This window comes from Eulemur rufifrons, chromosome 28 (assembly GCF_041146395.1).
Source record: "Eulemur rufifrons isolate Redbay chromosome 28, OSU_ERuf_1, whole genome shotgun sequence".
Taxonomy (NCBI): domain Eukaryota; kingdom Metazoa; phylum Chordata; class Mammalia; order Primates; family Lemuridae; genus Eulemur; species Eulemur rufifrons.
This window is the reverse complement of record NC_091010.1, coordinates 4,350,492-4,420,975: the sequence shown is the minus strand read 5'-3', so window position 1 is coordinate 4,420,975 and position 70,484 is coordinate 4,350,492. Positions and strand designations below refer to the sequence as shown.

General features: G+C 48.2%; 3 protein-coding genes across 8 annotated transcripts; 1 reads left to right on the top strand and 2 right to left on the bottom strand.

Annotated features, from left to right (window-relative positions):
• Positions 1-23,173: 23,173 nt before the first annotated feature.
• On the bottom strand, positions 23,174-27,380 carry ZNF22 (zinc finger protein 22). 2 transcript variants are annotated; one of them, XM_069460417.1, is made up of 2 exons: positions 27,344-27,380; positions 23,174-25,129 (listed from the first exon to the last, which is right to left on the bottom strand). In XM_069460417.1, exon 2 carries the CDS (start codon positions 25,034-25,036, stop codon positions 24,362-24,364), a length of 675 nt encoding a protein of 224 aa, XP_069316518.1. In that variant the 5' UTR covers positions 25,037-25,129; positions 27,344-27,380; the 3' UTR covers positions 23,174-24,361. The 2 variants fall into 2 exon arrangements, with proteins under 2 accessions (XP_069316518.1, XP_069316519.1); XM_069460418.1 differs by lacking the exon at positions 27,344-27,380 and adding an exon at positions 27,120-27,144.
• Positions 27,381-33,965: 6,585 nt separating this feature from the next.
• Positions 33,966-68,351, bottom strand: RASSF4 (Ras association domain family member 4). 5 transcript variants are annotated; one of them, XM_069459879.1, is made up of 12 exons: positions 68,245-68,351; positions 60,874-61,116; positions 58,771-58,870; positions 57,630-57,705; positions 45,992-46,134; positions 44,500-44,591; positions 43,616-43,773; positions 39,257-39,358; positions 38,908-38,959; positions 37,639-37,760; positions 36,693-36,790; positions 33,967-35,452 (listed from the first exon to the last, which is right to left on the bottom strand). In XM_069459879.1, exons 3-12 carry the CDS (start codon positions 58,830-58,832, stop codon positions 35,392-35,394), a joined length of 966 nt encoding a protein of 321 aa, XP_069315980.1. In that variant the 5' UTR covers positions 58,833-58,870; positions 60,874-61,116; positions 68,245-68,351; the 3' UTR covers positions 33,967-35,391. The 5 variants fall into 5 exon arrangements, with proteins under 5 accessions (XP_069315975.1, XP_069315976.1, XP_069315980.1 ...); XM_069459877.1 differs by having other exon boundaries at positions 58,771-58,867; XM_069459878.1 differs by having other exon boundaries at positions 58,771-58,867; positions 60,874-61,097.
• DEPP1 (DEPP autophagy regulator 1) lies at positions 50,797-52,179 on the top strand. The gene is made up of 2 exons (XM_069459880.1): positions 50,797-50,961; positions 51,529-52,179. Exon 2 carries the CDS (start codon positions 51,555-51,557, stop codon positions 52,170-52,172), a length of 618 nt encoding a protein of 205 aa, XP_069315981.1. The 5' UTR covers positions 50,797-50,961; positions 51,529-51,554; the 3' UTR covers positions 52,173-52,179.
• Positions 68,352-70,484: the final 2,133 nt, after the last annotated feature.

The window sequence follows — 70,484 nt, the reverse complement described above, 5'->3', positions numbered from 1 at the left end:
TCACTCAGATCATAAAGCAAATCCTACTTGATCTAAAAAAATGATAAACAGCATCACCATAATAGCTGGGATGTCAGCACCCGTCTGACAGAACAAAACAGAGTCTCCAACCAGAAAATCAAAGAAACAATGGACTTAAATGGAACTCTAGAACAAATGGGCCTAACAGACATTTACAGAACACTCCACCCCCAAACCACTGAATATATATTCTCATCAGCTCATGGGACATTCTCTAAGCTCGATCAAATCCTAGGCCACAAAACATGTCTCAACAAATTTATAAATATAGAAATTCTATAATGCACCTTCTCAGACCACGGTGGAATAAAACTAGAAATCAATTCCAACAGAAATGCTCATATCTACATAAAGTCATAGAAACTAAACAATCTAGTGTTTAATGATAATTGGGTCAAGGAGGAATTTAAGTTAGAAATCAAAAGATTCTTTGAGCTAAATGATAAAGTGGACACAAGTTGTCAAAATCTGTCAGATACAGCTAAAGTAGTCCTGAGAGAAAAATTCATAGCCATAAATGCCTATATCCAAGAGATGGAATGATCACAAGTCAATAATCTAATGAATCACCTCAAAGAATTGTAAAAGGATAAGCAAACCAATCTGAAATTCAGCAGAAGAAAAGAAATAACCAAGATCAGAGAATAATTAAATGAAATCAATAATAAAAAAAGAACTATACAGAAGATTAATGAAATAAAAAGTTGGCTCTTTGGAAAGATAAACAAAATGAATAGGCCTCTCTCTAGATTAACCAGAAGCAGAAAAGAAAGGACTCTAATAAGCTCAGTCAGGAATGAAAAAGGAGAAATCACAATTGATAACATGGGAATACAAAATATCATCTCTGAATACTACAAAAATCTCTATGCACATAAACTTGAAAATGTGGAGAAAATGGACAAATTCTTAGAAACACACAGCCTCCCTAGGCTCAATCAGGAAGAAATAGAATTCCTGAGCAGACCAATATCAAGTACCAAAATTGAAGCAGCAATAAAAAAAAACTTTAAAAAAAAAAAAAGTCCTGGACCAGATGGTTTCACACCAAATTTTTCCAGACATACAAAGAACTGGTACCTATCCTGCAAAAATTATTCCATAACATTGAGAAGGAAGGAATCCTCCCCAATACATTTTATGAAGCCAATATCACCTTGATACCAAAGCCAGGAAAGGCTCAACAAAAAAAGAAAAGTACAGACCAATCTCCCTTATGAATATAGATGCAAAATCTCTCAATAAACTCCTAGCAAACAGAATTCATCTGCTCCTCGAAAAAATAATCCATCACATCTAAGTGGGTTTCATCTCAGAGATGCAGGGATGGTTCAACACATGCAAATCTATAAATGTAATTCAGCACATAAATAGAAGTAGAAACAAAGACCATATGATCCTCTCAATAGATGCAGAAAAACCATTCATTAAAATTTAGCACCTTTTTCTGATAAGAATGCTTAACACAATAGGTATAGATGGGAATTACCTCAAAATGATAAAAGCCATATATGACAAACCAACAGCCAACATCATGCTGAACAAGTAAAAATTGAAAGCATTCCTGCTTAGAAATAAAACCAGACAAGTTTGCCATCTATCACCACTTCTACAATGTAGTGCCAGAGCAATCACACAACAGAAGGAAATCAAGCGTATTCAAATGGGGGCAGAAGAAGTCAAGCTATCACTCTTTGCTGATGATACGATCTTATATCTAGAAAATCCAAAAGAATCTGCCAAGAGACTATTGGAATTGATAAATAAATTCAGCAAACTCTCAGCTTACAAAATCAATGTACACAGATCAGTAGCATCCATACACACCAATAATCAAGCTGAAGACCAAATCAAAGACTCAGTAACTTTCATAATAGCAACAAAATAATAAAATTCACTGGGATATATTTAACTAAGGAGGTGAAAAACCTCTACACTGAGAACTATGAAAGACTGAGGAAAGAAATAGCAGAGGATGTAAACAGGTGGAAAACCATACCATGTTCATGAATTGGCAGAATCAACATTGTTAAAAATGTCTACACTACCCAAAGTGATCTACAGAGTCAATGCAATCCCTATTAAAATACCAACATCATTTTTCACAAATCTAAAAAAAATAATTCTATGCTTCATATGGAAACAAAGAAGACCCTGCATAGCCAAAGCAATCTTAAGCAAAAAAGAACAAATTGGGGGGCATCAATTTACTAGACTTCATGCTGTATTATTAATACAAGGCTATAGTAACCAAAACAGCATGGTATTGGCACAAGAACAGAGACATAGACCAATGGATCAGAACAGAGAACTCAGATATAAAACTATCCTCATATTGCCATATGATCTCCGACAAAGCAGACAAAAACTTGCACTGGAGAAAAGAATCCCTATTCAATAAATGGTGCTGGGACAATTGGATAGCCACATGTAGAAGACTGAAACAGGGTATGTACCTCTCACTACTCACAAAAATTAATTTATGATGGATACCAGACTTAAACTTAAGGCATAAAACTGTAAGAATTCTACAAGAAAATGTTGGGAAAACTCTTACAGACATCAGCCTAGGCAAAGAATTTATGAAGAAGACCCCAAAATCAATCACAGCAACAACAAAAATAAATAAATAGGACCTGATCAAATTAAAAAGCATCTGTATAGCCAATGAAACTATCATATAGCAAATAGACAACCTACAGAATGGGAGAATATTTCATGCTATATATCTTATAAAGGAATGATAACTAGAATTTATAAAGAACTCAAGAAAATCAGCAAGAAAAAAATCAAACAAACCCATTAAAAAGTGGGCAAAACACATGGACAGAAGCTTTTCAAAAGAAGATAGACTAATGGCCAAGGGACACATGAAAAAATACTCAGCATCTCTAGTCATTAGAGAAATGCAAATCAAAACCACAGTGATATATCACTTAACTCCAGTGACAATGGCTTTTATCAAAAAGTCCCAAAACCAGAAATGTTGGCATGGATGCAGAGAGATAGGAGCACTCATATACTGCTGGTGGGACTGCAAACTAGTACAACCTCTGTTGGTACTAGTTCCCATAGTTCCATCCTCTATGGAAAGGAGTATGGTGATACCTCAAAGAACTAAAAGTAGAACTACCATTTGATCCAGCAATCCCACTACTTCGTATCTACCCAAAGGAAAAAAAAAAAAAGACATTTTATTAGAAAGACATACACACTGAAATGTTTATAGCAATACAATTTACAATTGCAAAGATATGGAAACAACCCAAGTGCCCATCAATACATAAGTGGATTAATGAAATGTGGTATATGTATACCATGGAGTACTACTCAGCCATAAAAAAATAGTGACTTAATACCTCTTGTATTAACCTGGATGGACTGGAGACCATTCTTCTAAGTGAATTATCATAATAGTGGAAAAACAAACACCACATGTACTCACCATGAAATTGGAACTAATCAATCAACACTTATGTGCACATAAAGAAATAATATTCATAGGACATCAAGCAGGTGGGAGGGGGAGAAGGGGATTGGTAAATTTACACATAACAAGTACAATGCACACTATCTTGGTGATGGGCACACTTATAATTTTGACTCCAATGGTACAAAAGAAAATTATTTATCCAAAACATTTGTACCTCCATAATATTCTGAAATTTAAAAAATGCATACCCTTTTATCCAGCAGTCATATTTTGGGGGAGTCTATCACATAGAATTTAAATCCCTAGTATACAAGGGTCTGTATGCAAAGATTTGAATCCCAGACTCAGCCTCTACACTGGTAAATTATTTACTTTGGTGTGTACTTCTTGAGACCATTGAGGCAATTAAAGCTATTATAATAAATAGTAAATGCATTTTGTAAATTACTTGTTAATATTATGACACATGGCAACATGGAAACACTATTTCCCAAAGAGGATCCCAGCTTTCTTCCCTGTTTCCTCATGCAGCATCCTCTGCACCTGGTGTTTTCCCCAGTGCAGTGCTCAGAGAATATAACATGGGGAATATAAATGTGACAAGAGAGAGTTCTCTGCTACCTCAGCGGCCTGGAACAGAGCCACCCTGGAGGGCCACTGTCTGGAACTTTGATTAACTAGCTTATTGATGTTTCTCTTGAGTATTAATTACTCCCAGAAAGTTTGAGGTGAAGGCAAAGAGAATTCTCTGGATCTTGGAGGCAGAGACAGCCCTGGCCATATCTGTAGGGATCCTGGTCATTATCTGCTTGTCTCTGTGGGATTTGTTATCTCTCATTGCCTGGCCTCCCACTGGGTGCTTCCAGGAAGCTTGAAGGCTCTGGAGTGCTTTCAGGGACCGCTTCTAGCAGCAGGTGACTCTGGGAGCCTTTGTGAAGTCTCTCCTAGTAGATCAGGGACAGATGAATTCAGGGGAATTATTATGACTAAGAGAAAAGTCTCCAGGCTGAAATAAATGTGTGCCAGGAGAAATAGAGAACACAGGAGCCTATCTTCCTGGGAATCTTATACCTTTGTGCTAATGAAGTTAGTGAGCAGGCTTTCACCAGTGTCTGCAGGGCTAGGATGCTCTGCCTGATTAGCAGAAGATGTGTAGTGTTTATATGGCTTCCTCTCCCTTGCCCTCACTTAATGTTTACCCCTCTTACCCCATCTCCCATCTCCTCTACCACCACCTCACTGGTTTTAGGGTGGCATGTCTCTTTAAAAAAAAAAAGCAAAGAAAATGCTATTAAGTTAGTTTGATGAGTGAGGTAACTAGATGTCAGCTAGAGTTCATTCTGTAAGACCTGTGTCTGTGCAGAGAGGCAGGAGGACATAGGGAATGTGGAGTCAGACAATGTTAGCACACCACTCTGCTGCTTGCCTGATATGTGTGTGTCACAGTCTCTTCATCTCCAAAATCCCTCTCTTGCATAAAGTGACCTGAAACCACAGAGGACCTCAGCACATATAAGTTCTCTTTACTTTAGAAATAAAAGCTATGTTATTGAAAGTTTGTGGGATGGGCTTTATTATTGGGCTAAATAAAATAATAATTTCATAGAACAGAAAAATAGGCTCGAAATAAACCCTAGAATATTTAAAAATTAACATGTAGTAAATATAGCTTCACAAATGAATGTTGTTTGAACAAAAATAATTATTCACCTCATAATATATCACAAAATAAATTCCAGTTGAATTCCAGAGTTAAATATACATAATGAAACCACAGAAAAGAATAGTGAATATTTAACTCATCTTTTAATGGCACAAAAGTGAAAAAGAAGGAAAAAGAGGAAGAAGAGGAGAAGGAGAAAGAGAAGAAGAGGAGAAAGGAAGAAGGAGAAATAAGTGAGACATCAGATTTAATTGTAAAAAATTTTAAACTTCTGTACATTAAAAATATCCAGAATATGTGGGTGAAAGTATTAATTTCTTAATATGTAAAAAAAGTTCATCCAGTAAGTAAAGTCAGTAAGTAAAATATAAGCATTCTAAAAGAAACATGGTCAAGAGACAGGAATAGAACATAACAAAAGAATTTCAAGTGCTAATAAATGTGTAAAAAAATCCAACTCATTACATATCACTTGAAAAGAGAAAGTTCTGTTTGTTGCCTGTAAAGTGGCAAAAGGTGAGATGTGCTATCAGTGCTCCATGCCAGTGAGGGTGCAGACAGCTGGGCCACATAGGGCACTGCTGGGAAGTGGGGCACAAGCAACATGTGTGGGACCTGCCACTGGAGAAGCAGAGAAGAGCATGTCCCTATTGGAGGGTGGCTTGATCCCAAGAGGAAGGGAAAAGGGAGGGATTGGGACTTGCCTGCCCAGTTTTTCCTGAAAATTCACCAGTAACATAGGTCATCCCCCAACCCAGACCTCCACAGGAGAGCAGTGAATGAGCTTGGAGGACAGCAAATGCCTTAAAGCTGGAGGAGCTCTCTCTGCCTGGAAACAAACATCAGGAGTTGGGAAGAAGTCCCCCATTCCAATGACAAGCCTATTCATTGTCTTCTCCTCACCCCCAACTGTTCAACTATTTATGTTACTTTTCTATTGCTGAGTAGCAAATTATCACAAACTTACTAGGTTAAAACAACGCAAATTTATTATCTCACAGTTTCTGTGGGACAGGAGTCTGGCACGGCTCAGCTGGGTTCTCTTTGAGACTGCAATCACGGTGTCTGTCAGAGCTTAGTTCTCATCTGGATGCATGACTGATGATGGATCCACTTCCAAGCTTACTCAGGTTGTTGGCTGAATTCATTTCCTGGCTGCTGTGAGACTGAGAGCCCAGCTTCTTGCTGGCTATTGGCTGGAGGCCACCCTAAACTCCTGGAGGCTGCCTGCAGTTCCTTGATGTGTGACCCTCTCCACAGGCCCTTCCATAACGTGGAAGATTGGTTCTTCAGCCAGTCTGGAAGAAAGAGAGTAAAATGCTGGCAAGATGGAGTCTTATAGAATGTAATGAAATCATTGGAGTGTTATCCCACCATCTTTGCCATATTCTCTATTGGTTAAAGATCATAAGTTGGAGGTCTTGCCCACTCAAGGGCAACTCACACAGGGTCCAGCCACCAGGAGGTGAGGAGCAATGGAGGCCATCTCAGAGTCTGTTCACCACAATCCCACATAACAGGGAAAACCTGGCCACAGATAAGAGATGCTCACTCCTCCTGCCCTGTCCTATGTTATGATCTATCATGTATAACACTCCAATTCCAAGTGTCATATTTCTACATTAATCAGGACTATTGGTTTTTAAAATGATATATACCCAAACCAAAACACCTATGAGTAAAATAAATTTATTAACTCACAAATAAAAGAAATAGGAAATATCCAACTATAAGAATAATAAGAATGGGGCTCAAGAAAAACTAAACTGAGGACTTCAGATGCTATCAGGACATTTTCTCCATTTCTCATAAATGCATCTTCTCGTGTGTTAGTTTCATTGTCTCTTGTAGTGAAATTTCTCCAAGAAGTGTTAAACGTGCCACTGATAGCACTGAAGTTTTATGTCTTATAGCTTCAGCAACTGGGAAGATTGGGCTCACTTTCAATTTCAATGTTAAAAATACCACGAGGGACTTTCACTTCCATGTGTAATGGAGTAGCACTTGCAGTAGGGTAAAAAATTAAAAAGATCTTGATGAGATCCACTTGGAAAACCAGGTAAGATATATTTCTAATTCATTTGAAGGTAATAGGGAGCTGTTGAGCCAACCAGACCTAGAACACCAATACTCCACAAAAGGGGGAACCAGGGGTTGATTAGATGATGCTCTGTAGTCACTTTTCCCTTGGAAGCATCTGCTGATCCCTAGCACAGGGGAAGGAGGCCAAGAATCTGGGCTTAACTTCTTCTGGAGTTCAAGAAAAAAACTTAGAGACTTGAAGAGACAAGATTTTGATGAGAAGGAAAAGGAAAAGAACTAAGCCAGAAACATGGACAATTTTCCCCTGAAGGCATTTGTTGAATTTTGAAGCTTCACAGGAAAGGGGGTGGGGAGTATTTGGAAAGTGGAGAAATGTTTAGCAAGCTTGCCTAATTGAGGAGAAAAGGTAGTTTGGGAATCTTCAAGAAAAGGGGACCAGGTGAACACAGTAGCTCAGTTAGAATCACTAAAAATTGTACCGTAAGAACATGGATTAACCAGAGGTAGATGGAGCCTTGCTAAAGCTGCAACCACATTTGACTCAACACAATTCCTGATCAGAATAAAGAAATCAGCCACCATCTATCTGCCTACATAAGAAAAAGAATAGTTTTATTTGGAACCTCTCCAATTATTTTATACACAATGTCTGGCATTAAACCAAGACTCCCTAGGACCAAATGACCACAAACCTAGATAAAAAGTTAGACAATTTAAAGACCCATGGGTGATTCTGTTATTGGAATTAGCAGATAAGGACTTAAAAATGGGTTAATTAAAAGGATTAACAAGTCCAAGATATAGAGGAGATAATGGAGAAAACAATGGAAGAGAATTTCACCAGAGAATTTGAATTTAATAAAAAGAATCCAGTTGAAATTCTATAATAGAAAAATACAATGTTCAAAATTAATAACTGAAAGGAATGGATTTTTCAAGCAAATTAGACACAACAGAAGAAATAATTTGTAAATTAGAAAATTAGGAGATAGATCAATAGAAAATATTCTCACTGAAACACAGAAAGATAAAGGAATGAAAAGAACAGAGAAGAATGTAAGAGATATGAGGTATACAGTGAAAAACTTAACATATATAACTAGAGACATATAAGAAAACACAATGGGGCAGAAGAAATAGTTGAAAAATAATGGTCAAGAATTATCCAGAACTGATAAAAAGACATTAACCTGCAGATTCAAGAAGTCCTGTGAAGAACAAATAGGTTGAATACAAACAAGACCATATCTTAATACATTATGTTAATAGTAAAACTTCTGAAAATCAAAGACAGAGATTCTTATGAGCAACCAGAGAAAATTAACTTCAAAAGAGCAATAATAAAACTGAAGTCAAATTGAAACAATGTAAAATAAATGACAGTAGAATGACATCTTTAACACATTAACTACCATATGAATTGTATTTAACTCACACTAGTTTTGAGCCTGGGGAAGTATATGAAGACTCAATTCTCCAAAACAAATTCAATAAGTATGTCATGAGTCACATACAAGTCAATTGGCATATGGTGTAAATATTGATTTTATCACTGCATGAGTTGTATATAACTCATACACGGAAAACAATAAAAAAAACACATTTTTCATTAAATTAAAAAGGATCATTTTATTTTTGAAGTTTTTATTCTATTTTCATAATAAAACACCATGGCCCCAGGGAAATTTCTTTGCTAGTGTGGTAGCCAATGTGTTAAAGTGCTGAAAAATATTGCCAACTTAGAATTATATACCCAGAAATATATTCTTCAAAAGTAAAGATAAAGATATTTTCAAACAAACATTGAGTAACTATATTGCCAAAGAACTGCACAAAACCAAACACTAAAGACAGTTGTTTAGGCAGAAGAAAAATGATGCTAGATGGACATTTATACATTCAGGAAGGAATAAAGGAACATGTGAATAAATATAAATGAATATTGACTATATAAAACACCATATGGCTGTTCACAGAAGTTGTACTAGTTTGCAGTCTCACCAGCAGTGTACGAGTGTTCCTATCTCTCCACATCCACACCGACATTTATTGTTTTAGGACTTTCTGATAAAAGCCATTCTCACCGGAGTTAAGTGGTATCTCATTGTGGTTTTGATTTGCATTTCCCTGATGATTAGAGATGTTGAGCATTTTTTCATATGTTTTTTGGCCATTAGTCTGTCTTCTTTTGAAAAGTTTCTGTTCATGACCTTTGCCCACTTTTTAATGGGATTGTTTGATTTTTTTCTTGCTGATTTTCCTGACTTCTATATAGATTCTAGTTATCAGCCCTTTATTGGATGTATAGCATGTGAATATTTTCTCCCATTCTGTATGCTGTTTGCTCCCGTGATAGTTTCCTTGGCTGTGCAGAAGCTTTTTAATTTGATCAGGTCACATTTATTTATTTTTTGTTATTGCTGTAATTTCCTTTGGGGTCTTCATAAATTCTTTGCCTAGGCTAATGTCTGTAGGAGTTTTTTCAACATTTTCTTCTAGAATTCTTACAGTTTCACGCCTTAGGTTGAAGTCTGTTATCCACTGTGAGTTGATTTTTGTGAGAGGTGAAAGGTGTGGATCCTGATTCAGTCTTCTACATGTGGCTATCCAATTTTCCCAGCACCATTAATTGAATAAGGATTCTTTTCCCCAGTGTATGTTTTTGTCTGCTTTGCCAAAGATGAGATAGCTATATGAGGATGGTTTTATATCTGGATTCTCAGGCCTGTTGCATGAGTCTATGTCTCTATTCATGTGCCAGTACCATGCTATTTTGGTTACTATAGCCTTGTAGTATAGCTTGAAGTCTGGTAAATTGATGCTTCCCAATTTGTTCTTTTTGCTTAAGATTGCTTTTGCTATACAGGGTCTTCTCTGGTTCCATATGAAGCATAGAATTATTTTTTCTAGATCTGTGAAAAATGATGTTGATATTATAATAAGGATTGCATTGAACCTGTAGATCACTTTGGGTAATATAGACATTTTAACAATGTTGATTATTCTGACCCCTGAGCATGGTATAGTTTTCCACCTGTTTAAGTCCTCTGCTATATCCTTCCTCAGTGTTTCATACTTCTCCCTGTAGAGGCCTTTCACTTCCTTGGTTTTATATATATATATATATATATATATATGTATATATATATTTCTAGGTATTTTATTTCCTCTGTTGCTATTGTGAAGGGTACTGAGTCTTAGATTTGGTTACTAGTTCAACTGTTATTGGTATATATGAATGCTGATTTGCGTACATTGATTTTGTAACCTGAGATTTGATGAAATTGTTTATCAATTCCAATAGTCTCATGGCAGAATCTTTGAGTTTTCTACATATAAGATCATATCATCAGCAAAGAGCAATAGTTTTACTTCTTCTGCTACCATTTGATTTCCCTTGATTTCCTTCTCTTGTCTGATTGCTCCAGCTAGGACATCCAGCACTATGTTGAATAGAAGTGGTAATAGAGGACAACCTTGTCTGGTTCCAGTTCTAAGCAGGAATGCTTTCAATTTTTTTCCTGTTTAGTATGATGTTGGCTATGGATTTGTCTTACATGGCTTTTTTAGATAAGTCTCATCTATGCCTATTTTGTTAAGCATTCTTATCATAAAAGGGTGTTGAATTTTGTCAAATGCTTTTTATGTGTGTATTGAGAGGATAATATGGTCTTTATTTTTATTTCTTTTTACGTGGTGAATTACATTTATAGATTTTCATATGTTGAACCAACCCTGCATCTCTGGGATGAAGCCCACTTGGTCATGATGGATTATTCTTTTGATAAGCACCTGAATTTAGTTTGCTAGGATTTTGTTGAGAATTTTTGCATCTATATTAATAAGGTATATTGGTCTGTAATTTTCTTTTTTTGTTGCATCCTTTCATGGTTTTGGTATCAGGGTGATGTTGGCTTCATAAAATGTGTTGGGGAGGATTCCTTCCTTCTCAATGTTGTGGAATAATTTCTGCAGAATAGGTACCAGTTCTTCTTTGTAGGCCTGGTAAAATTTGGGTGTGAAACCATCTGGTCAGGATTTCTCCTTTTAGTAAGGTTTTTTATTGCTGTTTCAATTTTAGTACTTGATATTAATCTGTTCAAGAATTCTATTCTTCCTGATTGAGCCTAGGGAGGCTGTGTATTTCTAAGAATTTGTCCATTTCCTCCACATTTTCAAGTTTATGGGCATAGAGGTTTTTCTAGTATTCATAGATGATATTGTATTTCTGTGGTATCAGTTGTGATTTTTCCTTTTTCATTCATCATGGGGCTTATTAGGGTCCTTTATTTTCTGCTTCTTATTAATCTAGCAGGAGGAGTGTCAATTTTTTTATTTTCTCAAAGAAGCAACTTTTTGTTTTATTAATCTTCTGTATAGTTTTTTGTTATCAATTTCATTTCATTCTGCTCTGGTTTTTGTCATTTCTTTTCTTCTGCTGGGTTTAGGGTGGGTTGCTTATCCTCTTCCAGTTCTTTGAGATGATTCATTAAATTGTTGATGTGTGATCTTTCTGTCTTTTGGATGTAGGAATTTATGGATATATATTTTCCTGTCAGGACTGCTTTAGTTGTGTCCCACAGATTTTGATAACTTGTGTCTCCTTCATCATTTAGTTCAAAGAATCTTTTGAATTGCATCTTAATTTTCTCCTTAACCCTATAAATGTTCAGCAGAAGGCTGTTTAGTTTCCAAGTCTTTGTGTAGAGATGAGAGTTTCTATTGGAGCTGATTTCTAATTTTATTCCTCTGTGGTCTCAGAAAATGCATGGTATAATTTCTATCCCAACCCTCAAGGGATTGGACAATGCCCACCCACGTTGAAGAGGGCAGATCTTCTTTAATCTGTCTACAGATTCCAATGCTAACCTCTTCTAGAAACATTCACATACGCACCCAGGAATAATGTTTTACAAATTACCTGCATATCCTTAACCTAGTCAAGTTGACAAATAAAATTAACCATCTCAGCTGCTATATAGCAAGACCCATTCTGACTGCTGTTGCTGTTGTACATTTCTAAAAACTACCATAATTTTTTTCTGGAACCACATGAGGCATTAATTATCAAAATAATAAATGTTGATAGAAGATAAGCATGTCTTCAATCCACTGCATACACTTTCCCTTGGCTATGGGACTTTTGGAGGTTTAAGAGGTCAGTTCCAGAAAGGAAAGGCATAAGCCAATCAATTTCCCTTCAATCTCAGGAAGGGAATAAAATAATTTATGATTGTGAAGTGGTGTCATTTAGAATAACATAACCTCAGCATCAAAGAGTGGACAAGGAGAGGAAATTGAAAGGAAGGAATTTGTGAAACATGCAATAGGCTATATCTTTGAGAGCTTCTTCTACAGGGCTGCCAGAAAAATACATTGAAAATGCAAATCTGATCCTACAGTACCTCCACTTAAAGCCCTCCGACAATGCCGCACTATCTTCAGGAGCAACAGCCACGCTCCTTAGTTGGTTACTCAGGTCCCTCCACGATCTGTGCTCTCCCTGATCCACATCCTCCCCTCCCCTCCCCAGCACACGCTCTAAGCAATAGCCACACTGGGCTACACACAGCCCTCTGAACATCCGTGCTCCCTTACCTGTCTGTGCCTTTGCACGTGTGTTCCCGCACTGACATGCCTCCTCCTCCTCCCTCCCTCCCTCTCCCACTGTACTGCTGAACAGGGCCCATCGTTGTCTGCTGACTGAAAGACACAAAGTGGAGCACTGACTGCCCTTCCAGAATCGTGTCAGAGCTGAGCGACAGCTTGGGGTCTGCACAGTAGGAAGCTGTGGCGGCAGATAAAACCTCATAATACATGTTGAGTGGGACATGGCTACGTAACTTTTTAAACTGAAAAGGGAAAGACTAACCAGTGTGAACACACAGCCTCAAAAGGCATCCATTTTGCAGGTTTGTGACTCTCACGCCCACCCACAGTAACCAGAGTTGTATTCCCACTACTATTTTCTAGAAAAAGGAAACAGGACTCCTTGGTGGACGACTGAGTCCGGGGCACAGGAAAAGCCATGCTGGGGCTGGACTTACCAATGACAGGAAATGAGGATGCGTTTGGGATGTCAGGGGAGGACCTCCCGCTAGTGAGGGGCAGAAACCAGAATAATAGTTAGGTTTAATTAGAACAGCTTAAGCCGGTGAAAGGTCATGAGTTCATAAAATAATTAGAAGAGTTGATATTATGTAATAAAACAGCAGCTGTAATATTTTTTAAAAGATGAACATAATAGGATTAAAAGAAGTTTATGTATATTTCAATACATACCATAATATTAATATAAAGAAATTTTTCTCCTAATTATGTTAGTTAAAAAGTTTATTTATATATGTATATCTGTAAGAATGGACATAGATGTCTTTTCTATTGGAATAAACAAGGAAGAAATAACAAAATAATGTGGTCAGGGTAGACATATACCATCTGAAAAGTTTGAAAATATGGCTTAATAATTCTTCCATGAAGAACAAAGTTTAAAACCAATAGTTGAGCTAACTTAAGATTTTTTAAAGGGAAAATTGCCTTTGAGGAATTTTTCTAGATTAAGACCGAAGTTAAAAAAACAATTTAAATACAGGTACACCTCATTTCATTGTGCTTCCCTCTCCTATGCTTTGCAGACACTGTATTGTTTACAAATTGAAGGTTTGTGGCAGCCCTACATCAAGCAAGTCTATTGGCGCCATTTTTCCAACAGCAGCCATGTCACATTTTGGTAATTCTCACAATATTTCAATTTTTTCATTATTATTATAGCTGTTATGCTGATCTATGATCTGTGATCTTATTGATGTTACTACTGTAATTGTTTGGGGCCACCACAAACTGGGCCTGATAAGATGGTGGACTTAACTGCTAAATGTTATGTGTATAACTGCTCCACTGACCAGCCATTTCCCATCTCCCTTCCTCTCCAGGGGCCTCCCTATTCTCTGAGACACAACAATATTGAAATTAGGCCAATTAATAACCCCATAATGGCCTCTAAGTGTTCAAGTGCAAGGAAGAGTCCACATCTCTCACTTTAAATCAAAAGCTAGAAATGATTAAGCTTAGTGGGGAAAGAGTGTCTAAAGCGGAGATAAGTCAAAAACTGGGCCTCCTGTGCCAAATAGTTAGCCAAGTTGTTAACGCAAAGGAAAATTTCTTGAAGGAAATTAAAGTGCTACTCTAGTGAATACATGAATGATAAGAAAGCAAGACAGCCTTCTTGCTAACATGGTGAAAGTTTAAGAGGTCTGGACAGAAGACCAAACTAGCCACAACATTCCTCTAAGCCAAAGCCTAATCCAGAGCAAGGCCCGAACTCTCTTTAGTCTGTGACAGTTGAGAGTAGTGAGGATGCCATAGAAGAGCAGTTGAACTGAGCAGAGGTTTAAGGAAAGAAGCTGTTTCCATAACATAAAAATATAAGGCAAAGTAGCAGCTGCTGACGTGGAAGCTCCAACAGGTTATACAGAAGATCTGCTAAGATCATTGATGAAGCTGGCTACACTAAAAAACAGATTTTCAATGTAGATGAAATAGGCTTCTACGAGAAGAAGATACCATCTAGGACTTTCATAGCTAGAGTGGGGAAGTCAATCCCTGGCTTCGAAGCTTCCACGGACAGGCTGACTCTCTTGTTAGCAGCTAATGCAGCAGGCAACTTTAAGTTGAAGCCAATGCTCATCCACCATTCTCAAAATCCTAAGGCCCTTATGAATTATGCTAATTCTACTCTGCCTGTGCTCTATAAATGGAACAACAAAGCCTGGATGACAGCATATCTGTTTATAGCATGGTTTACTGAATATTTTAAGCCTGCCATTGAGATGTACTGCTTGGAAAAAAGTTTCCTTTTGAAGTATTACTGCTGGCTGGATGCAGTGGCTCATGTCTGTAATCCCAGAACTTTGGGAGTCTGAGGTGGGAGGATCTCTTGAGGCCAGGAATTTGAGATTACAGTGAGCTATGATGACAACACTGCACTCCAACTTGGGCAACAGAGCAAGACCCTGTTTCTAAAATTAAAAAAAGAAAAAATGGGTTATTATTTATTAACAATGCACCTGGTCACCCAAAAGCTCTGATGGAGATTTACAAGGAGCATAATGTTTTCATGATGCCTGCTAGCACAAACATTCAGCAGCCCATGGAGCAAGGAGTAATTTTGATTTTCAAGTCTTACGATTTAAAAAATACAAGGCTATAGCTGCCATCGGTTGCAATTCCTCTGATGGATCTGGGCAACATAAATTGAAAACCTTCTAGATGGATTCACCATTCTAGATGCCATTAAGAATGTGATTCATGGGAGGAGGTCAAAATAACAGGAGTTTGGAAGAAATTGATTCCAACTTTCATGAATGACTTTGAGGGGTTCGAGGGTTCAGTGGAGGAAATCACTACAGATGTGGTGGAAATAGCAAGAGAACTAGAATTAGAAGTGGAGCCTGAGGCCAAATGCAGTGGCTCACACCTGTAATCCTAGCACTTTAGGAGGCCAGGGAAGGAGGATCACTTGAAGCCAAGAGTTCAAGACCAACCAGAGCAAGACCCCACTTCTACAAAAAATAGAAAAATCAGCCAGGTGTCGTAGCACATGCCTGTAGTCCCAGATATTCAGGAGACTGAGGTGAAATAAAAAATAGAATATTACATAAATTTAGTTGATAAAGCAGCAGCAGGGTTTGAGAGGACTGACTCCAATTTTGAAAGAAGTTCTGTGGATAAAATGCTATCAAACAGCATCACATGCTACGGAGAAATATTTCATGAAAGGGTCAACTGATGCAGCAAACTTCATTGTTGTCTTATTTTAAGAAATTGCCACAGCCACCCCAACCTTCAGCTACCACCACCCTGATCGGTCAGCAGCCATCAACATCGCAACAAGACCCTCCACCAGCAAAAAGATTACAACTCACTGAAGGCTCAGATAACCGTTACCATTTTTAGCAATAAAGAATTTTTAAATTAAGGTATACACATTGCTTTTTTAGACATAATGCTATTGAACACTTTATAGACTACAGTATAGTATAAACATAACTTTTTAAATTTCACAATATTATGGGGGTGCAAACATTTTGGTTACATATATTGCCTTTGCACCGTCCAAGCCAGAGCTACATAACCATTATATGCACTGGGACACAAAAAAAAATTCTCAGGCTAACTTTATTGCAATATTGGCTTTATTGTAGTGGTCTGGAACCAAACTTGCAGTATCTCTGAGGTATACCTGTAGTTTTTGTTTTATTACTTCTAAGTAGATATGATTCACTTACTGGAAGTTCTTAGAAGACCTGACTCAACAAATATGAAAACTTTACAGCATTTTTTTGTAAGACTGGATACGAAACTTTCTCACATATGCAGACAAATTTTGTCTTTTTCAAAGTAGTCATATGTGAAAGTTATGTGTTCACTGCAATGCAACCATTACTTAAAATATTGTTAGATCACTAATTTGGAAATTACCTCTTGTGTTAGTTTGTTTTGTCTTGCTATAAAGGAAATATTATACCCGAGGCTGGGTAATTTATAAACAGAGGTTTATTCTCACGGTTCTGCCAACTATACAAGAAGTGTGGCACCAGCATCTGCTTCTGGTGAGGGCCTCCGGGAGCTTCCAATAAAGGTGGAAGGTGAAGGGGGAGCAGGTGTCTCATGGTGAGAGAAGGAACAAGAGAGGGCAGAGGGGGTGCCATGCGCTTTTAAACAACCAGCTCTCAAGTGAACTAACAGAGTGAGAGCTCCATCATACCACAGGGAGGGCACCAAGCCATGAAGGATCCACCCCTGTGGCCCAAACACCTCCCACTTGGCCCCACCTCCAATACTGGAGACCAAATTTCAACATGAAATTTGGAGGCGACAAATATCCAAATCGTATCACCTCTAGAACTAAGTTATAATTTTTAAGAATGTAAGTTCCATATCTTTTCTATTTTCTTTCTTTTCTCTTTTCCTCTCTCCCTTCATTTCTTTCTTTCCTTCTTTCTTAATTGTTGAAAATGGCATTACTCTTCCCCCCTGCAAAACACATACATTGAAGACAGGACATAGCCCCGTCATCACAGCCATCCAGCAGGTGGTAGCTAGTGCTGAGAACTTCTTTTTAAATTTGTTCTTTAATGTCAGCATATTACCGGGGTACAAATGTTTAGGTTACGTATATTGCCCTTGCCCCACCTGAGTCAGAGCTTCAAGCGTGTCCATCCCCCACATGGTGCACACCACACTCATTATGTGTGTATATACTCATCCCCTCTTCCCCCCTCCCATCTGCCTGACACCTGATGAATGTTATTCCTATATGTGCACTTAAGTGTTGATCAGTTAAAACCAATTTGATGGTGAGTACATGTGGTGTTTGTTTTTCCATTCTTGGGATACTTCACTTAGTAGAATGGGTTCCAGCTCTATCCAGGATAATACAAGAGGTGCTATATCACCATTTTTTTTTGTGGCTGAGTAGAGCTCCATGGTATACATATACCACATTTTATTAATCTTCTCATGTATTTATGGTCACTTGGGTTGTTTCCACATCTTTGCAATTGTGAATTGTGCTTTTATAAACATTCAAGTGCAGATGTCTTTTTTATAGAATGTCTTTTGTTTTTTTAGGTAGATGCCCAGTAATGGGATTGCTGGATCAAATGGTAGTTCTACTTGTATCTCTTTGAGATATCGCCATATTCTTTCCACAGAGGTTGCACTAGTTTGCAGTCCCACCAGCAGTGTATGAGTGTTCCTAGCTCTCCGTAACCATGCCAACATTTATTGTTTTGAGACTAGTGCTGAGAACTTCTAATTATTATCCCTAAATATCTGACCCATTATCTTGAGATACCTGGGACTACCCTGGCTTCCATCCTTCCCAAGACCTGGTGGTTCAACTCTTTCTTCAATTATCTTTCTTTACTTCTCTTTCTTTTGTTTTAGTCTTAGCAGCTTTCAACCATAGAATCTTAACTAACACAACCAGCTTAATTGCCAAATTTGGCTTTCTTTGATAGATGAGAAGTCTTAGGACCAGAGAGAAAAAATGATTTGGGCACATGGATATTCCACAGCAAAACTGGATCTAGAACTCAGAACTAATCACTTCAATTCAGAGATTTTTCTCTTACATTGCACTGTCTCTTAGATTCAACATCCCCACCTCAGATGCACTCAACTGCTGCTCTGTGATTCAATTCAGCCTTTTGGAAGTGGGACAGCATAAAAGCACCAGGAAAAGGATTAGAATAAGTAGCAGAGGATCCTCATGGCAAGTTTACAAAATGCAATGCAACTGAGGACTTCTCAACCTCCAAGCGAAGGCGACAAAGCACCTACGCATTGCTCTGGGACCTGTTTCCCCAGGCAGCTCCCAATCTCCGTTTTGCTATGAGAGCAACCTATATTCTAACTATTAACATAATGCATGCACATAAGTTCAAACAGCTTAAAACTATGAAAAGCAAACTTCTTCCAACTCTGAAGCTCCTGCATCAGTCTCTACTTTCTGTTCCCCAGGGATCTGGCCTTGCATCGTAGCTGTCCTCTCAAAGGCCTATGCTACTGTTCTGCACACATTTTCATGAAGATTCCTTCGAGACAGTGCTTTTAAGCAGAGCAGAGGATGAAAGTTTGATGGGAATGAACTGAGGGAAGAATGCCAGGTAAGGAAATGGGGAAGACAAATATAGACAGATCTTTCAAGCAGTTGGCTGTATTGGAGAGCAAAAGAGAGGAGCCTAGAAAATAATTATGATTTGCTTAGTCAACACTTTAGATGATTCATTTCGTTTTTCTGTTAATACCAGGGTAAGAAAGGGACTTGTTCTCCTGTGCCTCGTACGTTATTTAATATCTAAGTTACAGTAAAAATGGAAATGGGATTTGTAATTTGACTAAAACATGCTCAACTTTTGAAATTATGTTTGCATTTTCAAAGACATTTTACGGATCTCATTTGATTGTAAAGAGTGGCCTCAAGTTTTCAAGATTTTGAGTATGGTGGCCGGGCGCGGTGGCTCACGCCTGTAATCCTAGCACTCTGGGAGGCCGAGGCGGGTGGATTGCTCAAGGTCAGGAGTTCGAGACCAGCCTGAGCGAGACCCCGTCTCTACTAAAAATAGAAAGACATTATATGGACACCTAAAAATCTATATAGAAAAAAAAAAATTAGCCGGGCATAGTGGCGCATGCCTGTAGTCCCAGCTACTCGGGAGGCTGAGGCAGTAGGATCGCTTAAGCCCAGGAGTTTGAGGTTGCTGTGAGCTAAGCTGACGCCACGGCACTCACTCTAGCCTGGGCAACAAAGTGAGACTCTGTCTCAACAAAAAAAAAAAAAAAAAAAAAAAAAAAAAAGATTTTGAGTATGGTATTTTCAAAGGAAAATACAGGTTGAACATCCCTAACCTGAAAATCCAAAATTCGAAATTTTTGAGTGCTGATATGATGCCATGAGTGGAAAATTCCACAACTGACCTCATGTGATGGTTGTAGTTAAAACTTTGTCCCGTGCACACAATTATTAAAAATATTACCTTTAGGCTATGTATATAAGGTGTATAGGAAACAAATGAATTTCGTGTTTACACTTGGGTTCCATCCCCAAGATATCTCATTATGTATATCCAAATATTCCAAAATCAGAAAAAAAAATCGCAAATCAAAAACACTTCTGGTCCCAAGCATTTCGGATAAGGGGTACTCAACCTTCCCAAGTTGAATGTAGAGAAACTACAGTACAGGCTGGTTTTCATTGTGTCTCCTTTGCTGCCATCTAGTGACAGCTTTATGTAATGTAAAATGTCAAAAGCCCATGTCTTCATGCGGCTGTTTCCTTTGCCTGTCCGTTGCTCTCACGGGGTTGGAAGTGCTTCCAGTTGAGCCTGGGGACTTAATGTGCTGGTCTGCATTGGTGCTGGCACTCAATCTCCTCAGGAAAACCTATTAAACATGACTCTGGGTCCTACAGGACGCGAGGCAAGCTGACCTCTGAAAATGACAAGTGTGGTCCAACTACAGCACAAGCAAAAAGTCATTAGGGCATCGTGAAAAAAGCCAGCCTATTATTGAACAAATATATCATACATTTACATTGCAACCAAATGTATTATGGTGAGAAATGAGTCTTTTCCTTAATTGTGTGCTGCCATGTGTATACATTATTTCATATTTTTGGTACTATATCTTTGGGAATAACCCCTAGGAGCACAATTTTTGGATGGAAGAGTAAATGTATAGATACATCTGCTAGATAGTGCCAAATGCCTCCTCAGTAGGGGTTGTACCATTTTGCACAGCACCATCAGTGCGTGTGTCTGGCTGGTTCTCCACAGCCTCAGGCAGAGCAGGTTTTACACTTTTGCACTTTTGATACATAAGAATTGATAGGTCGTTGTAGTTATAGCTTGTTTCTCTTATTGTTTCAGTCAAGGTCCAACCAGGAAACGAGAAACCAGACCAATTATTTTAATAGATAAAATTGAATAAAGGTACTATAATAGATTCAACACAAATTGGTGGACTAAACAAGAAAAAGGAAGCATGGAAATAACAGCGAGATAGTATTAGGGGGTAGAGTGATACATTACACAAGTTACTTGGTACTACAAACTTGGGGCCATTCCTGAAATACTCTATAATTTAATCAATAGCAAAATTTATGACAAAGATAATTCATAAAAAGAAATGTACAACTAAGTCAATTCACGTATATTGATGCAAAAGCTCTAAATAAAATACTATCAGATATTATAACATTAGAATTATAAAATGCCATTACTTAGTAGGACTACATTGCAGAAGTTATTTTGATACCATTACCAACTATGAGGGTCAAGGGAGAAAAAAATAATCATCTCATAAAATAATGATAAGTTTAGTCTTGCTTGTATTCAAAGAAATGCAATGCCTCTAAGCAATAGTGTTATTTGTACCTGGTTTTACTGTAAAAAATGCAACTATGAATTGTATTTCTGTAGTTTTTGTCTCTTATTCAACTGTTAAATTTATCAATTTCAAACTGGAGTGGATTACTTTGCTCCCCTTCTGGACAAAAAAAAAAAAGAAGAAGAAGAAGAAGAAATAGTGCCTTGTCTGAAAACGACTGAAAAGAATCTCTGGGTTGAGTTTTACTACAGAACTCTGAATTTAACAAACAGCCCATTACAGTTTTCTCTAAAATTAAAAGATAGTTCCCAAGTCACTAAGGTGATGAAAAATCTGGTGTTAAACCTATTTTGAAGTCCCCATAACATCTCTAGGGTTACATTACGATGTACAGCACTCACGTGGGACCTGGAAATCAGAGGAGGGTCCTCTGGCCCTCAGTTCGTGAGGACTGCAATGGGAGGTTCATTTGTCCAAGCTGGTTGGTCCATTTGAAATCAAGGAGGGGCCAGGGACAGGAGGTTCTTGCTCTTGGAGGGGAGTCCTCTTGGCACCCACTTACCATCCTCTACTGGCCCAGCCACACTCTAGCCCTGCCAGCCAGAGGGATACTTACCCCTTTCTCCAGGTCTGAAGAAGGCATAGCAGCCTCAGGACTGATTTTCAGATTCCAGGGGTGATGTCACAGTACATTCCAGCCTTCCGTGAGTGGACTTTTACCCAGAGCCACAGATTCACAGGACATGAATACAACACAAACAAGTTTAATTGCTGCCTTTAAGGCCCAGTAAGGAAGGGGTGGGTCCGTAGGCAAAAAAAAGGGAGGAGAAGTATTATCATTTCTTGCCACTGGCCACCCCAGACAGGATGCTGGGTGAAACAGAAAGGGAATGTGGGGGAAGCAGTGTTTCCCGACTCTGGATCCTCACAAAGCTGTCTTTTCTCTTCAGGCTGCTGAAAGGACAGTTACTGATGACTGGGTCCCGAGAGGCACAGAAACAGCAGGATGCGTGTACTGGTCAGGACACGCTGGGTGGCGCATACTGTGGTACCAAATCTACTCTGAACCTCAGTGGCCTAACTCAGCAGTTCATTTCTCACTCACGTGTGTCCAAAGCAGGTTGGCAAGGGGCTCGGGAACTACCTAGAACATGCACTCCACTATGCCTGGGTGGGAACATGGAGAATCACACCACAGCTTTAAAAAGCATTATTAAGTCAATGGACAGAACTAATCTTGTTTCTCAATCTGCAAAAGTGCCAGGAAATGTGGGGGAGCACTTGGGTATTTGCTCACCAAATATCCCTCTTTCCTCCTTCTTCCACACGGAACATATTCACCTTTTCTCCAAGGAAGACAACTTCAAATTCCATACAGTCACCACTATAATCTGAAAATCCAAGACCTCTAGGTTGTCTCTAGATGTGGCCTGACTCTGCCTCCCATTGGTCCAGAGCCCTATTAACCCAAAAGAGCCTGTAACTGTGCTCCTCTCCACACATCCCCAGATACAGTGGAGGAACAGAGTAATGCACCACCATGCTCAATAGTGAAGAATGAGAAGCACACAGAATACCCTGATCTGTGGTAATTCTGGTGTCCTCAAAGACATACAGCTTAATTATTTTGAATATCACTCTTGTAGACAGCCCTGTGGTTGCTGTCAAAATGTGCAAATTCATGAATTTAAGAGTGAAGTTGGTCCTAGTCAGAAACTATTCCAGACACGAAATTAGTATAAATACTGATGGTACATCCTCAAAAGAGCCCCATAGCCCTGACCCTGCCAAAGAGAGATGTGGCTATGAGTACAAAGTGGTCAAAGATCAAATCTTCTGTAAAAGACAACTGCAATCACCTTATACTTACAAAACACTTTATGAATAGCCTGTTTAAAACTTAGTCAACAAGGCCACCTTCTATGACTGCACTCATATGCAAGGCCAGGCGGGAGGCAATGTTCAAGACTGACGAATCAAAAACATGCAAAACAAGTGATACTTCCAAAAGCTTTTAGATCTACTGTCTAAAACATTAAAACAATTTCCCAGAAAAAATAAACAGAAGGCAGTAGTATGCAAAATATTTATTTTTATAATTGTCATTAATACAGCAGGAACTGATATGATTATAAAAGATACAAAAAAATCAGAAGAATGTTAGCATTCAATAGAAATTAAAACCTGAGCTGAAGGCTGATCAGAACGTCTGACACCTGGCACCATTCTGATGGAAGTTAACACGATTGCTAGACTTCTTAAACAATTCATGAAATGAAGAAAAAGTTAAATTTCAAAGAAGCTACATTGCACTGACACATTAAATCACTTTTGTTGCTGACAAACATTTAAGATAAGCAGGGTTATCTAAAGCTCACAGTCTTGAAGGTAGGGAGATGTGTAAATTATAGATTTTTAATTAGCAAAAAACAAGCTTAGTTTTTGTTGGTAAAATATGGTTTGTTTATTCAAACCATATTTTGGATCTAAAAGGCTGGCTCAGTTTGCCAGAGCACAAGAAAATGCCAAGAGGTCAAGGGCATAGGGACGGATCAACGTAAATCCATCCCAACTCCTGGAAAACCAGTGACACAGCAGTAAAAGTATTAGTAGGAATAGGAGAGACTTGAGGTCTAATTCAGTTCTCACTTTGGATTCTGTAGTATCTCTTACTATGAAGTTGGTAAAAACAAAACAAAACTTCTTACTCCTTTAATTAATAACTATCCATAAGCAGAAGGGAAGAAACAAAAGAAAGCTAACGTAGAGTTATGGGCCTTGATTAAAAATCTGTGAACTTGAATACATTTTAATATGTTGAATCTTGAGTCATACTTATAAACCAATGGTTAATATACTACAAAACTTTACAAACATAAAATCTCATCAGTTGCAGAACTTCAAAATTAATGGAATTAATTTCTTCTCCCTTTTAATTATTCTTTCCACAAAACGTCCTAAAACTGAGTAATCATCAGCATGCCTGCACTTTCACAAATATGTCATTAAAACACGATGGTTTTTGTCAAAATGATGCAGGAAGCAATTTCAAATGAGGTCAAGGATCTTACACTCTCAAAACCTATTTTCAGTTCTTTGTGCTCCATGTCACATAAAAAAGAAATGAGGGCAGCTGGACTCCTGTAGTTTCTTTCAGTCTAATAATGTCAATAAATTCCCAATGTCTCCATGCTAGGAAAGGATCCAGTATTTAAGTGCTCTACTATAAAGCATCTAAATGAGATTGCTTTTATTTGTTACTCCTTTTTTTTTTTTTCTTTAAAGAACACTAAAACAGTGCTCCTTACTTAACGGAGACGAGCCACTGATTTCCTCCCTGTACCAGCTTTCCAAGAGGATAAGTGAGTTTTTGCCCTGATATTTTTACCCCGGGTTTTACGAGGCTTCTCCTCTTTGTGCACCTTCACGTGCTGCCTCAGATGAGAGCTCTGGCTGAAGCATTTGCCACACTCACTGCACTGGTATGGTTTCTCCCCTGTGTGGGTTCTCTGATGTTGAATAAGGTGGGAACTCTGGCTGAAACATCGGCCACATTCATCACACTGATAGGGTTTTTCTCCAGTATGAATCCTCTGGTGCTGAATGAGGTTGGAGCTCTGTTTAAATCTTTCTCCACACTCATCACATTTATAGGGCTTTTCCCCAGTATGGATCCGTCGATGCTGAATGAGATTAGAACTCTGAAAGAAACTTTTCCCACAATCAGCACATTTGTGGGATTTCTTTCCAGTATGGATTTTCTGGTGTTGAAAAAGAGTTGAACTCTGACTGAAGCTCTTTTCACATTCAGTACATTTATAGGGTTTGTCATCCAAGCTTCTTCTCAGTCTACTCAAGCTTGAGTCAAACCGAACAGTCATTCCCCATTTCTGCCGCTGCCGGCCTGTTTTGCGCTTGTTCTCATAGGCTTTTCCTTGGCTTGAGCTCCGAGAAATACCCCCTTTAGGTTTTCCTAACTTCATGGTGAACAGTCAAATGTACTTGTAAGAGAGTCTACCGTCTTCTTCTGAACTAATGTTTCATTCCCTAGAGCTACAAAGTTCAGAATTTTTTGCCTGTAGAAGAAAAAATAAGAAGTAAATTATAGATGATCTGCTAATTATTCAACTTTCATATCTCTTTAACCTATCACAGTTGCATTCATGCTTAAAGATGTACTCAATACAAATGCAAACAAAGACAATTCTGGGGGAAAATACTTGCAAAATAATTCTAATAATTCCAAAGTTTAAGCTTAATATATATCACCAAATTTTTACTGAATTTACTTTTGGAATTTTTGCCTATTGGGATAGGATTTAAAAAAGTGATGAGGTGAAATATAAACTTCTTAGGCATTATCAAATGAATATATAATTGTGAAGGATTAAAAAGTAGAGACAATAAAATCTTAATGGGAATAAAAATAACTCCAAAAGACAATCAAAATTTATGTAACAGAATATCATTATGTTTTAATATTTATGCCCATGTTAAACTTCTATTCACGTACTGATGACTATTTAATTAAGGTATCCTAATTGGAAAAAAATGACAAATTACACTACTTGATGATATATTCCTGTTTATCTTTATTTGTTTAGCTATTTTATTTCCATAGCTATAGATGACAACTTAGGTCTAATTCTGTAGCATAAAGTGTTTTGAAAGTAGGAACTACTCTATAAAGAGTGGTAGGTTTACTGTGTCTATGAAAAGATGTCTTACTATTACTTTTTCTAGATTCTAATGATTCATGAAAGAAAATAATTCATTAAAACCTTAAACAAAAGTATTGCTTTTGCAGAGAGAAAAACTCCAAAAAAACTTTTACCAGATAGTAGAATGAAACTGAGTAGAAAAAAGCATGGTAGGTGGAATACAAGAAAATGAAAGGAGGAGAAGGTAAGTTTACATGTAAAAGTAGGAAGAAATTTTTAAAATTCCCAAATGCTGCAAAATTCAGTATTTCAAAAAGTTGTGTTTATTTACTTATAAGGTTGTCTTAAGTTATTTAAAATAATAGCCAAAACAAACAAACAAAAAAACCCACAAACTCAAAATAGGTGGCAATGTGTGAGAAGCTAGGACTGCAAAAGTAATAAAATTATTGAAACTATTTTCCATATTTTGCGTCAGGAAGTAGATTTTAAAATAGGAATAATTACTCTGGGTTTCTCTGCATACAAGCATATAAAGGGAATAAATGAAAAAACAAGTAACATCATTTTCTTGCCTTTTATCTTACTGTATAATTAAGAGTTTAGACCCAAGATTTTATCTGGATATTTAATAATTATATCTACAGTAATTATGGTCAGTATAAAAGTAAGCTGCATATGACACAAAATTACAAAGCGAGCACTACCCATTCCTTAACTTAAGCAAATATTTACAGAATGTTGTTAGGTACATGGTGTTGATATTAAAAAAATAGCTATAATGACAATTACAAGTATTTTTTAAAGCATATGCATTTCTTAATACTAAGTCAGTGGCAGGAAATGCAGAGACTATCAAATCCTCCTCCGGATGAGGAAATCATACTAACAGGTAGCTTATGTGCCAGATACTGTGCCAGTTCTTTATTCTCACAGCAGCTTTATGCAATTCCCTCCGTTTTAAGCTAAGGAAAGGAGGGCACAATGCACACAGGCCGGGTTCCCTGACTGCAGAGCCTGTACTTGAGTGGCAGCAAGGACGTTCACAGCGCCAAGCCCAGCACTCCGACGGTGCTCTGTGTAATGCCCCAGCAGGTGCGACCACGGAGGCAAACTCGAGAGCCAGGGGCTACTTGTCCTGTAAACCTGGCTAACTGGAATGCGCCTCAGTTTCCTCGTACGTAAAATGGGATGGTGATAAAGCAGCAACCCCATTCGGATGTTAACAGTTTAGATGAGTCAGTATGTGTAAATCACTCTCAGCGGCCCCGTGCTGCCTAAGCGTTTGTTCAATACATTAAGTACTTAAGCGCGACAAGAGACGCAGGGAGAGAGGACAGACGCTCAAGGCCCGGTTCCGCCCGCCTCTGGCCCCAAGCCCCCTAGGTCCCGGTTAAGGCCTCACCCCTGCCGAGGCCTCCGCCGGCGGCCCCACACTGACCCGCCCCGCCGGCCGCGGTCCGACCCCGGGCCCGCTCAGCCCTCCGCCCCGCCCGGCGGCCCGGCCAGGCCCAGCTCGGAGGCCCGGGGCGCCCGCCTCGCCGTCGCGCCGCCCAGCCGCGGCCAGCTCGTGCCCGCACGGCCCCCGAGCACCCGGCCGTGGGCCCCGCGCGCCTCAGGCCCACTCACCGCGGGGACGGCAGCAGCCCTCGCTCGCTGGTCGCCGCCCGCGCCGCCGGAAGTGCGGGCCGCGCCGTTCGCCGGCGCCGCCGCGGTCGGTCTAGGAACGTGGCGGAACGACCCTCTATGGTCCCAGGCCCTCCTGAAAGAGTTTTGTTCGGGTTTTTCCTGTTGTTTGTTTTATCCTCCCACCCCTCCCATCCCTCGGGAGGCGTCCCGGGACCCCCAGGACCTCAAGACCTGTGGCCGCCTCCGTTTGTGGTCGAGGAGTGGCCTGTGTCAGGGCTTTTGAAACCAAACACCAGTCTGTCCAACCTCGAAACTACAGTTTTTCCCAACAAATATTGAGTACCTGGTATAAAGAGATACTTTGGGGAGCCTAAACTCTTCCTGACTTTTTTCACGAAGTGAAAAATTATTACCAAAAATCTCCTGCAAAACGGGAATGATTGCACTTAATTTACAGAAAAGGAAACCAAGGCTTAGAGAAGAAATTTGCTCAGGTCCGCACTGGGTGAGTGGGACTTGGACGGCCCGGGATTGGAATGGCTCTTTTCGGCTCCACAGTCTCTTGATTTTCAACACACCCCTCTTGTTTCTCCTTCTCTCTGGGTTCTTTCACGCTACAGGTCCTCCTCCTCAGCCTACCTGGCTGGTGCTCAGGCGTCTGACCATCAGACCTGTCCTCTCTGAGCTCCCCGCTGCCACCCAACTCCTCCAGTCTGATGGCTTCAGATACTGTCAATGTGTGATGGAGACTCCTGCGTTCCTAACTCCAGTCTGCCTGTGGCATGCAAATACTGAACTCCAGACTTGTGTGTATATCCCATTGACTACTCAATAGCTGCATTCACATGTGTAATGGATTTCCCAAACCTAACATATCCCAAAACGAATTCCTGATATTCACCTAACCTGTTCTTTCAACAGTCTTCATCCCGGCAATAGATGGCAACTCCATCTTTTTAGTTGCTCAGGCCAAAAACCTTGATGTCATTGTTGTCTCTTCTTTTTTCTCCCAAAACCCACATGTGATCCACCTGCAAATTCTGTTGGCTCTATCTTTAAAATATTCATTATCAAGCTACTTTCAATACTTCCACTGCTGTAACCTCTACCAAGCCACCACCATCTCCTGTCTGGATTACTGTATTGGCTTCCTGACTGATTTCCCTACAGTCTACTCCCAGCCTACCCAGAGTAATCCTTTTAAAACCTAAGTCGGACCATGTCATTCAGTTGTTCAAAACCCTCCAAAGGCTTTCCATCTTATTAGAGCAAAAGCCAACAACCTGATAGTGGCACACAAAGCCTGTTGTGATGTGTCTCTTGTGTTCTTTATTGAGTCTGCAGTGCTTAGAACAGTGCTCAGAGGGTGGCAGACACTCAGTAAATCTTTGTTGAATGAGTGAGTTTTTAAGATGTTTCATTGTTTACGAAGTGCCTTTACAACTATCCTCTGGTCATTCATCTTTTTTTTTTTTTTTTTTGAGACAGAGTCTCACTCTGTTGCCCAGGCTAGAGTGAGTGCCGTGGCGTCAGCCTAGCTCACAGCAACCTCAAACTCCTGAGCTCAAGTGATCCTCCTGTCTCAGCCTCCCGAGTAGCTGGGACTACAGGCATGCGCCACCATGCCCGGCTAATTTTTTCTATATATATTTTTAGCTGTCCATATAATTTCTTTCTATTTTTAGTAGAGGTGGGGTCTCGCTCTTGCTCAGGCTGGTCTCGAACTCCTGAGCTCAAACGATCCACCCACCTCGGCCTCCCAGAGTGCTAGGATTACAGGCGTGAGCCACCGCGCCCGGCCTGGTCATTCATCTTTACTATAGTCTCATGAAGCAGGGATAGTAGGATCTGTCTTGCAGATCAATACCATGAGGCGAGAGAAGGAAACCTGTCTGGTGTGATAAAGTGAGTTGTTGGTGGAGGCTAGTGAAGAACAGGAATTGATACTAGGAAAATGTGTGCTCTCTTTGATTCTAACTGATGCTATTCGCTTCTGTGACTATGCTTGCTTTTAGTTGTTTAATAAATATAGTTAATCAGAATGAAAAACAGAGATAAAAACAAAGGTAACTCCATGATAGGCTAGGCTTCCTGGATGTGAGAAGCCTAGTTCTGCTTCTGTATATATGGCTTGCTGGCTTGGTGCTTAGCGTAAGTGGAGCCATGGCAGGCTTCACTAAAGTAAAGGAAAACAAAGCCCCGGGGAGGTAACTGCAAGTTGCTTTCTTTTCTGATAAAGGGCTGGAGAATCCAGGTGCCCTCCAACCAACTAAGTAGATAAGAAGAGCAAGACATGATCAGCGCATGAAGGGCTTGTGCAGGGCGTGTGTTCCCAGTATCGCTTGTAACCAAAAACTAGAAGATATGCAACAACAGCCCCCGTCCCCCGTCGGAGACCCTCCTCTTCCCCTGGATGATGTTAACCACAACTGGCGCCAGTGCAAAAAGCCCGAAGCTTAGAGTCAACAAACCTGAAGCCAACACGATCAGCCACTTCTAAACAAAAGGAACAAATAAACTGAAGGGGGATAAAGTGCAGACTAGTGTATCGTGTGCGGACTAGTGTGTCGTGTACAGACTAGTATGTCATGTGCAGACTAACGTGTTATGTGCAAAATAACGTGTCCTGTGAAAACTAGCATACAGAAAAGTATAAAAGCCTAATCTTCACCCCAGGGCGGGGTCCTAGTTCCTGGAGAGGCCACTGCTTGTTGGTGCTCTGGAATTTGGACCCTGGCCCGGGGCTAGTCAATAAACTCCTCTGCCTTTTTGCAGCCTCAGTGACTCTGTCATTCTGTTACCGGGCCGAGGGAATCCGGCTCTAACACTAGATGAAATCAAAGGTGTTCCCACTCTAAAGCTGGGGCTTTCTGCTCTGCAGGGAGCTTCCCTGCAGATGGCAAAGCATGGAGCTGAATGAAGTCTGCACAAGGAAGGCCCACTCAATAATCTAGATAATAGCTGGATTATTGTCAAGATCAGATGAGGTAGTAACGTAAGGCACTTAGCACAATGCATAACAGACAGGAAATGGGAGCCGTCACTATGACTTTTACCACTGAATTATTATCACAGGTTGTTAATGCTGGTGGTTGGAAGGTGGGAATAAAGGGCAGTGGCCAGAGACACAGAGACGGTTTAGGAAAAGTTTTAAGAGCAGAAATGACTTGTTGGGACTGAGCTCTATGTACATTAAAATAAAAAGATAAATTTTTTCAAAAACAATTTTTTAGTAAGATAGTTATGAATTAAAACTCTTTCCATGTCTCACATAAAGTTGGATTATCTCTTTTTTTCTATACCTGAAAATAACTGGGCCGGAGGTATACAGATTAGAGCATTGGGCCAAGAAAGATTAATTTTTAAAAAGAGAGAGAAAAGTCAGGAAATAAAGGGGTGGGGGACACTAAGAGTGGATGGATTAGGAGGTGAGGATGGAGAGAAGCAAGGTTCAGGAAAGTACATGGGGGAGAGAGAGGGTAAAGAGGAAAAGGAAAAAGAGCAAGAGAGAACACAGGCAGAGTTTTAAGCCCTCTATTTCTGTATTAGTATAATAATAGTTAACACTTACTGAATGCTTATTGTGTGCTGGGCACTGTTTGAAACACTTGGAGTATCTCATTTTAATGCCCCTGTGGGATCGTTGTTCCTGGGCATGTGCTCCACCCTTCTGGGATCTGACATCCCTGCCTGCTGTGGTGTGCCTCCCGGTGCCTCCTGGTGAACTGTGTGCCCAACCCACTGATGTGGACTTGACCACGTGACTTGCATTGGCCAACTGCACGGGAATGGATGCAAAGTACACATCCTAGAAGCTTCAAAGAAGCTTCAAGTCACTGTGCTTCCACCCGGACTCTGCTATTTCCCTCTGCCTCAAGAAGTGCATGTCCCAAGTAGGGGTTGCTCCTTTGGTCTAGGACCCAGGATGAGAAGACACATGGGGCAGAGCCACATAAGCCCCCTGTAGCCACTCGGTGGTACAACACATAATGTATGAGAGAAATAAATGCTCTTGTTGTAGCACTGAGATTTTTGGTGTTATTTGTGACTGCATTAAAGTTGACTAATATACCTCTCAACAACCTTGAGATAGGAAATATTATTATCCCATATTTTACAGATGAGGAAACTGAAGCAAGAAACTTGTCCAAGGTGACACATTTATAAGTGGCATAACCAGACTTTGAAGCTGGAGAATGTGGCTCCAGAGCCCATGCTCTTAACCTCTAAATAACAATGTGTATCTCCCACATGGGATTCTAAGTTATTTTTATGTGAATTAAATTATTGAAAATGATCACAAAACACAAAGGAGGGGGGGGGGAAGAGAATGGGGGCACACAGTCTGAGCGTCTAACAGTACATTTTTCTAGGGAATTTGGGCCAGGAGAGGCCAGACTTCTTCATGGCTGGGGCATCTCTGGGAAACTACCCAACAGAGGCCACTGTGACCCTGAGCCTGGTGGTATTTGAAAGGTCTGTTCTAGGAAGAAGAGTCTGCTGGGCTAAGATAAATCCTGGCCAGACAGTTTCCTTTTCCTACGGCTTTTTCCTCTGTACCTGCACTTGCTAGCAGACACACACACACACGCACACACACACACACACACACACGTGTGCGCGTGCGCTGTCTCAACAGGGAGCACTGCTGCCTTGGCTCTGAGTTTGGCAACACTGATCCCCAGCCCAAGTGCAAGAAGTCTGGTTATATGTGTGGCCCAAGTGCAGTAACAAGAGTGGCCCATCCCCCATTAAGGGGTCTCGTCAGCACAGGGGCTGTGAACAATGGTTCTGTCCACCAAGCCTAAGACTTTGCTTTCTGTTTCCTTCGGACTCTCTGGGAAAGGAAACCCTGGGAATTCCCATTTCTGGGCCTGAGAAAACATCTCTGTTATAGCCCGATCAGAAGGGCACAGACCCGCCCCGCCCTGCATCATGCGAGTCTCGGGGCACGTCAGCAGCTGGCTTGCTCCCAGATAGCTGCAGCTCGTGGGGCCTGAATACAGTGCTTCCATCTGGCTGCTTTTACTCTTGGAGCCGCTTGGCTCTAATTGACCGAGCTTCCTCCCTGATCACCAAAGAGGGGCTGAGGGCAGGGGGGCTGCTGCCCACCACTGCACCTGACAAGGATATCCCACTGCTACCTCTGCAGCTGCAGAGCATGTGTGTCCTATACACAAGAGGCACATTTTGCATTGCTGGTTCCTCCACAAATCATCTGGTCAGACTGGATAAACCCTGGGACTCGTTTTCCTGGGACTGAGGGGCCAGATGCATCCTGGGTGAATACATGGCTTTATTTTGACAGTAGGAAGGTCTTTAGTCCATTTTCTGGTAAACATTTCCAAGCAGGTAGCATATGGTTATCACCACGAGGAAACGAGATGTTTTTTGATCCCTTCTGGTAATTTGTTCCAGCAAACAGCCCTGTTTTCCCTGAGTCCAATTCTTTTGCAATCATGTTGTTTTTGTCCTGTGTTGTTTATTGGTCTCTTTGGTTTTGAGGCCTGGCTGGGAAGACAGTCCTGTTTTAGGAGAACACTCTCTGATAGGGATCTTCGCTTCAGCTCTGGCTTGCTTTGTTACTTGAGATGCTAGCTGGCCAAGGAGCATATGAGAAACACCCTAAACTGTATGGAGAAAGAAAGCTGGAGCTCCCCACAGAGACCAGCAGGAAACCACGGCGCCTAGCCTTTAATGTTTGAAGTTGTGGGGTTGAGGTGAGCCTCTGAAAAGCAAATATGATATTGATAAAAAGATTTTTGAGCCTCTCAGATGACTGTGGAAGTATACCTTTTTCCATTTTCTGTGCAACTTGTTAGTGATTTTTATGACCTATGATATTTGGAAATTAGTTTTGACAATGTCTATTTTAAAGGTGACACCTACCTAAAAAGGCCTTAAAAAATATTGTAATAACTTGCAAAACAAATAAAAACCAAACACCAAACAAACCTAATGGGCTGGTGCTTACGAAGGTTTCCTGCTCTAACAGCGTCCAGTGTGCTGGGCCCTCGTGCCGCTCCCGGGCTGGCAGGTGTCTCTCGGCCTGCAAAGGTGCATGCAATGTCATGGCCAGCGCTGGCTCAGCCTCAGGCCTCCATGCAGGGAGCTTCGCTGGCTCTCAGTTTGGTGGGTCTCCTGACCCTTCCCAGGGTTTGGCCTTCTTCTTCTGATGAGGAGACCCCTGAACACAGGTGTACTGTGGCTCTATCTTTGTCCCTCCAGGGCACTGGCCTGGCACAAGGCAGTCACTCAATTACAGCTGAACAATGGATGACAGTTTTCCTAGACCTGAGATGGTAAATAAGGGATAGGGGTAAAATTACCAGGGAGCACCTGTTTTATTCATTTTCTACCCTCTCCTATGTCCTGCCTCCAGCCCATTTAAGCCCCTGCCTGGAAGATTCCCAAGGCCTTCCTGATGCTAAGATTCTGCGATTCAGGGTGGCCCTATTGTTTATCATCTGGGCCACGTGAAGACCCCCCACCCATGACAGCCTCTCCTCAGGCCCCACACTGGTCCCCAGGACGTGCATGGATATGAAGGCGTCAAGTTGGTGTCAAGAGCAGTGGGCTATGGCTCCTCTGCCAAACAAGGCACTGGACACACAGTGGGATAAGACTTTCGCAGGTTAGAGCAGGGGGTCAGAGGAGACACACAGAAGGAAAAAGAAACAGAAAGCTTGGTCCTCACTTCTTCAGGCCAATACAGCACACTTTTATTGAGCACCTAAGAAACTGCCACACGAGAGCAGAGACAATAGGGCAGTGGGCAGGCCTCCCCTCGCATCTGTGTGTCTCTGTGACAACGGAGCCATGTCAGGGGATCCTGGTGTGATGTTCACCCCAGTAAGTGGCTCCACATGTCCTGGCTGCTCCTAAGCTCTGCTCTTTATGGGCCACCATAAGGAGCGTCTCCGCACCTTGGAGATGGAATCTCACTCATCTTCTCAAGCCTTTATGGTTCTTCCCTTTAAATCCGAGATACAAATTCGCGATCTAGAGATCCCGGTGGGAGAAGAGTTTGGTCTTCAGTTTGCTTTGTCTTGGACAAACACTTCACATGACCGACGTAAACTGTTGCATAATTTTGCAAATGCTTTCTCATTCATTCCTGAAATTCTCCATCGTTGACAAACACAAATTATTCAGTATCTGGCCCTGGGGAATTCAAAGCCCTTTCTTCCAAACAGACATTTCTCCTTATCGTTCTCCCTTGAGAAGAAGCACAGAGAGTTGTCCCTTGCCCACTAAAGGAGAGGAATGCAAGCCCAGAGAGGGCAGGAGGCAGACAGCCGTCCACAGGACCGTGGGATGGGGCTGAGCACTGCCTTTCAGAGTCACTGCAGGGCATCCACCCTTTCAACGTAGTGTGAACCACCCCCCAAAGGGATCACATTGTGTTTCTTGCAGCTTCTCATAAGGATTCCTTCAAGTCTTGCTGATGAAGTTAAGACTGGTTTCTGCAGAGGGAAGGTGGTCTTATGCCTGCTGTCACCTCTGCCCCCAGGGGCCAGGTTGTGTAAGGCTCATGGGTGACATAGGAAGCCTGGAGGCTGGGCACACCGTGGAGGCAATGGCTGGGAGCAGGGCGTGTCCCATACCTGCTGGCAGTCCCTGCTTTTCCCAGCAGAGTTCCTGCGTGGCAGCATGACGTGAGCGCAGACAGGGATCTTGTGGTTAACGAGGAGGGATCTCGTGGTTCACGCAGGGGCTCTGGGCCAGGCACTGAGCAAGTGGATAGAGCCTGTGCCCCAGGCACGGGGTCAGTTACTGCTCTCCTGAGCAGGAAAGGTGTGGCCTGGACAGGACTGGCCACGCAGATCCCACTTGGAGACCTGGGTCTGCTCCCCGTGAGTGCTCACTTCAGGGCCGAGAGCTAGGGCTGGGGTACTCGTGGTACTTGGGCTTCAGACAGGCAGAAGCACAGGTGCTAGACTGCTCAGGCGGTGGCCATCGTCACTGTGACCAGCCAGGGCCCAGCCACTGGGGCTCAGGTGCATCTGCTGCTGCTGGAGCCTTCAGAAGAGGCAGGCATTGGCCAGCTACTCGCCCCCTACCAGCTGCTCCAGGCGCTGCAGCATCGTCAGACGCAGGGCTTGGAACCTGGAGGGAGACACCACCAAGGGGCATCACTGAGCAGGACAGGACAGGGAGGTGGGGAGCAGAGCGAGGGGTGCACAGATACCTGATCCAGGAGATCCCTGCTCCTGACAGGCTGACGGAGGCCACTGTCCCTCCTCTGCCAAGGAGAAGGCAGGGCCCGGCCTGTGTCCTGAAGGAGCAGTCAAACGGGGCTGTGGACAATGCAGAGCTTCAAAGCAGAAACTTGCCATTTCTACTCCAAAGACTCTAATAGGGACAAGAGCACGCTGGAGTGGACAGGGTGGCAGGGCAGGGATTGGGAAGCTCGTGTTCCAGCCCGGTCTTTGCAATCACCTGTGCTGCAGCCTTCCTCACCTGGGCCTCAGTTTCTTCTCTGCACACTGAACAAAAGGACTAGTTGGCCCCCAGGTCCCTCCCAGTTCTCAAATCCTACAGTGACATGACCGACTGCATGGTGGATGGTTCCCTCTGACTGGGGTCTCCACAGACTCGCCTTTGGGGCCTGACTGCACACATGAGAGCCAAATCCAAACCCACACCCTGTCCCCAGGCCCGGGCAGTGAGCGGCCTGCCCTTCCCTCCCTAAGCTGCCCTCCACCGGGCCCTGGCTCAATGCCCTCCACGTGTCTTGCTCCACACTTCACCTTGCTGAGGAAGAGATGTCATCGGGACCCACAGCCTGACTAGTCTCACATAGCCGGGCCCTGATGTAGCTTCCCCAGGAGCCAGCAGGCGACACCTGCTCACCTTTCCATTGAACTAGTCCCCAGCACCTGAAAAACATCAGCTGGTGCTGGGAATTCCAACAGCTGGCACTTTGGGGCAGGCTCGGAATTCCTGCTGGTATGAAAGGTCCCGGAGCAGGCTGAGCCCGGCCTGGCATTCCCTCTCCTTGGCTGCTTTTCCTGGAAAGCTGGATCCAGTGCCCACCTGGCCTCCGCCTCTGACTCCCCTGCCTAGCTTTTGCAGCCTGTGTCCTGTGCTGGTGAAGACGCCAAGGCTGGACGGGTGATTGGGGGCTGCATCCCTGCCATGTCTGCAGGCTGTCACCCCAGCTTGGTGGCAACAATGAGCAGGGGGCCGGAGGGTGACAGCAGGGAGCCAGGGCTAGCAGGCTCCCCAGACTGCCAGGGCACCTGGCGCATGGGAGGAGAGGAAGCTCCGGCCTGGTGCTGCTGGCATCAGGCCTTGCGCTTGCCCTGAGGCTGGGGGCCCCCACTGGCTGTTTAGTGCTGCTTACTTCGTGGTCAGTTTCATTATTTCTCTTTCCTCCTCTTCTTTTAATTTTTCAACAAAACTGTCCAGCACCGGCATTTCAAACTTAATGTACTGAGCAACCTAGAAAATCCAAGAACATTTTAATGTGCTTTAAATTAGAAGCCAAAATGTGTTTTCTTTTCCTCCAGGCTTCCTCAGTGGCCCATCCAGCCAACGTCTAGTATCTGGAAGTAACTGCTCTTTTCCCACCCTGCCCTCAGCTCTGCTCTGGTGGGTAGGAGGATGGGAGGATGGGAGGATGGGAGGATGGGGGGATGGGGGGAGTCCATTCTTATCTCAAAGGCAACTATTAGCCCTGGGAGGAAACATTAGCCTGAATATCAGGAAAAGCATTCAGTACAGCAGCATTGTCTCGCTGTGTGTTCTCTGGGGCTGGGGGCACGGTGGTGGTGGAGCACCATTGTTTCCCACAATGGAATGGAAGGCCCAGCTCCCTGAAGAGCCTGAGGGATACAGGGCCACCAGCCTCCTCCTTGGGGTCTAAACCCTGTCAGCTTCTTTTACACAGAGGAGTTTGGAAATGCACTCACCCCAGCCAGGACGCAGGCTGTCAGCAAGTCCGCAAGACTTAGCCACCGCCCTCCCTGTCCAAGGCTCTAGGTAGGCCCCAGGTAAGAAGCCCTTCTGAGTCTTTAACATAATGACAGCAAAATACACTCCAGTGAAGGAGAAGGCCTTACTTGCCTGAGAGGAAAAGGGAGGGCCATGTTTCTTCTCTCCCCTAAGCTGATGGAGCTGGTGGCCACTGACAGGAAGTGGGGGCTGGAGCCACCACTGTGCTGGGCTCGAGGCCCAGCGGTCGGAATAGCTGTGGAGCCCCTAGAGCCACGTCCTGAGAGGCTCCGGCTAAGGTCACCTTTAGAGCCCTGGGAGTCCCCCGAGGCCTCCCCAGCCTTGGCCCCACTCACTTCGTGGGGCACCTCCACGCCCAAGTCGGCTTCCATCAGGAATATCTTGACGATCTTCTCGCACGGCCCGTGCAGGATTCTAGAAATCAGTGGATACTCACAGTCTTTTAATTTTGTCCGCTCTGGAAAAGAAGGTGATTCTCAAAGTCCGTGGTACATTAGGGTCACCTCCCTTTGTTCCAGAACAGGAACTGATAGAAGGTGTGTGTCTAGGGTCCTGGGGAACCCTCTTCGACCTGGCTGATGACGCTGCCCTGAGCCGCTGTGATCATGCTGACCGGGAGCAGAACACGCCGCCCCCGAATCTGCCACTTTGGCATCAGGATTTTGCTGGGCTGAAGGCAACTGAGAAGAAGCAGATACAAGAAAAGCTCCGTCCTCCCCTATTTGCCTAGAAGCAGGACACACATTTGCCACAGTGTCCCTGCTCCCTTCTCTACCAGGAAGCACGGAGTTGACCACCAGAGACAACCCTGGAGCCTGAGCAGCCCCAGAGGGCACCAGAGGGATCCTGCCACAGATCTTGCGGAGGCCAGCCCTCACCTTCCACCAGCCCCCCACGGAGTGGCCTGCCCAGCGCTGGCCTCCCCAGGCACTCAAAGCCCTCTCCTCCATCTCGTCACTTCCCTAAAAACGTACTGTTCTTTTGCTAAGGTGCAGCTTAAGCCCCAGTTCTAACCACCCCTTGGAGTCACTCAGCCCTGGGTGTTCCCGCTGTGGGTTTGTAGGATGCAAAGTTAACAAACTCCTGGTTGTTTTTCTCTTGTCAATCTCTTTTGTTAATCTAATTACAGGGCCCCAGCCAATGAACCTAAGAGAGAAAAGATTTCCTTTCTCCCCCACAGTGTCATTCTGCAAAGACCCAGCAGGAAGAGAAGCAGTATCTGAGCAGGTGGGGGAGGGGGAGGGGGGCAGGACCCTGCTCGGTGACCAGCCTGTGCAGCAGGAACGCTGCAGGAGGGACCTTGGGTTCTGCAGCAGCAGCCTGACATGCTCCCCACCCCTCCGACTGAACTACAACCAGCTAGAGGCCCTTTTGTTTCACTGGAGGAGGCTGGAGAGGGTGGCTTCCCATACACTTCCAAGGGATGGTGGAAGAGATGGCAAGTGTGCCTGGGTTTGGGTTGGGGAGAAACATTCATGGCGGGAGGCACAGCTTGTTCCCTGGTGAGGAGGACTCCTCAGGGGAGGAGGAGAATAGTGGTGAGCTTGCTGAATGGGCAGAGACTTTTGTGTTTTTATGACCCAGAAACAAAGGCAGACACTCACCGCCAGACTCGTGAAGGATGTAGAGCGCAAACTCACTGGGGCCATCTTCCACCTGCACAGGCAGTCACAGGAAGTCAGACCAGCGTGCTTGGAGATAAGAGAGAACAGACAGGGTCCCCTCGCAGTAACCACACCCCCAATGCCTCGCACAAAAGTCCCCAAGGGCCCTCCCCTCTCTCCTCTCTCGCTGCTTAAAATTCCAGGGACCACAGCTCTGCAGAGGAACCCTTGCTAGAACTTCTACCCGGGAGCTGCCGGCAGCTTTCCCAAGCCTTTCCAGCCCTCCCTCCCCCAACAAAACAGCAAATGGCCAGTGTCCCAGTGCAAGGCCACTCATGGCCCGACTTACCCTGAACTTGTTCAGCAGCAGGGTGAGCACATGCGGGGTTGTCATGGTGCTGTTGACCCTCACGTTGGTCACGGACCCATAGGCCGGAGTAAACACGGAGGTCTGTGTCAGGAAAGGGGGCAGTTCAGAGCAGGTCCAGAGGGGACAGGGGGCTGACATCACTGTGCTGAGCAGATCCAAGCAGGTGACCCTGGGCTCTGGGAATACCTGTGCCTGTCTGTTCATGCAGGTGCATCCAGAAGCTCTTCCCAGGCCTAGGGGGTGCCAGGGAAGCTGTGATAGTGCCTGTCTTCCAGAGGCCCTAAGGAAGATGCCGGCACACCCATAAGGCCCCCCTGTCTGGATCAGAGGAACCAGGACCACGGAGGTAACTCACAAGGGGTGGGGGAACCAGTCTCTGCCTCACTCCATGGATCAAGTCACCGAGTGTCTGTTGATTCTGAGGCTGAAAGCTCCCCAATCTTTCTCCTCCTCCCCACTCTCCCAGCAGGGCTGAGCGGAGACTCTTGAGTCATACTGCCTCAGCTCACCAACCCGTCCCCTTCTAGTCTCACTCCCTCCAAGCCATTCTCCACACTGCTGTCCAAAGGCACAACTTTCAAAATCCTTGCAGCTCAAAGTGTGGTCTGCATCAGCTGCATCGACTTGCAGCCTCAGATCCCCACCCCCAGACTTTCTGAGTCAGAAGCTGCACTTGTAGAAGAACACCGGGCCACGCAATCTGTGCAGCACAGTGTGAGCAGCACTGTCTGCAAGCACAGTTCTAAACACATCTGCAGGCTTCCTGTGGCCTACACAATACTATCAGTAGCTCCTCTCGTCACGCTCATGTGACACCATGATCCTCTCACAAGCACCCTCTGCTCCAGCTACATGGGCTTCTTCACAATTTTGGGGGGGCCATATTCTATTCTTGCAGGAATCTTGCCTTTGCCTATGAGACATCATATATGAAATCAACCAGGACGTTGCCTGACGCGTAATAATAGGTCCTCAATAAACACTAGTCACGCATTGAACATGCTAAGCATTTTACATACAATCTTTGTTTTTTTTTTTTTTTTTTTTTTTGAGACAGAGTCTCACTCTGTTGCCCAGGCTAGAGTGAGTGCCGTGGCGTCAGCCTAGCTCACAGCAACCTCAAACTCCTGGGCTCAAGCGATCCTCCTGTCTCAGCCTCCCGAGTAGCTGGGACTACAGGCATGCACCACCATGCCCGGCTAATTTTTTCTATATATATTTTTAGCTGTCCATATAATTTCTTTCTATTTTTAGTAGAGATGGGGTCTCGCTCTTGCTCAGGCTGGTCTCGAACTCCTGAGCTCAAACGATCCGCCCACCTCGGCCTCCCAGAGTGCTAGGATTACAGGCGTGAGCCACCGCGCCCGGCCTACATACAATCTTTGATTTAATCCTCACAACAGCCCCTCGAAGTACCTGTAACTAGTCCCTTTTTCTTAGAAAGGAATCAGAGGCTTGGGGAGATTAAGTGGCTTGTTCAGGGTCACCAGGTCGCCTATGGAGAAAGGACAGAGCCACAACTCAAAGGAATCTGTGATGCCTGAAACTCCACTTGGTGCTGGTGCCTCCCAGCGAGGGAGAGTCCTCTGCAGGCGAGCTTCTCCTTTCTTCCAGAACCAAGTTCAAATGTGCATATTCTTCCACTCTGGTCCTAGCTCTGCTTTCCCAAGTAGGTAGCTGAGTCTCAGGGTTCTTAAGGGACATTCTCAGTGTCCCCAGCTGGTCCCCACTCTGGTAAGTACAGGCATACCTTGAAGATATTGTGAGTTCAGTTCCAGACCATCACTTAAGTCGAATATCACAATAAAGCGAGTCACACTAATTTCTTGGTTTCCCAGGGCATATGAAAGTTATGTTTACACCATACAGTAGTCTAGGTGTGCAATAGCATTATGTCTAAAAATGTACATAACTTAATTAAAAAGTACTTTACTACTAAAAATTGCTGGCACAGAGGCACGAACAGAGCACATGCTGATAGGCTTGCTCGATGCAGTGTTGCCATAAACTGTCAATTTGTGAGAAGTGCAATATTTGCAAAGTACCATAAAGAGAAGTGCAGTAACATTAGGTATGCCTCACCAGGGTCAGACTCAAACTCAGACCTGTTTCTCCCCATCTCAATTCTAGTTGAGACTTACAATGACTCTGGGTTTTACAGAAATCCAGAATTAGGCTTTTAGTTCACCCAGACTACGAACTCGAAGAGTCAGGCTAATTCAAAGAGACAAAAGGTCTTGTCAACAAGACATTGTTAGTGTTTCTTCTGTATGAATCCTTTTCTCAGGGTGACGCCAACCAACTCCAAGTAGGAACAAAGGTCCCCTGGCTGCCTTCTCATCTCCGACCACAGATGGTTCTAACAGAACACATTAAAACCCAACAGGGCAGGGCGGAGCAGTGGGCACAGCTACAAAGTCAGACCCAGTCTGGAAACAAAACCAGCCTTGCTGCGAATCACAACAGCTTGGGAAAACGGGTGAGTGAAGTAATGGTGCCCAGTTCCAAGAAATAAAACCCAGAACAACTACCCCGGAAAGTCAGTGCTAGGACTTATTATGTTTTAATTATTGTCTGTGACTCAAGGAATTTGTACCCTTGTTTCTAAGAACACGAGTTCTGGGAGAAAGATGGCTTTTGTACAGGGTTTCCCTTTGGGAGCCCCTTAGTCACCAGGAGATGTGAACCAACTGTCCAGAGTACCTAAGATGCTATTCCATGTCCTGGAAGGCAGCACTTCTGCCTGAAGGAATGGATCACATTCCTCAGGTAGGTGGTGACTAGAAGGCACGGCCACCTGCCCGGGTCTCGGCTGAGGCCAGGTGTCTGGCTGGCTGAGCAGCTCTTCTTGGCAGGTGGTCCAGATGGAAGGAAAGGCTGTGATCAGAGCCCTTGCTGTCCATTCCTGTTCACTTCAAAGGCCACAGAGTGCTTGAGACATCATGTCCCTGTGACGTTTGCAATGACCACAAAAAGGTTTAACGTGCCAGATATAACTCTTAGATATGAACGAGACCATTAGAGAAGAGGTGGATACAGCAAAGCTAAACCTCACTATCCCGTGCCTTGAATCATGGAGCAAAACACTCTTTTTTTAGGAATGTAGAACCGGAAAGAGCCTAAATCCAGGCACGTGTTTTCCAAAATTTTTTGAAGGATTCCTTAAAATAGCATATCAATATTTATTCAAATACTAACAACTGGTGCTTAACCCTTTATAGACGAAATCCCTTTTGGAACAAGATTTAAAGAATACCCAAGTCATATGATGGGTCCTTTAGCTAATCTACGTCATTCTTCATCTCCCTGAATCTCTGCTTAACTTCAGGCCTGGCTCCCCCTTCACTCTCTCGGGAGACTCTGCTTTGGAATAGTCCTGGGTGTTCCTGGATTTAGCAAAGGCAACCTGATGGTCATTCTGTCACACTCACTGCAAAGCCAGCAGAGGGTGCAAAGGAGGTCCTGAGGTCAGAGCAGTGTCCCTTCAGCTTGTTGAGCAGAATTTGGCTTCATCCCTAAGTCCAGTGTGCCCCGAGAGCAACTTGAATGGCCCCCGGAAGGCCTGACCTGGGCTCCCTACTCGGACCCCAAGCCCTCCCTTCGCCTAGGCCCCCCGTCCCCATGAGTCAGCCTCTACCGATGAGGGCAGCTGCTTCAACTGGAAACCTCTGCTTTCATTTCCCAGTGCGGCAGGCAGGATACGGCCTGTCACAGCACACTCCCCCCGGGGCCCGCCCGGACTGCCACTCACCCCATTTATAGTAACAGTCAACTTCTCCTTTTACAGTCCAGTTTGTTTATGCAGTGATGTAATCTGGGGAAGGCGATCTCTTCCTGAGGTCAGTACAATGCCTCCTTGGACAAAGGCAGAGTGCTGGGAATCAGGAGCTGTCTGGGTTCTCTGGGACACACACACACAAGCACCCTGGCACATTGCAGCTTAATCTGCCCAGCGAGGGTGCTGGCCGGAGACACTGTGTTCCCACGGAGCAGCCCGTCGAGCTGGCGGGGGAGCCTCACAGAAGGGCCTCAGCATTTCCGTCTGCCTCGGGCACCCACGGCTTACTTGCCCCAAAGCCACTCTACTTGTGCGAATGGACTGCAGGGGGGTATGGTGGGAAAAAATACGTCATGACCAGGAATGTCACATTGACAAGACTCTGGGCAAGAGATTTCTCCTCCTGAGAACACGGGGATGACAACAGCTGCCTCCCAGGCCCTGGTGAAGACTAACTCTCACGTGACTATTATGGGTCCAGTTGTGCCTGTGCTGGGGGGTGGCTCCCCACGCACCCCACTTCAGGGCCCAGAGGAAAGGCCAGGCTGGGACATCATCACCTTGTGATTGTAAAAGTGCCCGTTGATGGAGAACCGGTGTCTCCGGATGCGCTGGGCCTCGCCGGGCGCGCGGCACTTGGGCCTCCTCTGGATCATGCAGCTGGCGTCACTCTTGGTGCGCATCAGCTGTGGTGTCTCCTCGTCCTCCTCCAGGGGCCCTGCAGTGAGAAACGGGCGAGAGGGTGGCAAGGGGCAGTGACGCTGACATGGCGTCTGTGTGCTGTCTGCGGAGCCTGGCTCCCTCGAGCCTCATGGCCACATCGTGCTGGAGCAGACAGTGAGCTGAGCGCTGTTCCTAGGGTGGGGGCAGCTTCCCTAGGAAGGGCTGGGATGATTCCCAGTTTGCAGACAGGAAGGTGAGACCCAGCACAGGGTAACCCATGCCACGGTGCCACTGGTCTCTGTCTTGCGGCACCAGGGGAGGTCTTTGGTGGCCCCAGCCCAATCCTCTGAGTGCCCACTCTGGGACAAGCCCTTCCCTGAGTATGAGGGAGGGGACACACAGAGGACAGGTGAGCAGTTACTGATTCCAGAGGCCCTGGAGGCTTGGGGGCCTGGAGGGCGCCGTGCCCCCTGCTCACGCTCCTTCTTTCTACAGAGGAGGGGGATCTCAGCACAGGGCTGGGGATTCATGACACTGACAGACTATGTCACCTGTACAAGCCTCTGCTTTTTTTTCCATAAAGAGGAGCAGGTGGGGAGTGTGTGTAGAGTGCTCACAGGTGGGCCCCTGAGTAAGTGTTAGCAAGGGCAGCTCCTGCAGACGCATGAAGCCGCTCGCTGTTGCTGCACAGAGCTGGTCTTTGGAGACTGTGGCTGTGAGCCACGCCGCTCCTCTCCCACCCTGACGAGCTGGGTCCCAGGCACCTCGCAGGCTGGCTCACCTGAGCTGTCTCTGGAACTCTCGGCCTTGTGCACTGGCTGAGTGCCTGGCTCCTGGGTAGTGACCCTGCCATCCTGGGGAGGTGGCTCCTTTCTGAAAAGAGACATTCTTGGTGCTCCAATGGATATGGGCAGAGAAAGGGCACTCAGGCCTGAGAGAAGAGACCAGTGGCCCCTGGGGACAGGACACAGGCAGGAAGTGGGGCAGTCCAAGTTGAGACCTGGATTTCACACCACGAGAGTCAATTTAAAACAATGCAAGAAAAGAAAAGGCTTCCCATGGTGTCTGCTGGGAGAAGAGTGAGTCTGGCCCGAGTGGCCATGCTGGGCTGTGTTGCATGGACACATGGACACATGGACACATGTGCACAGCCGGGGCCTGCGTTCCACACCAGGCTTGGCCAGGCCAGCCTGTGTGCAGCCACGTGTCAAGTGGGTTGCTGGACTTCCCCAGGGCTTGGTGGGGTGTCGGGCAGGCGCATCCTTGAAGGGGCCAACTTAAGGGCATCTTGGCAGGATAGACCCCAGGGCAGGGCAGCTGGTGCCAGGCTGGAGAAGGAACGGGTGTGAAGGGACGTGGCCTCACAGTCTGGGGCACTTGGGGAGAGCAGACAGAAGGAGGGTCCTGAGAACACACAGGGCAGAGCCAGCGGCTGCTGTCTGTGCCTGCTTTTACTTGAGGGAAGGGACACATGAGTCACACTTGCAGCCCTTCTTAGGAGTCTGAAGTTATGCTCTAAGTCTGTGTGGCTCAGAATTCGCTGTGAGTGACCAGGGACACCCGGGGATGTGCAGGTGTCAGCACGCTGAGTGCTCTCAGAGCATCAGTTTTACTTGAATATTCGAAGGAGGCAAAGCCCTGAGTGAGCCTTGAAGGGGTTGTCCCTTGCTAGGCTCAGCCGATAACTGCCCTTTCTGGGGATGGGGAGTGGGAGGAGAGACAGGTCCATTAAACGGTAAGACAGGCAGGAAACCATTTCTTCCTGATGGAAACATTCTTCTGAAAATAAAATAAATCTGATCTAAAATTCTGATAACTTGTAAAAATAAATTTGGACATTAAAATAAAAGCAGAGTGTTAGGCTAAACGTGTGTGAATTTTTAAGATAGAAGAGGATATGCTGAGCAAGGCGCGGGTGTTGGAAGCCCCCGGCTGCAGCCTGCTCTCCTTGCCAACAAGGTGGCTCATGTGTGGCTGTTTGAGCAACGTGAGTGGAGGTGATGGGAGCCCAAAACAACCCACAGGAGGGAGAGAGAGAGGCAATGTGGCCTGTCATCCAGGACAGCCACCCGGGGGGAGGCTGGGTGCTGGGGCCCAGGAAGACTGTGAGTGGCAGTCTCGGGACCTGGGGCTGGGGCTGGGCCATGTTCCCATGTGAGTCCCCTACAGGAGCAGGGCTTCTGTCCTGAGGCTGAGGACACCCCCACACCACAGAAGTAGAGCTTGGGTTGGACCAGTGTCACAGAAGCCAGCTGGCCTGGCCGGGCACTCACCGGTGGCAACTGGGCCGTCCAGGTGCCCACGAAGCTGAGGGGAGGTGCACTCGCTCCCGGTCATCCTGCACCTGGAGCCGGATGGGCCGCCTGAGTCCCCAGGCAATGCTGAGGAGCCCCTCGATGATCAGAGCCCCTTCCTCCTGTGGGGGTGCACAGAAGTCATCCTCTGCCCCCAGGACAGTCACCCTCAGGGATCGCTGCCCATCCTCCCTGCGCCCCTCAGGGGCGGGACACCCTGGAAACTCAGGCCCCAACACACCCCTCCTCCTTGGTGTCCCTTCCTCTCCTGGGAAAGGGCCATCAGCCCCTACGTGCTGTGTGGCAGGAGGCCCGGGCCCTGCGGGAGGAAGCCTGAGGCGGGCCTTCCACTGCTCAGCTCCGCCTGGCCAGGGCCTCGTCCAGGGACACAGCAGCTGGGTCAGGTGTCCCATAGGAACCCAGCTGCTGTCCAGCAGGCACGTCCACCCCTCGGGCGAGGAAGCAGTTCCAGGGAAGCACAGCCCGGTGGCTCGTGCCAAGCAGGATGCCTCTCTGCCCACACCGCACCTGGGCAGGGGGCCCAGAGGTGGCCCTTCCACACGTCCTGATAGCAGCGGTGCCACTTGCCTGGGCTGAGCGCCCCGCCCCCAGATGTCCAAGCTGGGTTCTTTCCTATTGGCCGGTCTTGATTTTCTCACCACCACCGGGTCACTACTGGCCCCATGTCCCACCACCAGAATTTCTATCTACAGTGGCCCTCATCCCATGTCCCCACCAGCCTCAGTTTCCCTAGGTCTGCAGATAGCACGGCTCCTCCCCTGCTGCTAAACATGAGGTCCTCGTGGACAGAGTTCTCTGCAGGCACCTCGGCTGGCTCTGGCTTGCATCCTTTGGGTCCTCGATTCTGTGTCTCTGACCTGTTCCTGGTCCCTGTCTCTGTAGGACCACCCAGGCTCTCGGCTCCCACCCCGACTACCCCATGCGTGACCGTGGCCAAGCTGCATCTTTGCACCCTCACAGCACCTGCCAGAAGTCTCCTTGGCTGTCCTCTCCCCAGAGCCACGGGGCTCCCAGCTACGAACTCCCAATCTGCTTTGACGCTAGTTTTTGCAATGAACTTTAAACATCGTCCTCCCATTGCTATCTCAGCCAACATTCTATTTCACTGTTTATTTTTCACTGTGTTAAGAGCTTTTGTCATGAGGCTCACCCTCATAACAAACTTTTTTTTTTTTGAGACAGAGTCTCACTCTGTTGCCCGGGCTAGAGTGAGTGCCGTGGCGTCAGTCTAGCTCACAGCAACCTCAAACTCCTGGGCTTAAGCGATCCTCCTGCCTCAGCCTCCCGAGTAGCTGGGACTACAGGCATGCGCCACCATGCCCGGCTAATTTTTTGTATATATATATTTTAGTTGTCCATATAATTTCTTTCTATTTTTAGTAGAGACGGGGTCTCACTCTTGCTCAGGCTGGTCTCGAACTCCTGACCTCGAGCGATTCACCCGCCTCGGCCTCCCAGAGTGCTAGGATTACAGGCGTGAGCCACCGCGCCCGGCCATAACAAACTTTTAAGTGCATGATACAGTGTTGTTCACTGAAGGCACAATGCTGTCCCTTAGGTCTCTGGAACTTACCCATCCTGTGTAGCCACTGAACAGCAGCTCCCCCAGCCCCTGGCCGCCATCATCCTCTTCTCTGCTTCTAGGAGTCTGACTAATTCCTCACTAAGTGGAATTAATACTAAGTGGAATCACACAGTATTTCTGATGAACATTTTAGGTCCACAAATTTCCTTTCTCTCTCCTCGTTGGCACTGAGAGATTGGTGGGAACAGGGACCCCACGGCAACGTCCTCACATCCCTGGCAGCACTCACAGGGGAGCTCTGCACAGTGTGGAGTTCATGGTTGGTCAGTGATGGCTTCTAGTTTCAAACCTCCCGCTAGCCACGGAGAAAATTACTGTAACATTATGAAAAATGCACCAGCTTTCTGATATGACCGTGCACTACTTGCTAAAAAAAGAAAGCAAACAAGAAACCAGAGCTCTTTCTGATGTCCACGGATATGACACAGGCACAGATGTGTAACTAGCCTCCCTGGACAGGAAAGGCCAGGGTGGGGCCGTGGAGGTAAGGTCAGTGGGATGATAAGAAAACCCAAGGTGGGGTTCGGCTCTACCTGCCTGGCCTCAGGTGCCCCTCCCCCGCCTGGAGCATCTCATGTAGGGACGGCTCATTCATGAGACACGCTGCCTCCAGCTCGCCCTGGATCCTGGGCACAGGGACATGCGTGGACACAGCCTCGGTCACGAGGGGCTCACGCTCAGGCTCAGGAAACATGAGGGGGCTTCCCGGGGATGGGACCTGTGTGCTGGGCCAGGCAAGGCAGTTAAAGGTGGGCAGAGGGGAAGTGTGAGCAGTGGTCCTGACAGCACGACCTGCCCAAACACAGGCTAAGGCAAGGAAGCGGCAGGTCAGCCTGAAGAAAGCCCAGGACAGCTGAAAAGCCAGGGGCAGTGGCACCTTGGCGGGTGCTCCTGCTACTCAAGACCAGAGGCTCCTCGGACGGGAGGGTGAGTGAGGTTAATCAGCTCTGGGAGGAGCAGCCTGGAGGAGGAGCACAGAGGGGGGTAGCCGGCTCCCTCCAGGGTGAGAGAAAGGGGCGCAGCTGCGGCAGCCACAGTGGGCTGGATACGCCGAGGCTGGGCCTGCAGAGACCCCATAAGAGGAAGACTCTGGGGGCCTTTCAATGAAGGGGGAGGCAGGAGTGCTGTGGCAGAGACAGGGGCTGCCTCCAAGGTCGGGGGCCAGCTGGCCTGATGTGTGTGCCCCCAACATGCCCACACGCCACTGTCCCACCCTCCCCTCAGCTTGGCCCCAACCAAATGGCGGGCAGCCCTGTTAAGCTCTTTAGCCCTATCTCTGATCAGATGGGGCAGGGGGACTGAGGCCAGAGCAGAGACCGCCAGGCGCCCGGCAGCGCTCACCACACAGGTGGGATGTGCATGTAGGCAGAGGCAGGGGAGAGCCTGGTCCTCACCCCTGCGGTACTGCCAGCCCCATGATGGGCCTTGAATGCCACATGGGAAGTCATCCTGGGCCCTCTGTGTCCTAGTCAACGTTTCCCTCCTCAGTTCAGTCTCTTGACGCATTTGCTCATTGCCAATAATTTCAAAGAAGAGCCGGAGAACACAGGGAAAGGCTCTACGGAAGTATCCAGATGTAAGGCCCGTCAGGGTGGGAACTGCCAGGTGCTGGAATCCTGAACACCGTCTCAGACATGTTCTGCCCCATGCCTGCCTCTGCCCCTGTGGAATTCCCCACCTGGACCCCAGGAACTTGGGGCTGCCAGCCCCTCCTGCTTGCCTCGGGAGCCTGGGGTCCGTCCAGCACTCAGATCTCGGCCATGGGCTGCCCTCTCAGAGACTCCTCTTTCTCCGCCCGCTGTGGGCACAGGACAGGCGTGTTCCAGGTGGGGCTGAGGCTGGGGCCGAGCATCTGAGGCCCGTCTGAGAAGTGCAAGGTGCCAGCTCTTTACTAAGAGCATTCCCAGGGACTGCCCACCTGGTCCTCCGCAGCCTCCTGTACTGCAGTCACCCAGACATAGCAGTGACTTCCTAATGCTGCCTGGCCGTTCCCTGGCCTCCCGCTTACCCACTCCCTGCACCCCAGACACAGCAGCTGGAGCAACTCCTTGAGGCAGAAGCCAGACTGTGGCGCCCTTGTTCACACGCAGCAGTGTCCTTCCACGCCCCTCAGAGGCAGGCCCGGTGTCCATGCTGAGGTCCACTGACCTCCTCCTACACGGGCCAGTCATGCGGGCCCCTTGCTGTCCCCGAGCACACCAGCACACTCTCATCAGGGGCTTTGCACGTGCTGCCCAATCTGCCCGGAACACACACCCCCCTCGCTTTTTCAGGTCTCTGTTCCAGCGTTCCTTCTTAGGGAAGACACTCCTGACCACTCTACCTACAGCAGCAGCCTGTCACCCTGTCCCACTGCACTGCTGTACTTTTCTTCGCAGCTGTCACCAGCACCTGCAGTCACAGTACCTATCCATCAAGGGCTTGGTCCTCCCCCTCACTGGAACGTGAGCTCCAGGGGCCACGACTTTGTTCACTGCGTGTTTGCTGTGCCCGGAGCAGTCACTGGCACGCAGTAGCACGACGCATCTAGTGAACAAGTGAACAGATTCTCCTTCGAAAGCACCACATCTGGGGTGTAGCAAGACCAGGACCCGACCCCACAGGCTGCCCTTGGTCCCTGTCAGAGATAAGCATGCCTCGCCTCGGAGCAGGCCCAGGCAGCCCAGCCTCAGCCACCTCCAGGCTGGGGCCCTATGTGGCGGATGCCTCATCAAGGGCACTTCACAGGTGGACCTGGCCCGGCCTCACAGGTGCAGGCCCAGGGCCACACAAGAATCAGCGAAAGGAAAGGCCAGAGTGTCCTGGAGCCCTGGCGTAATACATAGTGGGGGACGCTTCCAGGCAGCAGTGGCTGACCCTGGGGCTGCCTGTGGGGGCCCAGTGGAGCCCCCTGCCTCTCCCAGCACCCCGAGGCGGCCAGGAGTGATGCCCGCCCCTCCCTCACCCCGCAGCATAAACATTTCCGAGCCTTCCACAGGCACAAATACATGTTCCAGGCTGGCAGCTGGGCCAGGCCCCACCCACCAATCTGTTTTCCTCAGAAAGCTTTCCTGAACATTGCTATTTTTAGCTCTCGTGACAGTAATTGATGGCTGCTGGAAAGGTATAAAAGCAGCCAGCAGGCCTCGAGGTTTGCCAGACAGCCCAGGGGAGAGCCTTCCACTGTGGACCTCGGGCCTCGCACACCGTCCCCATCGTCCCCCACCCAGTGATCCCACATCGGACACCGGGCTCCAGCTGCCAGACCCCCACCCGGCCTCCCGAGGGCTTCCCAGGGGCCTCCTTTGGACTGAACTGTTCCTGCTTGTCCAGCCCCCGCCATCCCCAGACCTCTGAGCCACAGGTAAGAGAGAGCAGCTGCCTCTGGTCTGAGACAAAACAAAGGCTTTGTTTAATCTTTGAGGGCAATTCCCAGCCTGGACTTGGACGACCCCACCACAGGCAAGAGAGCGGGCGACAGGGTCTCAGAGGGCTTTGTGTTTACAAAGGGGCTGAGGTGCTATTTCATGTGCTCCCACAGCATCTCCGTCAGGCGGTGTTTGCCACCCCGTGCTATGGGCGGGTACACGGGGGCTTGGAGACGGGGCCTCGCCAAATGTCCCACGGTCAGTACATGGCAGATCCTGTTTTTCAACCCAGGCATCCTCTGACCCTGCGTTTGTTAGGTTGGGTTCTCTTATTTGTGCAAACTCTGAAACAACATAATAATAAAGTCTTAAGCCCGTGAGTTTTTAATGTCAGCGGGAAGGAAGAACCCAGGAGTCCGAGCCCTGGTCTCGGCTCAGTAGACGTCAAACTGCTCGCAGAGCACCTAGTTCCTACAGGCAGCCCCAGATGAGGGAGGTGACACCACAGGGGGTGTCAGGCTGGCACGGCAGGCTCTCACCACCTGTCCTCTGTTAACCAACAGGCTGACGCATCCTCTCGCCAGTAGTGATGAGGTCCCGGCTTCTGCTTTCTGTGGCCCATCTGCCCACAATTCGGGAGAGCACGGAGGAGATACTGCCTGGGGGGCTAGGGCAGGAACCCCCAGCCTCGCCCAGCCTGGACGACTATGTGAGGTCCATCTGTCAGCTCGCGCAGCCCACCTCCGTACTGGACGAGGCCACAGCCCTGGGCCGGCCCCGGCCACCCGACCAGCTGGCCCAGGCCTGCGAGAAGAGCTCCCCTGCCCCATCCCTACAGGACATCACTGCCCGCTGCAGCGGCCAGCAGCCCACACTGCCAGAAGCCAACACTGCTGATCCCCTGGACTGGCTCTTTGGAGAGTCCCAGGAAAAGCTGTCAAGTCGGAGGGAGCTGCCGAGGAGGCCTGGCCTCTGGGGTCTGCACAGACAGGTGGACAGTGGCAAGGCCAGGGCGGCGCCCAGAGGGAGGCTCTGTGAGGCCAGGGCGCCTGGGCACTCTCTGGCACAGCCACCACAGGACGGGCACCAGAGCTCCAACCTGAGGAGCCAGACTTCTGGGCAGCCTGGCCAGGCCGTGGCCTCCCCCCGCCCAAGCAGTGTCCTCAGAACTCTCTACTCTCTACTCCCCGTGATCCATGAACTCTGACCCCACCCCAATAAAGCCTCCTGTAAAGAGCATGCCGGGTCCTCGTCTCCTCCCCTGCCCTCCCCGCTGGTGGACACTGTCCCTGGTGGGTCTCTGGAAGGGAAACACACTTCTGCAGGGCTGCCTACTCGGGCAATTCATAGTGAGACCCCCGCACTGTGCACAGTGGTGACAGCCTATCTCACATGAGGGGACATTATTGCACATTTCTCTGCCCCTTACTGGCTTTTCACTTTGAGCAAGTTTCTTAATGTCTGTTCCTCGGGTTTCTCATGGGTAAAATGGGGTGATTGCTGGGACCTGCCCCCCAGGCCATTCTACTGAGTAAATGCATGTTATTAGCCCATACGCTGAGTAGCTACGGCTACTGGTCACAGGTGGGGAGAGCAGCGGTAAGGGTGTGGGGAGTATGGGGGGTCCCAGACCCCCAGGTGGTTTCAGAACAAGGCCCTGGGCATTCCCAAGTCAACCTCTTGCCCTCCACCCCCCGAAAGCCCATGTTCTGTGAGGCCCAAGAGAAACCATGGAGTCCTCGGGGACTTGTCATCTGGGCATACCCAGGACACCCTGCTGGCTCCTACTCACAAGTCCTGTGGTGGCACTGGGAGAGTTCCCTATGTTGAGGGCCAAGACAGAGCCTGCACCACTCAGCCCACAGTGTGCCAAGTGCCTGGACCTGCTGGCCTGGTCCCCACTGCCCCCACCCCTATCCACTGCCTCCACCTGGGGGCCGTGCTGCAAGGTCAGGGTCTTACCTGGGGGTGAGAAGCAGAGCACTGCCCAGCTGCCCTGCACCAGGCAAGTCCAGATGTCTCGAGGCCTAGGACAGCCTGGCCAGCCCTAGGTCCCCTGCAGCCTGGAGAACCCCAGTTTCTGGAGATGCCTGGCAAGCAAGGGGGTGAAGGTGGGGAACAGGGGGAGGGAGGATTTCCTTCCTCAGGGAGGTAGGGGTGGCCTCAGGGAACTGCAAAGACTCGTTTGAGGACCAGTCACCCTGCTGCCTTGGGCCAGGCTGGGGCTGTCTGACCCTGCTCAGGCGGGAAGGGACAGAGCTGTGGGCCCTCTGTCTGCTGAGTCTGTACCTCCTTGCTCTGTGAACTATTGATCTATTTTCTTTCTTTTTTTTTTTTGTGGCTATTTTTAGTTGCTTTGGACTTGTTCAATATTTATCTGTCCTCTGTCACATGTGTTTTCTGGGGAGATGGAATATGAACTACACATTAAAAAGAAAAATTTCAGATAAGCAATTTACTCAGTTTTCTTATCTGTCACACCCTCCAGGGGCTGGGGAAACTGTGCAAATGAACTTGGAGACAAAGCTATGAGCACTGTACACAAATGTTTCCATCTACCCGAGCCGGCTGTGTCTCTTTGGTGGCCTCAAACCTGCAGGTCCCTGACCTTCTCCAGCAAATATATGTGGGGCAGCCTTTAGCCAGACCTTCCCCAGGAGAGAGGGGAGGGCTGATCTGCCATGTGGTGCCAGGCTCGCTGGGCCCAGCGTCCCTGCAGCCCCTCCTGCCAAGCAGCAAGAAACAGCATGAAACCCTCCCCTGGCACCTGGATGACAGGATGAGGTTAGCGGACTCCCCCACATTCCACCCCCTGAAGTCATACTGTCACACTGCTGCACCTGGGGAGGTCAGGCAGGGTGTGGACACGCGGGGCTTCCCTGCTAATATCCTCTCTGTGTGAAAGTTGACGGTGCCCTCAGCAGGTGCCCCCCCTCCCCGCCCTCCGCAACTGAATAAAGGCTCGGGGGAGGGGCATCAGGCCGCGCCCCAGGCTCCTGAGGACAGGACAGCTTGGCAGAGTTGCTTTCTCTCCACGATAAGTCCTCCTGGTGGGGGCCCCCATGGAGCATCATCACATTCCCCCCACTCTTGGCTGCAGTGCGGGATGGGGGATGGGCTGGGGGAGTTGGGGGGGACACCAAGCCCCGCCCAGAGGGGCAGGCTGGGAAACACAGATGTCCCTGGGGCCGACCCTTCACTCCAGGGGCCAGTGGTCTGCCAGGCCTTAGGAGAGCGGACAGGGCAACCCTCCGGGGAAGGATCCCGGCCTTCCGCACCCGCACCCGGGAGAGACAGGGCCCGCCAGAGAACCGCCCCGCGGTGCTCGCGTGGCTCAGCGGCCAGGACTGAGGGCGGGCCGGGTGTGGTTGCGCTCACGGCCACCAGGGGAGCCCCCGAGCCAGGCCGGTGGGGCAGGTGCGCGCCCGCCCAGGAGGGGCTCCTGCTGCCCTGGCTCACACGGTCAGTCCAGAGTGATAGGTTTACGCGTTCCGGGTGGTCCTTTTCTCTTTTAAGATACCAGCCAGCCTGGTTAAAACGCTTTGCCATCTTCAAAAGGCACAGAGTGCACCCGGCTGCTCATGCTCTTCGTTGTAATACAAGCAAAATTATCCCAAAGGCAAGGTTTACAATAAAGTCAGCTGGCGCCTCAGCCTCCTGAGGGGGTGAGCCCTTTGCCAGCGCTCGGAAGCTGGGAGAAGGTTCACAGGGAAACGCTTGCCCCCGCCCACGTTATGGAGCCACTGGATGTGGCAGTGGAGGGGAAGCTGCCCCCAAACTGCAGTGCTCTGGCTGAAGTTTCTGCGGGGAGGCCCAGTGACAACAGGGAGGAGGCTCTCTTCCAGGGCCCCGTTGGCTCTGTGAGGGCACACTGGGTGGAGAGTCCCTCACAAGCCTGAGGGCACCTTATCTTGGGGAATCAAGGGTGACAAACAGCTCCTCTATTAAGTGATACTCTACTGAGACCCCGAGAGACCTCCAAAGCTTAGTGCTGGAAATGGTATTGCCGTATTGTAAGTGACTGTGCTCAGACCTTGGAGCCATGCCGGCATCTTTCCTTTATTGCCATGTGACCCTGGACTAGAGACTTAAACTCCAAAAGCCTCACTCTCTTTGCCTGGAGAATGATCATTCCTACATTGCAAAAGTCTTAAATAGAGGAGACAAAGTACCTGGTGCATTGGAGGTTTCTTGGGGAATGTCAGTTCCTTTTGTCTGCCCAGCCCTTGGGGCTTGTGGTGTCCAAGGAGAGGCCCGCCTGGCATGGCCCTGCCCCTACAGCAAGTGCCTGGCACTGTGGAGTGCCCGAGTCCCAGGAGGCCCCAGGTCTGCAATTTTCAAGATGGGTGGTAGGTAGGTCATGGGGCCTCCGTGAGACCCCGAGATCTCAAGGGGTGCGGTGCCCCAGGAGCCAGCTGTGCTACCAGTACCAGGACTCTGCTTCCCAGACCTGCAGCCTTGTCTTTACAGCACTGTCACCCTGAAAAGTCTTTCACTTCCTCAGGCTGGCACCCCTATGGCCATCGGGGCTGAAGAAGTTTCCTGAAAGGTACTTTCTGGCTCTGTGGAGATAAGGTCACATCGTCACACACACTTTAGGAACAGGAACATGAAAATTCCCCTGTGGGTAACTTCCTGCCATTGTGGGCTGTCAGGAACACCTCTGCCTGGCTTTGGAGTCCCCACTTCTGTTCGTGGGCTGTCCGGCACCCGTGAACACAGGCCCAGGCTTGGCCTTCCCAGCCCACACAGCCCTTCCTACAGAGGGGATTTTCTTGGGGAATCCAAGGGCCAAGGGCAACCTCTTACTGACAGTTCTCAAACTTGACCTTCCGCCAGATGCCCTGGAGGGCTGGTTAAAACACAGACACTGGGGGCCTCAGAGTTTCTGATTCCACAGGCCTGGGGATGGGGGGTGGTGGTAAGAATTTGCGTTTCTCACCAGTTCCCAGGTGGTGTTGGTGCAGGGACCAAACACATAACCACCAGGGCCTTAGATCAATCCCCGAATGGCCCGAGAATGAAGAGCAGCAGCCCATAAGAAGAGGCTCCCCAGACCCTCAGCAGCACAGACCAAAACCCTTCTGGCCCTATCTGCCATTCCCTCTCTCCCTCTCCCTGCTGCTCGGCACACTGGAGGGCAGGACTAAGGACTCAGCCCATCCCTGCCCAGGCCCGTACCTGCCGGTCAGTCATCCAACAACTATGCACACGGACGCACACTGCGCCTGGCCTGGGGATACAGAGCAGGCTAGGTCTTACGTACACCTCCAGTAAGAAAAGAGCAGAACCAAGTTGCAAGGTGGAGGGTGGGCTGGGGGCAGGCAGGCTAAGGCAGGTGTCGGAGAAGGCCACTCCGGCCCAGCGCAGAGCGTGAGTGAAGAGGAAGGAGGCAGTGAGGCAGCCAAATGGGGAGGGGAGCATGTTGTCGGGCCCCTGTGTGGTGGCAGGTGGAGGGAAAGCGGGGTGTTGGGTTTGTGCCATCCCAGGTTGTCACAGGCTGCCTCAGCATGGCCTGGACTGGGAGCCAGAAGCTTCCCTTCCATCCAGACACATATAACCAGAGCTCCTGAATGGTGTGGCATCTGGCCTGGCTGAGGGGTGCGGCAGGTAGCTGACTGAGGCCGTCTGGCAGGTGGGTTCCAGCCACGCCCAGCTGCCCAGAGCTGCCTCTGGGCCGGATGTCCGGGCTAGCTCTCTGATCTCCTAACTGTAGAGGGATGAGTGCCTGTGTGAGTAACTGCAGCGGGAAGGCTAGTGAGTGAGTGGTCCCCGCCCTGATGAGGTCTGTGGGCTTCCTGGGGCTTGTGCTGCCCATTCCCACATTCAGCAACAGAAGGGGAAGGGGGACTCCGGGTCCACCGGCCCTGGTCAGATGCTGATGGAGGGAGGAGGTACAGGGCCGACCCTATGCCCCACGTAAAGCCTCCCCACGACAAGGCTGGCCATTAGGTTGCACAAATATGTCGAATTAGACCAAGATGGGTGCACAGAGCCCTGACCAAGGTTCCCATGGGAAACACCTGGAGGCTCTAGACGGTGGCAAGCCCAGGGCTCTGCTTGGCCTGCCCGGCGCATGGCTCCCTGAGCCCGGTCCCTGCTGGACGTGCCCTGGAGCCCAGGTGGTGCCCAGGGGCTGTGTTTGGCATCAGACATGTTTTGTTGAGCCCACATGGTGTTTCCAGATTTGGGAAATGCCCCATGAAATGCCAGATGTCTCGCTCCTTCTCGCTGTACCAGGCCCACATTCCTGCACAGCAGTGATGGGTTTGATCTGACGCACGGCTGCCGCCTTCAGTGGGGACCCACCCCCCACGCATGCCCCGCCTGTCCCTTCAGCGTCTGAGCTTGCAACCTTGCAGCCCCACACGCAGATGAAGGCACTGAGGACCAGGGGACACGGGTGAGACCGTCTAGGGATGGCTGGGCTGGTGGGGAGCAGAAAGAGACTGACCTCTCCCCCAACCCTTCTGCTGAGTGCCGGGAGGGGCAGCGGGGATGAGTGGCAAGGGTGACCATATAATTTATTCTCCAAACTGGGTCACTGCGGAGAGTGAAGGGGATAGTGTTAATAATTACCCTGAAACAGGTGTAAGCCAGGACTCTCTTCAGCAAAGTGGGATAAACGGTGGCCCCATGAACAAGGAAGAACAACAGGTCTCACCTCTCTGTGTCTCAGCTGAAAGCTGGTGCCCTCATGGTAGCAGTTGTAGGTTTTCAGCAGGCTCAAGAGCTCCGACCTAAGAAGGTAAAAACACACACATACTCTTGGGACGTGGTTTTGGACAGGGCCTTTGGCTTCCCTGGTCTTGGTTTCTTCATTTGTAAAAGGAGCACAATAGCACAGGTCTTGCCAGCCACACACAGTCAGTGGAGAGGCTAGACTGGCCAGCCTGACACACGCCCTTTGTCTTCCACAGGGTTTTGCATCCGGGCCCTGGTTGGAGGGGGGCGCTGAGAAGGAAGTGAGACTAAGGGGACAGGCCATGTGACATCTGGGACATCGAGGGTGTTGGCATACTTTCACTCTCACAGGTGGGAGTCCCCGACAACCTCCCTGCCCTTCACCTCTGAGTCACACGCTCAGAGCAAATCCCCTGGGCTTGGATTGCTGGCATTTGAAAGACTCTTGATTTTCCCCACATTACTTCCTCCAAGTGGCTGCTGTGGGGCCCCCCGAGGGGTGCTGCCTCTCCCCTATCCTGACTTCCAAGGGATGAAGGTGACCGTCCTGAGAGCACGACCCCAAAGGCCACAGGGATCAGGATCCAGATGCTTTCTCTCAGCCTCAAGGGACAGCCACAGTGCCCTGGCTGGTGCGAGGGCGAGGGGAGGCCAGGACAGCCCCTGCACCCGGGCGGGCTCTGCGGGGCAACAGATGCCAGTGTGAGCCACTCAGGTAATTGTCAATCTTCTAGTACACGTTGAAAGGGAAAATGAAACAGGTGAAATTAGTATTAACAGTACATTTTATTGAATCCAATACATCTAAAATATTATCCTGTCAACATGGGATCGATATAAAAATTACAATATTAATGAGATCTTGTTCATTCTTTAATTTCATACAAAGCCTTTGCCATCTGGAGATCTTTTCTATGAACCGCACCTCCTAGCCATGGCTACGTGTGACTCGTGGCTCCCCTACTGGACAGCTCAAGAAAATAAGTACCCCGTCACTGTTCCCCAGGGGACTCCATCAGTGAAAAAGTGCCTAGAACCCCTCCGCCCAAAGGCTGCCAGGGTGGGGGAGTGGCCACAAGGAGAAGGCAGGTGTGAACACCCCCCCCCACACCAAGGCTTACTTCTGAATGGATTTGCTGTCGCTGATGGGCACGTGAGAACTGGTTAGACAATCTTCCTTCATCTTCTTCTCCTCTTGTCTGCAGACCCGGAAGTTACCTGCTGGGAAGAAAAGGAAGGGCGCACAGACAGGTGAGTAGGGAGTAGTGCGTCTGGTGCAGCACCCAGCACCTAGCACCTGCAGCCCCGGCACAGAGGCCTTCAGCCACTGTGTCATACCCACCTGGGCGCAGGGTGGCCACAGCTGAAAAGGCCAGCCCCACACCCCCACAGCCACATGTCAGCCAAGCTCCCCTTGGTTGGGCAAGGTCTGAACTGCTGAGCCAGTGATACTGGTCTTATCAGCCCCCAACCCTGGGAGACTCTCCATAATCCCCAGAAATCCAAATCAATCCCCTAAAAGTCTCAGACCACGTGCTCGCTTCCCTGGGCTGGGACACCACCTTGAATGACGGTGTCTGCCTCAGCTGTTCCTCCAGTCCTGGAAAGCTGCCCTGGGCCTCTCTCTTCCCTTCCCACTGAGTGGGCCAGCTCCCTCAGTGGGGGTTAGTGGGTACCGGCTTCACTACATGCTGGAGACCGTTCGGCATTTTCTATGAATTACCTGGTCCTTACAACAACATTGTGAGGTAGGTGTCATCTTATTCCCATTTTATGGATGAGAAAACAGGGACAGAGGTTGAGCACTTTGCCCAAGATTACTCAGCGAGTAAGTGGCAAAGCCAAAGGTGGAGCACAAGCACTTGAACCCCCGATTCTGGTCTCCTACCCCTTCTCTGTGTTGATCTCGGGCAGTGACTTCCACCCCCAGCCTTCCTTCCCTCCTCCGCACCAGTAATCTCTAGCCGACAGGATGGCTCGTGGACTCACACGTGGGACTGTCTCTCTCTCTTTCCAGTCACATAATGAGCAGGTTTGAGGAGCCCCCCCAAGCCCTCCCCAGCTTTTCTTTGAGGGCAAATCCACCAGAGCTTTCTCTACCCTGCTGGTGTCTCTGCACAGGTTCCTGCTTCTCTCTCCCCCCACATTATTCTTGCTGAAGACTCTCTCTTATCAAGGCCTCCTACAAGCTGGGCAGTAAGGTACAGCTTCACACACACACACATGCCTGTGCACATACATGTACAGGGGGCAAACACATGCACACACATGTACATGCACACACACGCCCTCCTGTGCTGACTCTGCCTCTACCTCCCATATCCCGAGTTGCAACTAGGGGCCCAAGTGGTTACATAACATTGGGAGGTGACACAGCCTGGGTGCACACTGTGACCTTCCCACCACGGAGGTTGGCTCATTCACAGCCCCCGTCTATTCACACACACCTGGCTCACCACGTCTTCCTGACGTGTGTGTATAATTGTTACTGGGGGCCCAAGGGCAGGCCTAACTCCTGTCGTATTTGTCAATGTCCTGGGAGCCCACCACGCAGGGCACTCTGTCCCCTCGGGCACTGACGCCGCCCAGTCCAGCTCTCTCCCTCCTTGACACCCACAAACATGACAAGCCTGCCCACTGCGTTGCATCGGCCCTGAATGAGTGTTTGGTTCCAGAAGCAGGGGAAATTGGCTGGCACGGAGAAGGGGAGTCACCTGGAGGAGGCGGGCTTCCCAGTGACCTTGGGGTCATCCTGTAAATTCCTCCCTCTGCCATGCTCTGTGGCGAGTCACCTGGGAGCCTAGAGAGGGGCCGGTCCCCTGGCACCAGGGCCCCTCCACAGGGATGCAGGGCCGTGGCACCATCAGGGCCTGGAGCTGGGGACCTCTGGCCTCATTATTCTCAGCAGGGCAACAGGGATTTCAAAATAATGAAGTTTCGGTTCCTCAGCAGGTCAGTTCGCCCGTGGAAAAGTGATCTGCCAGCTCCCTCTCTGGATCATTGTACTTGTGGGCAAAAGCTGACTCCAGCCCAGGTCAGCCACGCTGTGTCTGCTGGTCCATGGCACAGTGATGCCCAGCTTTAAGCAAACTCATCATGGGCAGGGCTGGATTTACTCCAACATAACAGGAGGTGGCTTTTCTCTTGCATTCCTCTTGTCCAGCTTTGACCCCACTCCCTGCCCCCAGCCCCAGCCCCAGCCCCAGCCTTGCCCAGATGCTCACAACTGCCCTAACGGACTCCGTGCTTTCCCCTCCCTCTGGGCTTCCTAGTGCTGCTCTCTGTTCAGAACTGGCCTCCTCCTCCTCCAGGCCAGTGTCCGGGCAGCTCCTCCTCCTGGCTCCCGGCTGTGCTGGGCCCTGCAGGGCCTGTGTCTTGTTTGGCTCCCCCAGGAGAACAGTAACAGCCCTTTCTGCTTCGCCACGTGTTTCCAGCACCAAGCTCAAGCCTGGCAAGTCAGAGGAGGTCTGTAAGCGGTTCCTAAGTTACTATATGAACACAAGAAGCATCACAGCCTTCTCCAAACGCCCTCTCTTTCAGAGATGTGCATATACAGCAGGGACAAAAATGTTAAAAGTTTCCAGGGGCCAAGGAAGTGACTCAGCTGACAGACACTGGTCACAGAGTCCTTGGCGAGTTGAGGGGCACATTCCTTCTCTAAAGGGGCAGCTCTTCTGGTGTTTCATAAGCCAGAAATCTGGATTTTTATGGCCTTTCACTGCTTAAAGTTGAGTGATGGTGGCAGAGACGTTTGCTGCCCCTGGAATTACCTTCTAGGGCCTTTCCCTGCTGCCAGCTGAGGCCATGGGGCTGAGTCTGACCAGTGTGCCACAAACAGAAGAGCTGTGGGCCACTTCCAGGCCAGCACATCTAGGAGCCAGCGTGCAACCCTCCGGCCCACCTGTCCCCTGGCATGGTGACCCAGAAAGCCACATGTTCCAATTGGTGCAGCTACTCAATGGCCAGTCTGGGTCCCTGAGTGACTCTGCGGACCAGAGCCATCTGCCCACCCACACTGCATGGACTGGGAAAGAGAAATCAGCCTCTGCCATAAGTCACCGATATTTCAGGGACTTGTTACTGCAGCAAAACCCAGCTTATTTACTCATGCAGTAAATAATTTAGTTAAAACAACATATATATTTAGTTTAATATTTTATATTTAAATATATTTAGAAATAAACTGTAGACAGACCAAACCCATTTGCAGACACTTAGTCGGGCTTCAGTGTGTGACTTCTGGTTCACAACATAAGTCAATTTACAATACTTCCATTCTGCCACAGCATGTGGGGAATGAGATCATTTTGCTCTATGTAGTAGGAATACCTATAAGTGGAGTTTCCCATAAGTCAATTAATGGTTACTTATTTTTTAAATTTTTTTAGAGACAAGGTCTTGCTCTGTCACCTAAGCTGGAGTACAGTACTATGATTACAGTGCATTGCAGCCTCGAACTCCTGGGCTCAAGTGATCCTCCTGTCTCAGCCTCCCAAGTAGCTGGGAATACAGGCATGCACAATCATGCCTGCTAATTTTTAAAAATTTTTTTGTAGAGATAGGGTCTTACTATGTTGCCCAGGTTGGTCTCAAACTCCTGGCCTCAGGCGATCCTCCTGCCTTGGCCTCCCAAAGTGCTAGGATTAGAGGTGTGAGCCACCACGCCTTGGCCATGGTTACTTATTAATATTAATAGAAGGTGCTTCCTAAAGAGATCTGGGCTGTTTCAGTTGCATGCCTTCTGGGCTTAATTTTCCCTTCTGTGCAATAAGAATATTGACCTCCAATGGGTTTGAAATTTTCTCAACTGTAGAACTCTTCGTTCAAATGGAAAATTCACGCAAATCAGATTAAAGGAGGTTGCTCTGGTTGGCAGTGAGGTGGGTGGCAGGGAGCCTCATCTGCCAGGGCTCTGTGCAATACTATTCGCAAAGCACTGTCCTCCCTCGCCAGCTTTCAGGAGTGCCTTTCCCTGAGCGCCTGCTTATTTAAAGGATGTGACCGATGTACTGAGTGTCCCCGGATGCAGGTGGATGGCACTGCTGGGGAAGCCACTCAGAGGAGGGAATCAGAAGGAAAGCAAAGGAGACTCCTGGATTGCAGGTGGCAACGTGAAGGGAGGAGCGGGGTGGTGGGCTTTGGTATAGACAGCTAAGCTTGGCAGGGACAGAGAGTGGGGCACACCATCCCATGGGGAGGGGAGGGAGGTCAGGGAGCAAGGCTGGAGGAGGCAATGCAGGGCCTACTTCAGCAGGCTCTTCCCACTTGCTGGGCTGGGTCCTGAGGCTTAGAGGGTGGGGACCTCGGCTCCGTAGAAAGACAGTCTCTCTTTTGAGAGAACCACATGTTTCTGTGTCCTCAGATACTCATCAGCTGCATGGCCCTACACAAGCTACTTAGTCTCTCTAGTTCTCACATCCCTCCGGCCCAAATAGGCAACACCTGGTCTCCCTGAGCTCCGGAGTCTTCAGCTCTGGGGTCACGCACAGATTCGACTCCAAATAGGAGCCCTGTGCTTGTGGCCTGTCTCTTTGTCAGGCTTCCATTCATTTTGGTGAGTTGTATTCAATCTGATCTCAGTGTTTTCCTGAGTCCTAAAGTGAGCTGCACAGGGACCTAAGGGGCAGCCTAGAGACAGCGGTTACATGAGAGAGCTCAGAGAGAACACACACACCCCAGCAAGATGGTGGCAGGAGCCATCTCTCCATTTGGAGCAATTTCCTGAAACTGCCCCTTGAACACTGAATCTCCTCGTGCTTTGGGCTGGGCCTTTAATCTCTAATGGAGTGTTTTCCAGCCATTTATAAACAACACAACCTTATCTTGAAATTAAATCCTAGGCAGAAGCTCAATACACAAACGGATGAAAGCGAGGCTGCAGGGTGGAAGCCGGAGTTGGGAGAGGATGGGCTGGGGCTGGCCTGCCACCCAGGCACAGTCTCAAAACCACAGAGTGACAGATGCCATTGGACAGGCCAGCCGGCCCTCCCTTCCCTTCCCCCAGCCCTGCCGCTCTGCTCTGGGCAGTCCGGCCTTCTTTGTCTTGGTCTGCTCCCCTCCCCCAGCCCCTGGGGCGCACAGCTCAGGCCTCCACGCTAGCTTCACAGGCTGGAGACACTCTGTCCCCAGCCAGAGAGCTTGGCTGGAGCCAGGGGCCCTTTGTGCCCCAGAGGAGGCCCCGGGCGGTGTGCCAGCCACGGCTACCTGTCTCCAGTGAACAAGCTGAGTTGTGCTCCCTGTCCACTCCAGCAGCTGCTCTGGCAGCCTTGTGGAGACAGCTGACAGCCAGCACAACAGCCTGCCATCACTGTGGGGGACAAAGGCCACCAAGGCCTTTATAACTGCTAGGCGTGGACCACCTTTCCTTTCTGTCGTCATGGAGCCAGTTATCACAGAAGAAGGTGACTCTGATGTTTGAAGGCACTTCTGGGCCCATTGCCTATAGGCCAATGGCAGAAGGAGAAAAAGAAGCCTGGCGAAGTGGGCTTTCCATGGAGACAGGCCACGTGCTGCCCCACTCTTAGTCTTGCAACGTCCTCCCTTTACATACAACACGGCGAATGGTGATGGTGGTGTCCTCATTCAGCAAAACGGAAAGCGTATTGGCATCCGCACTAAAATGCTCTGAGCACGTCTGTGAAATCTGAGAGCTTGGTTACTCCCTGCTAACATTTCCTGAAACTATGACTCTTGTTTTCTTATTTTGGCACAACTTCAATCAAATAGGTAATAAAATGACCTAGGAAGCAGGAGAAAGGAGGACGGAGGTGTGGGCACAGCTGGGGCTCTCTCAGCCTGGCGCTGGCGCTGGAGGGGGCGGCAGGTGCAGGCCACGACGCCAGCATGCCTGGGGCGCCTACGCTCCGCTCTGTGGGAAGCCGATGGCTACAACTTTCAAATGCCAGAAATGCCAGCCAGCAGTGGCAGCAAGGCGCTGACAACAATGAACCTTTAGAAGGGCCTTCCCAGCACCTGTTAGCCAGCAAATGGCAGGAGCTTGGCCAGGGGAGAAGCCGCAGTGCCTGCCGGCACCAGATGCCTCCCAGAGGGGGTCTGGCCGGACGTGGGCCACCCCTCGGCATGGCACTTTTGTGAGAAAGCCAGCTGTTCAGCTGTAGATGGCAAGCAGCTGCCACTCAGCCCTCTTCCACACTGCCGTCCTCTCCCGCTGTCCATTCCAGTGGCCACCCCCTCCCCTCCTCTTCACCCCTGCCATAACTCCCTTGGCTCAGCCACACCCATCCCTGCACCAGCCCCAGGCCTAGCCCTACGAGCTAGAAAGCCCAGGGGGGACTTTGTGGCTCTGTGCCTGGTCCAGATGCGGTGATAAAGGCCTGAGGAGCGTGAGAGAGGTGGGCACAGAGCTCCCTCCACCTCCACTCCCTGCCGTGCCCTGGGCCAACCACTCCGGGCCCCCAGCCTGCTTTGACAGTCTTCCCAGACACAGTGTCCCGAGACACAGTCCTGGGCTCCCAATGACAGGTCTCCCTGAGTCCAGTCCTGACACCAGTCCCCTCCCTCTGAAGAGCCGGGCCCTGGGAATCCAAGCAGTTCACAAGCCAGTCTTCCTCTGGAAGCTTCCTGACAGCCCCCGCCTGGGGTCAGTCACCCTGACTCTGGTGGGCAGGACTTCTAGTATCTAGGTACAGCAACCCGGGGCAAGAAAGCTGTTTCCGATCCTCCTGCTGCCCTTACCCCTTGAACATACCTTCCCTGGTCCCCCGACCGGGCTCACCTCCTGTCTGTGGAAGAGGAGATCCGTGGAAACAAGGATTTTCTCAGCTATGTTTTTGGGTCAAACAGGTGCTCAGAATGGCCACCGGCCAATATCCGACTGCCTGGGACCAAGGGTGCAGCACAGAGAGGCAGACCCCCGGCTGCTGGGTGCCAGCTGCTGCACAGCTGCCCTGGGCACTCCCCACAGCCCTCTTGTGCTTCCACTGCGCCAGGCCTGTTCATGCCATGCCACTGCTCGGGGTGGTGTCCTGTGAGATACAGTGGGCCCCAGACTTTTTTGGGTCATGGAGCCCTTTGGAGTCTCTTGAAAGCTTAATGCACTCTCCCCAGGAAAGTGCACACACACATGTGTGTGTGTGTGTGTGCGTGCGTGCATGTGTGTGGATATCTGTACATGCACACGCGTACACACACAATTTGCGTACCACTGCAGGGGCATCAGGGAGCTCTTGTCCATGTGTCCCTAGATCCCCAGATCCCAGGTTAAGCATCTCTACTGAAATGTGTCACGGCAAGAAGGGGGAGGCAGGGGGCATTGTGGAGAGGAGTGTGAATGTGAGTTTTGCTGCGGCATCAACTTGGCATGTGACCTAAGCACATCGTGCCATCTCTCAGACCTCGGTTTAGCCAGAGTTGTTCTGGCAACTGGCGTAGGATATCTTTAGGGTTCTTCCCAGCACTGCCACCATGGGGCTGTATGACACCTTGTCCCTGCTCCCCCAGGTCAGGCAGGGCAAGGGAGGGGGTTCGGGACCTCTCCCTCAGCAGCTCATCCTGGGGAAGAAGGTCTGATAGTCAGAAAAGGAGATCCAGGGAACTGCAAGTTCCTCTTTAACAAAAATGAGAAAACTGCAGAAGCTTTGGGAAGTGCAGCCACTTCCTACTTGATTTTAATTTACTTTAAAACAATTTCAAATTATTTCCTTCAATGTACTCTGTGAGAGGATAAGCACCCAGCCTTTGCAAGGCTCTGGGTTCAAAGCTCTGCTTTGCGATTCCCTGCCTGTGAGACCTTGGGCAAGCCCTTTCCTGCTCTGAATCTTAAATAATTACAATTCTTGATGACTGTTGTAAAGGCAAATGAGGAGACCTGTAAGATGGGCCTTTCATAGGGCTCACCTATGATAAAAAAGAGCTCTCATTGCTGTTACAGCTGCCATTGGGAATGAGAGGCTCTGGGGATGGGGGCGTGGGACTCAAAGAGGGTGAGAGTCCTCCCCCCAGGAGTGGCTAGGAGTGAGGAAATAGGCTGAGTTTATCCCCCAAACCAGGACCCAGGTCTCCAGGAGCCCAGGCCAGGCTTTCTGGCAGACCCCACAGACGGAGTCTCCCCTCTGAGGCTTTGCATTTGTAGGATTTGAACTTTGACACACACCTGAGTTCATGTTCTTTGTTATCTGTCATGATCTAGTTGGCCCTGACCCAGGACCTTAATTCTGTTCTTGACCTCCAGGATCCCCTGGAGCCTCCTGGTAGGAAGACAGCTCCATCTCTGGCTTTCAGATGGACACTGGAATCTGTGGCATCAACCTTACCTTCACTGTCAAGTCTTGGCCCACCAGCACTACAGAGACAATGATGACTAGAACAATGAAGGCAGACTTAACACACACTGACAAATGGCTGAAACACGCCCATGGCGACCCAGCCAGCAATGTGTGGAACTAAGGTTAATGAGTTTCCTTTTCTCTTCACTCCCTTCTCCTCTTCTCCCTTCCTCTTCCTCCTCCACCCCCTTCTCCCTGGCTCCTCTCCTAGCACTCCAGCCCTGGAGCCAATAGCCCAGGATCCACACTGAGGAACAGGAAGCAGGAAGATCCCCATTTACCTGGTAGTTCACCAATTCACTTATAGCTTTTTTTGTTGTTTGTTTTTTTTTCATGGTTTCTGGCAACAAATCCTGACTGATACCCTAGTGTTGTGGGTTGTTCAAATACAGCGAATCTAGTGAGGGTCTCTTCTGTGAGTTTGGGTTCAAATCCCAGAGTCCCAGCCTTTATTTGTTGTGCGACCTTATTTAATTCCTGTGTGCAGTGGGGTTGCTAGAGCTCTCCTTACAGTGCTTTAAGAAAGCAGTGGCCCTGGCCTGGCACTGGTCCTGGCGGGACAAGAGGCCTCCTGCCACAGGGCTATGCCAGATTAATGAAAGCACTGAGGCATCTTTTGGAAGTGGGGAGTGCAGGGCCGAGAGTCGGGGCTTGGGAAGCGCACAGCGGCAGGCAGGCTGAGCTCTGAGTCAGGGGTGAAGTGCAAGAGACCTGGAGGCACAGCAGGCCCTGGGTTCAAATCCTGGCTCTACCACAGACTCATCTGGGTAAAGGCAGAAAACTGTGTAACTCTTTCAGCCTGTTTTCACTTTTGAAAATGGGGATAATGAAAGTACCAGCCTCACTGTGCTGTGAGGAGTAAGTGGCAAATTGTGTTAAAGCACAGGGCCTGGCCCAGGGCAAACCCTCTATAAATAACCATCGTTAGGAAAGCTTTCCCCGCTAGCATCTTGGCATTGGTTTTCCATCGGGGAAATCAAGTAGTGCTGCAGGTGCTCAAGGCTTTTCCCCAACTCTAGGACCAGTGCTTCTAGGAGACTGGCTAAAGACGGGTGAATAAAGGTGTAGCCAGCACCTGTCCTGCCCCTAAATTGCCTTCCCTTCGGAGGAGGTGCCAGGCGCAGCGCCCACTCTCAGCGCTGGGCCCGAGGCCCGCAATGCGCCAGGCTGGCAGGGGGAGGGAACCCTGCGCGTGGCGGCCAAAGGGCACAAACAAGTGCCTAAGCTGCAGCGCCCTGCCCGCTGGCAGTCCTGGGGTCGGAGGGGGTCTCCGGGGACGCCCACGAATTCTCCTGCCCAGGCATCACTCACCATCCATTCATCGCGCTGTCCAGAAGCCGCTGCGTCTGCCGTGTCCTCGCCTGCACCCGAGCTGCGCCCGCAGCGCCTGCAGCCCGCGGCCCCAGAGTTGCCGGGTAGGGCCCGCCTCTCGCCCCGCCCCTCGCCCCGCCCCCACCCGGTATGGCCAACGGCGCCGTCCCGTCCTGCCCCGCCCCTGGCACGCCCCTGCCCCGCACAGCCAATGGCATGGTCCGGTCCCGAGCCGTCCCGCCCCGGAGCTCAAGGGTGGGGTCCCGATGCGGCACCGAGCCGCAGGGGCAGCGGGGAAGGTGTGGTGCGTCGGGCCAGCGGGTGTCCCCAGACCACGCTGCTCAGAGTGCCGCGCGCCTCCAGAGTCCCCAGCCCCCGGGGCGCCCCGGGACGCGCGGAAAAAGCAGCCCCGACCTAACCCCGAAAGGTGCAGTCTGCGGGTGGCGGCCCGGGCCCTAGGGGTGGCGCGGCCCCCAGACTTCCCGCGAAGGCCGCTGCGCAGGCGCCGCAATGTCTTGTGTGCGCGTGTGGAGGGGCGGCGCGGTGGGGCGCGGGGAGACTTAGTACAACCTGGAGCGTTTGGTATTTATTGTTCGGGGGCACCATGGTACAGTGTGGCTGTTCGCTTGGCGTGGCCTCTTAGAACTCTGCATTAAAAGAAATCCCATCTGGTGACTAAAAAGAAGTTAGCTTTCTCACCCAGTCACTGCCTAATGTGGACAGGACTTGCCCACACAGAGACAGAGAGGACAGAAAACCACAGGCCATTTGGGGAACTCGGAATAGTTCACTGTTTCTGGGGTGTGAGGGTGGCAGGGTGGGGGATGGGGTTGATGGAAAACATTTGCAATTTCTGTTTCACCTCACCATACCCAGCTCCCCCGACTCCCAACATAAATCATTTTTGTTTCATCCAATCTGCATTTCCTAATCTCTTAAGGGTCACAGGGCCAATTTCGAATCCGATATGGATTTTCTAGAAGAACGCAGGTGACTACATATACAAATCTCAGCCTGGGGTTTGAGTCTGTGGGCCCCTGGACCAACTCAGAGGATTGCTGATCACTGTTAGGCTGCTGGGTTGGAGGCAGAGCCTGGGCTGTGCCATCTCCTTCCTGTGCCACCCGGCCTGTGTGGCAACCCCACTGGGCCTGTTTCCCCACCTGCAAAAAGCGAGGGGCTAAAGATGACCAGTCCAGGGGCCCTCCCCTCGCTGCCTTTGCTTGAATTTTTGGAGAATGGCCCATCCTTTGGCAGCTCAGGTGGTCCCTAGGGTTGGTGACCTCCTGTCATGACAGTTTGCTCTTCCGTAGCCCAAATATCAGCCTTCATCAAAGTTGAGATCAATAATTGGGTGCTATGAAAAGGTTTTTTAAAACAGTGGGTAACATTAAACGTAGCTCTCAACCTCCGAGCATTAGATCCTAAGAATTTCATCACTTGCAGTAGCAGAAGTAAACAGCGCCAGGGTGACAAATGATTTCCCTGGGGCCCTGCCGCACTTGAGTGTGAATCATTCTGCTTGACCTAGTTAATGTTCTTCCCAGGGTCGTGACTAGCCTGGAGCCAGGATTGAGTTTGGGGCAGGAACCCAACAACTCTGGTGCACCCATTGTGCATCAGATACTGTGCAAATGCTCCACCCGATTCCCTCCAGGCTCTAGTCAGTGGGTGTTAGTTACTACTTGCATTTTACACGTGAACACAAGTCCTCCATCATCACAGTCCTCAGTTCCTTCAGAAGGAGGGGGTCATCAATTCTTTCAGTATTCAATGGAACTGTGTCTGGCCTCCAGTTCTCTTATGGTGCAGGCTGCGGCTACAGCCAATTGCCAATCCAATATCCATTTTCTTCTTTGGGAAAAAGAAAGAAAGAGAGAAATGAAGAAAGGAAGGAAGGGAAGGGTGGAGGAGGGAACAAAGGAGAAGAAAGAAAAAAACCAACTCGTTTGTAGCAGCACCCTGCCAGTTCCTAGTGATGGATCATGACCACTTGTATTTTTCATACTACACTTACAATACAATGGTGGGTTGTTAAATTAATTTAGTGAATTAATTAAAAAAAGAGAGATAAAATACCAGTGTACAACACACATAGTAAATGTAAGTTGTATTTTATGAAATTTTGTTTGCATTATTTATGTTTCAGTTATGTGTATTAGACTGTGATATAAAAATGTGTTTCTTATTGTGGGCCCCAGTCCAAAAAGTAAAAACAGCTGTCTAAGTCAATCTGGACA

Coding starts and splice junctions, on each gene's coding strand:
- RASSF4 (XM_069459874.1), bottom strand. Junction 57,706..58,770: donor GACAGCAAATCCATTCAGAA/GTAAGCCTTGGT, acceptor TTACCTTCTTAG/GTCGGAGCTCTTGAGCCTGC. Junction 35,453..36,692: donor ATAATGAAACTGACCACGAA/GTAAGCAGCACT, acceptor GTCTCCCTCCAG/GTTCCAAGCCCTGCGTCTGA.
- DEPP1 (XM_069459880.1), top strand. CDS start 51,555: ATGAGGTCCCGGCTTCTGCTTTCTGTGGCCCATCTGCCCACAATTCGG.
- ZNF22 (XM_069460417.1), bottom strand. CDS start 25,036: ATGAAGTTAGGAAAACCTAAAGGGGGTATTTCTCGGAGCTCAAGCCAA.